General features: G+C 39.6%; 1 protein-coding gene and 2 long non-coding RNA genes across 3 annotated transcripts in view; 1 reads left to right on the top strand and 2 right to left on the bottom strand.

The window, feature by feature from the left end:
• Positions 1-5,577: 5,577 nt before the first annotated feature.
• Positions 5,578-37,053, bottom strand: LOC122562728. The gene is made up of 3 exons (XR_006315395.1): positions 36,641-37,053; positions 34,925-35,033; positions 5,578-12,326 (listed from the first exon to the last, which is right to left on the bottom strand). It is a non-coding gene; the product is annotated as an uncharacterized LOC122562728 (long non-coding RNA).
• Positions 37,054-38,333: 1,280 nt separating this feature from the next.
• tbx3a (T-box transcription factor 3a) lies at positions 38,334-46,954 on the top strand. Its single transcript, XM_043715856.1, has 7 exons — positions 38,334-39,067; positions 40,230-40,497; positions 41,515-41,661; positions 43,123-43,199; positions 43,590-43,753; positions 44,409-45,052; positions 45,701-46,954. Exons 1-7 carry the CDS (start codon positions 38,673-38,675, stop codon positions 46,145-46,147), a joined length of 2,142 nt encoding a protein of 713 aa, XP_043571791.1. The 5' UTR covers positions 38,334-38,672; the 3' UTR covers positions 46,148-46,954.
• A 16,712-nt stretch (positions 46,955-63,666) lies between these two features.
• Positions 63,667-66,092, bottom strand: part of LOC122562726 — a 65,110-nt gene continuing 62,684 nt past the window's right edge. The window contains exon 3 of the long non-coding RNA XR_006315394.1: positions 63,667-63,814. This is a non-coding gene — a long non-coding RNA (uncharacterized LOC122562726). The remainder of the gene's footprint in view (positions 63,815-66,092) is intronic.

Below are 66,092 nucleotides of genomic sequence, written 5' to 3'. Positions count from 1 at the left end.
GCGGGTCGGTGTGGACTTGTTGGGCCGAAGGGCCTGTTTCCACACTGTAATGTAATATAATATAATACAGATGCCTTGGGTGGTTTAATGAGTTAAGTTTGGTAAGGTATGGACAGAGAACTCAGTAGGCCTTGTTACCACTGTCCAATGATATTGATACCTCCAATGAATCCTTTCACTAGATTGGAAAAAAAATTGAGACTTGTAACAAGCTATAGCAATAAACCAGATTACTTATTAAGTTCATTTTTTTCCTTCCATTAAGTTATATTCGACTGAATTTTAAGTTTTGGGGCAAAGTACGGGTCACATTGAGTTTGGTGGAGTGACGACATAAGGCTAAGTGTGTCATCTCGTTATTTCTTACCAAACTTGTTGCATTAATTGGTATCTGAGACCTCATGGCAAGAATCCCATCTGTTTGTGTGCCATCTCATTATGTACCCTTCCTGAAACACCTTGCCACTCATTGGAGATCCCAGAATTATTTGCCACATCACTGGTGCTGGTGCCATATTTAAATCATCATTGTTTGCTTTTTAGTTTTTTTTATTAATTTTTCTCCAAAAATTAACAGCAATGCCAAGATGCAATCACAAACAATAAACAACAGTAAACAAAACCCGACCACCCTCCGGAAGGCACATGCTTCCCCAAAAAATATGAAGAACAAAATGACAAGCAATTATTATAAATATAAACATGTACAAAGCACACAACATAATAAATGAAACCAGCAGTAAGATAACTGCATTAACAAAAGAAAAAGGAAAAAAAAATGAGAAAAAGCATCGCCACAACAAATCTAGAACAGTTAAAAAGACAAAACCCTTAGCAAACAGCATTGTGCATCTGAACAAGCACTGTTGGTCTGGAGTTGCCTTGCATGGTTCCCATCAATTACCCCATATATGCGAGACAGGGAGCAATTAGAATTGGTCAAATGGAGAGCCTCCTTTATCTTTTTAGATGCATATTACATTATTTTTAAGTTATGCGTATTATGTTGCTTAAACTAACTTATTGCCTGAGAAGTAGTTCTTGGGGGACTTGCGGAGGTTAGTTTGGTGAAATTCTAAAAATAGACACTAAATGGCTGTTGAAATGTGTCTTTAGAGAAGTTTTGTTCTCATAATCTACAACATGAACTGGCTTCTAGGTGCTAAACCAAAATACCTAGATGTTTAACAATCAAGTGCTGATTCAATGTTATTTTCATGGAGCAGTTCGCATGGCTCCACATTGTCATTTCAGCTGAGGATGTGGAAGATGCTGAACTGACACACACAGCAGCAGATTTCAAAATTTCCACTAAAATTGCACATTTCTCAACAGAATTATGAAAGGACTCAGATTTATTTTAGTCTTGTTTCACATAATATTAATGAAAAATGATAAGACCATTAAGAAACATTCTTCACAAAACCCTGACAGTTGCAATGGACTCCAGGATGTGCAACATACTTGAAGACTGTGAGATTTGATTTACTGTATATAAAATGGAGTACTTTCTACTTTGCCCGCAATTGGCAATGTTGGCTCAATTTGCACCAGAATTGTACTCATTTTGAAAAGAGGTTCTCTTCCCTCAAGTTTCATCTCAAACTGATTTACATATTTCCTAGCACAAATCCTAACCTGAACAAACACTACTGAGTGTAAACTTCAGTTCATAATCTTTCCATCCACATTAATATTGATTTCAATGTTTCAGAAAAGAATTAAAATGTATTTTCAAATTACCAGTGAAATGGCACACTGAAACGTATATTTCTGAATTTTTTTACAAGGATTTATTGGGTCTTGCGTATTTGAGACTTATATAATTTGAATGTTGGTTGTACATGTTTCATCTCCTCTTTCACTGTTATGAGTTTCCTGAAACATGTCAAATTGATGTCAACCAGGACTAGGAAATGAACAAGTGATCCTTGAAGAATTTGACTAGAGAAAAGCCCATCTGCTCCATTTATATGTATTCTTATTCCCACAGAGACTCTTGTAATATTATTGTGATCTGTTTTCAGTCCTAATGCCAAACATTATTTTGAATTCATAAAACTGAACACTTCAACTCAGGGCTGTAGAGAATGTCAGGATGTCAAGTCAGCAGAGAGACTGGGCAATCTAATTATTATTGACATTTGTGTTTTAAGTATTTTGTTGCATTTAACTGCTGGAGCACATATTTCCATTTTACTTACTCCCACAAGACCTCACAAAATAAGTTCTTGTTCAGGAATTGTCAGCATAATTTTGTCTAATTAAATGTTATTTTTATTAGAAAATGAAAACCTGCTATTTGTGACTTTTGGTGTGTGTAAACCAAGTTGTACAGCAGAAGTCAAATATCTGTCATGGTTTCTGACTTGAGACAAAGCATTCCAATAAATTTGTACAAAATTTGGAATCAATTATATATTAACAGCAATATTTCATTCTCTTTAATTTGGTGGTGTAAAGACTTGTGGTGCACAGATGAAAACAGAAAATTTATTGAAAGTCTTACACTTGTGGTTATGATAGGCATCAGAATTAAGACAAATCCCTTATTTTGTTTCCTGATGACTCCTCACTCATAGTTGCTTCATTATATTTGGAATTAATCCAACATGCCTCATGCTGAGCTGTGTATCATTTGTTCTTATTAAAAACATTAGATCGAACTCAGCAATACATCTAGAAAGGATTAGACGTTGAGATCTAATGCTGTAGTGTTGATACTCTTTTACTTCATGCCAATTGTTATACATAATGCTCACACTGTTTTGAGTGTTGGGCTAATCCATACACAATTTCTATGTTTGTACAATGAGACAATATTGCTTGCTCAAACCACTACAAAAGAATCGAAGAATTATGAATGTAAATGCTCCAGCACACATTAGTTTATCAGTGATAAAGCATATGCTATAAACCTAAAGTAAGTAAATGAAAACACTAGATAGATCTCCACAGATCAAGCAGCATTTGTGGAGAGACAGTTTACATTTTAGATGTGAACACTGGAATTGGAGATACAATTCTGAACAATTCCCAAAATCATAACTGGTCCTTACCCTCATCACAAATGTTGCCTGACTTGTTGACAGATTCTGGTTTTGGTTCAAGATTTTTAGCAATAGAGTTTTGACTAAGTTCCAAGTTAGGGTTTTCCAAGTGTTAAGGACCAAGCCAGACCCCTCAAAACATTTCAAGAATGTAGCCCAAACCCAAACTTTGCTCGTTGTTTTAAGCAGGTGTAAAGGGATATTCCAGGGGAGAATCATCTGGTCAAACCACTTAGTTTTAAACAAAACTGAATTTATTTAGAAGATTACTAAATGAAACACAAACAACAGAAAACAGAATACCAAATAAGTTAACCTCTTTAAAAACCCAACAGATATCCCAACTTAATCATGCTGTTCCAAATACGAGCAACAATCCCCATAAACACCCCTGGGCACAAAAGGTAAAATCCAACACAAGTTCTTACAGGATGGAAGTCAGAGAGATAAAGTACCAACCTGGACCTGTTTCTGTGTCCAGTAGCCTTTCTTTTCATGTGACTGCTAAAGAAAATACCAAACCAGAGACAAGCTGAGGTGGGAGAACTGGCCACACCCTTTTCATTGTACAAGTTTTTTTTATTTGAAAGTCTTCTGCATGAGGCAGTATCTGTTAGCTATTATTAAATTGGCCTTAAAATCCTTCAACCTCCAGACTTTTTGGAGTCTATATTGTTTAGGACTTCTCTGAAAAGAAAGCTAAGGACTACATACCTTGTTAAAGGAGCAACTTTGTCACACAAGGTGGAGTTCCAACTAACAAAACAAGTAATCCTTTCCAATCAGAATCAAAACCGTGAAATATAACATTCAGAAACACCAATGCTTTGTTAACAAAGCAGGCTTTATATTTGAGAGTGTGGTATTGGAAAAGCACAGCCGGTCAGGCAGCATCCAAGGAGCGACATTTCTGGCTAAGGCCCTTCATCAGGAATGCCTCATTCTGAAACATTGATTCTCCTGCTCCTCCAATGCTACCTGACTAGCTGTACTCTTCTAGCACCACACTCTCGACTTTGATCTCCAGCATCTGCAGTCCTCACTTTCTCCTAGTTTTTACATTTGCTGCAGTTATCTAGAATGATCAGAGGTCTTTGTAGAATAAATCTCCCAATTTGAAATTACCAAAATTCAGAAAGCAATCTCAATATCTTTGTGATGACACCATTATAATAATTGGTTTGGAAGCAAATTGTTTCTGTTAGCTGAAATGGGTGCTTACTGAAGACATGTCCAAATGGCATCTATGGCTTTAATGCTGGGAGGGTTTACACAATAAATTAACTTTCAAAATAACTGCGAATGCTGTAAATCAGAAACAAAAATAGAGAGTGTTAGAAAAGCTCAGCAGATATGGCAACACATTTGGAGAGAAATCAGAATTAATGTTGCGGGTCAAGTGACCCTTTCTCAGAAATTAACTTCCATGTTAAATCAAGCTAGATTTATCCTGGAACAAATTATATGGAAATTAGTGCTCCAAATCTGTAAGATATATTTTTCTCTTAAATCAAACAACTTTTTTTTTATATTCTTACTTTTTTTAATATTCTTAATCTGATGTAAAGGCTCTAAATAGGGATAGCATCCCAAGACCAAAAATGAAAAGATGTCCACATGGATGTATGGAAGGGAAGTCATATTTGATAAACATTTGGAGCATTTTTGAGAATGTAACTAACACACCAGATAAAAGGGAAACAGTGGATATGGTATAGTGATTTTCAGAAGATTTTCAATAGGTTCCACACAGGATCTTTGTAAGGAAAATTAGACCAGATTGGATTATATGAACTATATAGTGATACAGATTGAGAATTAGTCAATGGACAGAAAATACAGATTAGAAGTATACAGGTTATTCTCAGGTTGTCAGGCTTTGACTGGTGGAGTACAGCTCAAAACACAGGTTTTACAATCTAAATAAATGAAGTGGATATGGGGACCAAATGAAATATCTCCAAGTTTGTAGATGATACAAAACTAAGTGGGAAATGTGCTTTATGAGAAGGATGCCAATAGGCTTATAAGGGATTTAGACAGGCTAAGCAATAACATGGAAAATGGAAAATGGAATATAATGTGGAAACAGGTGAAGTTATAGAGACATAGAGTCATAGATCATGGAAACAGATCCTTCAGTCCAAGCAGTCCATGCCAAACATAATCCCAAACTAAACTAGTCCTACCTGCCTGATCCTGTCCCTTCAAGTCTTTTTTAAATCTCTCTTCTCTTACCTTAAAAATGTGCCCCCAGTCTTGAAATCTGCCATTCTAGGGAAAAGACAACTACCATTAACACTATCTATATCCCTCATTATTTTATAAACTTCAATCAGATTGCCTCTCAACCTCCTACACTCCAGTGAAAATATCCCAGGCCATTTTTTACAACTCAAATCTTCCATACTCTGCAACTTCCTGGTAAAACTCTTCTGAACCCTCTCCTTCCTATAATTGGACAACCAGAACTGAATACAGTATTCCAGAAAAGGCCTCAGCAATGACCTAAAACCTCAACATGATTTCTTAACTCATTTACTCAATCGACTGTGTAATGAAGGTAAATGTGCCAATTGACTTTTTAACCACCCTGTCTGTATGTGATGCAAGCATCAAAGCATTATGTACTTGCACCCCTAAATCTCTCTGTCAATAACATTACCTAAGGCCCTACCGTTTAATTGTATAAGCCCTATTGTTGTTGGCTATACCAAAATGCAATATCTTGCATTTATCCAGACTGAACTCCATCTGCAATTTTTCAGCCAATTGACCCATTTGATCAAGATCCCTTTGTAATCTTAGAAGTTGTCCACTGTAGGAAGAATAGAAATGCAAAGCATTGCTTAAAAGGTAAGAGAATGGGAAGCATTGATGTCCAAAGGGATTAGTGTGTGCTTGTACTTAAATCATTGAAAGCCTAACATGCAGGTGCAATAGGCAAATAGAAAGGCAAATGGTACCTGACCTTCATTGCAAAAAGATTTGAGTACTGGTGTAAAAACATCTTCCTGCATCTGTTTTAGTCTTGTTACTTAAGGAAAGATATGCTTGTCACAGAAGAACTACAACAAAACGTTAACCAGACTGAACTCTAGGATGGTAGAATTGCACTATGAAACGAGATTGAGAAGACTGGTCTATATTATCTAGCATTTAGAAAAATGAGAGGTGGTCTTATTGAAGAACACAGAATTCATAGAGGGTACATGTCTGACTTGGGTATCTAGAACATGAGACAGAGTCTCAAATTAGAACTCAGACAAAGAGGACTTCCTATATTGAGAGGGTGAGATATCTTTGCAATTCTTTACCGCTTTTGGCATGGAAACTCAATCATCAAGTACATCCTCAACAGAAATGCCAGGCATTAAAGGTAGCAAAATATTTGTGGATAATGCAGGAAAATGCTGATGAAATAGAAGATCAGCCAAGATCAAGCTGAATGACAGTGCAGGTTTGAAGAACCAAATGGCCCACTTCTGTTCCTATTTCCAATGTTCCTATGTTCCTGTGTAATAAATAATGTCCTATATGCCGATTGCTACAAAGAACCCTCAGGAAAAGTTCACAATGTTCTTGTCATAAAATGAATCAACCACATTAGTTAGGTTCTCTTTGAAATATAATTTAGCACTTGCATTTATTTTTGAAACACGTCCATGGTATAATTGATTTTCAGTGCACTTAGATACTGAGTAATAACATATTATAACAATTATGATGTTCTCATTGGTACTGACATATTTCCCTAAACATTCCTCATGGCAGTATTTAGGGTACAGCCCTTTATGCAAAAAGTTGCTGTGGCTAAGCACATAGGATTATAAAGTCTCATAAATAGCATCATCACTCTCAAAGATTTGCCCATCCAGAGAGATTATATTTCAGATGTTATGACGCAATTCTAATTTTGATCATTTTTATTTCAAAGAAAGTATTTCCAAATGAATTCAATTTGATTTTAGCAATAAAGTGAATTCCCACACCTCAAAACCATTGAGAATGAATGGGAGGAGTAAGGGTAGTTTGGAAAAAATAATGATGGAAATTTCTGCAGTGATAGTGGACATTAAACATTTAATTATCTTATCTCACAGAGTTAATGCTCCAACTCATCGTATTGGAAATGACTCTTTTCATCAGTGTCTGGTAATCTGAAAGCACACTGGTTGCAGAAGGCTCAAAGTTTGGTTAACAATCCTGCTGGTGAAACCAGAAAGGGATCTGAGGCACCAGCCTCTTGCTGTGAAGAAGAGAGAGAGAGAGAGAGAGCTGATGCAAGAATTGTCAGTCACAAAGCTGGGAATATTATATTGTCTAAAGAAAATAATGTTATCTTTATCCAGGGCCATTCAAAGTATAAAGCTGACTCAGATAATTATGCTGTACTTTTATTTGGTTTCTTGATCTTGAGCAGGTTATGCTATATTTCTTGGGTTAAAGTGAAAAACATAAATTCACTTGCTGCATATGAAGTAAAGCAGGTCAGTGATTTTGATCTGGCCTCTCACCACTAAAAGATCAGTGAAGGGTACATGCAGAGAGGTGTGAAAGACACAGGGCAGGATTTTTTTCACAGGGGAAGGGTTTCCTGGGTTGAGGAATGCATGGTTGTTGATCATGCCAGACCCACATCCAGTTAACAGCTCATTCAATGTTAAGTGGCTGGAGATTGGGCTTCCGGCCCTCTCTCTGACCAAAATCCTGCTTTATGGGACTTTCACTAATCTGATTGGCAGGCAGCTCTGCAATCCAAGCTGTGCCAGTAGCAACAAGGACCAGAACTGAGGCTACAAACACTCCCCAGCGTGTAAATCCCAGAGTCCATGACCTGGTAAATGTGGGTGGTTTCTCAGCAGGGAGGGTAGGTGGGACCCATGGGAGATAGGGAAACATGGGACAAGGATCTTCACACAGAGACTATGGTATAGGTTGCACCCTTAGAAGGCAGACCTTGTTGAAAGTATGGGAGCTTGTCGTGGAATTGGGCTCTTGAGAAACTCATCCTTCCCAAGGCCCAAGTGGGGATGCAGTGAGGTTTGTCCAAGAATTCTTCCTGCCAGCCTTACAACTGAGGCTGGGCAGGAACAAATTTTAGGCTACACTTAAGTGCATCAGCTGAAGCAAGGGCAGGAAGACCTCACCCACCTTCAGTAAAATTGCAGCCAGATTGGGTGCATGTATGAAGGTGATGTCAAGGCCAAATGAGAAATTTTCCGGGATACTGACTACAAACACGCTGAATGTAAAGTATAAAATTCTGCCCATAATGTTTAGTTGCTAAGGTAATAATCATGCATATTAACATCAACTCCCAGTATCTTGTCTGTTGTGTCCTTAATGCAAACAATTAGAATGTTAAAGGCAGGCTTGAAGTCTGAAACAGTGAAACTATTTAATATTGTATTTGTGTTTCATACATTCATAATAATGTCTCTTTGCCCAATATTTTAGCTAATTGTATTTTAAGCAAGTTTATCTTACATAAAACAATGACCAGAATAATACAAATATATAGCTGCTAATATCACAGTAATAACTTATTTGATGCTTGATTCTATCTAATAATGTCCCTACTGTTGTGCCCATACATGTGACAATGCTGAAATAATGTATTGAGTTTAATCTTTATCAATTAAGAGGGGGAGAATCTGACTCTAATCTAATGATGTCTGTACAGTAAATAAGGTTTTTGGGTACTTTTACTTGCAATTGTATTCTCAATTTACTAAATGATTGGAGAGTTTTCATTGTAAACCAGAAATCAATCAAACATTTTGTTCCTGGAAGAGCTCTTGAAATTCTATAAAGGGATGGCAAAATATCTTGGAAAACACAAAATAAAGGGCATTCAGTTTTATTTACATTCAGATGCTGAGGGCTAAACCACAATCTATACAAAGTATTTTCAACCTGCAAAATGCATGAGTTTAAGTTTCTGCTGCACAACTGCTTGCTCTCAGTAGAAGGGTTCATTGCATATTGCACTTAAGTTTAAGAGTGCATATAATTGATACATAATTTACTCAAATAATGTTGATCTAAAAGACTTAATGATCCATCCTATTTTGGATCACATTTTTTTTTATTTAAGACTGTAGCTATACAAACATTGACAAATTATGGTTATCACTGCTTCTGATAAAAAAAATTGTTGTCTTTGTCAGTAGATAATGCAGAATCTGGGTGTGACACTGGGTACTGATGTGTATTTTTTTCTTGATTTGGGAATAATCTATTTTCTTTGATAGACCAGACAGCTCTTGCTCTTCATATATTGCATTATATTTAAGATTGGAATTGTAAGAAGAAAATATGTTGCATTTCTAAAGAGAGAAACATTAAATTCAGTTTTGTGCATAATAGCTGATTACTGTATTAGAATAAATGTCCTATGATTGAAGCAAGTGCAAATGTGCAGGGCATTTCTGCCAATCAATATAATATATATTTTATCTCTTGTTCTTTTTAAATTTGAGAATGACAGTTCTTTCGAAAGATGCCACCTGAATGAGGGAATAGCAATATTCAATGCCCCAGAATTTGGATTCACGTGATGGTGAAACTATCATACTCATCTTAATTAAAGCATACAACTGACAGCAACTTCTAGCATTCACACAAGTGTAACTAAAGACAAAAACACTGAAGTTGTCAGTAGTACTGTGCTTGACTACAGATACCCTGTTGCAATCTTTGTGAACAGAGCTAATAATTTGAAATGAACCACAAATTTTTACAGACTAATCTCGCCATGAAAAAAAATGATTAACAATGTTCAGCCTTACTGGCTAAGGTGTCATTTAATTTTTAATTACTCATGAACCATCGCTCTGATCTTGAAAGGTTAATTTTACAAGCATAGAGGGGCACTTCCTCAGAATATTTAAAATCTGCATTTTTTTTAAACAATGACTTTAAAACTTTTTCTTATTTTAAAGACATAGATTTTATATTTCAGTTTCTACCATAATCTAATGTCAAGTTCCAACTCTTTGTTTCACTTTCTGTGAAATGATTTTCACAATCCATCATCTTTACCTCCTACATTGCTAACTGGGAAAACTCTTCAAGCTAACTGGCCAACCAGTCCATCTCATGGCCATTGACTATTGTCATGTAGCACAGTCTCCTGTAGATGACACAAGGTTCAAATTCACATCAGATTGGAAATCAGTGCCCAGGAGGCTGCTAAACCTTTATGGGTTGCTTTTACCAAGTTCAGTTGTGGTATTGCCCATTGGCTGTTGGCTGCACATCCAGGCTATGAATTTTTCAACAGTTCCTTAGTTTTGCTCACACAGTTCCACTGCATATATATAGCAACATACACCTGAAAAGATTTTGCTGTTTTGGTTTGAGAAAGTAGTTTAAAACTAACAATTATGGTTAAGACTGTTTTAATTTTTTTTAGTTTCTGCACGTTTCTTTTCAGTTAAATGTAATTTTGTATGCTATAGTCTGTGTTTGGAACATGAAGTTTTCTATTGATCTAGAGAGACACAGGAGAACCTGACAGTTCACATTTTATGATACTTTGGCTAATCGGAAGGGTTCATTGACTGCTCTGTATCGATGATAACTAAGATATTTAGCAAATGTTTGTTTAAAATTAAGTATGTTGGGGGAGCGGAGTTAGGCGGCGACAATAAAATGAAAGTACAGGAAAGAAACTGATTTAAAACAAAGTGCAAGCTATCATAACCATACCAATCGTTTATGATTTTGTACAATGTAGAGTTGTCTTAAATTAACTTTGGAATAATTCATAAGCTACTTAAAGAAATTTGATAGCCAAGTTGAAGACTACAGCTTGAATTCCCTCCTCCAGCATCTTAGTTGCTCATCCGCCCTAACCTACCATTGTCTTGTTTCATGACCTCATTAAAGGACTTCCTGGAAAGGCTATTAATTCATAATACGCATTTCTGCTGCAGACGACGAATGTATGTCGCTAGCCATCCAGCCGTGATGGTTCCGCAATAGTCTAGGATATTGAATGTAACGACAGAATGCTCAAAACTTAAATTAATAGCAACAACAACAACTTACATTTAGGCAGCGCCTTTAACATAGTAAAACATCCAAGGCATTTCGGACAAGATTTATAGATCAGCATTGATTGGAGGCTCCAGCATTTTGGACATGCTCGCCCAAGCTTACGATTTCATAAGTCTTATCAAGAAAGTCACAATCAAGCCTAAGCGTCACATATGTTCTGGGATATAACTCTTGTTGAACTGTCACTGCATAGTTCATAAAGGTCATTTGTTAAATGTTTCTATTTCTGCAGCAGTTTTTCTACTTGTTTCCCACTGTCGATGTTTCTGTTTGTGATGATACTTAGTGCCAATTCGCAATGGGCGTCTCTCGTTCATTCTTCATTCTTTCTTTGCCTGTTACGGACTTTCAAATCGATGTTTACTTCTGTTTATTTATGATTATTCCCCCTCCCCTTTTGTTTGCCTCCACCATAAACATGAGCATCCTCCCCCATTGGAATGGTAAAAGTTGAAGGCACTGCTATTTATTTCAATTAAAGATTTTCTTTGCAATCGCCAAATACACCCAGATATCCACAAGTGTTGGAAAATCCTGGTCGTTTCCTGAGAGTTCTCTGTGAGATTTGACGTTCAGAGTTCACTATCAATCGACCAGAGCTCTCACGTTAATCAATGTCAACCTCCTTTGTCTATGCGAGCTTGTCTCCCTCCACAGAGAAAAAAACTCAATCACCGACATTTCTCCAACTTTCGTGTCTTACTAATAGCAATATGTTCTCTAAATTATTGAAAAATGAGACTGACTAATTGTTAGTGATTTAAAAATATCTAACTTGTTTCTGTTGATCGCCGAACATAGCCTCTTTCAACAGCGTTTCTCTCAGAACATCACTGTAACTGGCATACCCCATGCCTCATGTTTAGTCTGCGACTTTGTTTGGAGGGTCACATTACCCAGGCCTTATAACTTAGCTGTTTACGCGTAACGTTCACAAAGTTCTGAGCTGGTCAAAAAAAAACAGTTTGACATGTAATAATCCTGGTGCTGAAGAAAAGCAATTGAAACTGCCTTTATAAATAATGTCATCGTTTTGGTGTCTTGACTGTCGTTTCGGAGTCATTGCAATTTGCCGTTTTGCTGAACAAAATAACTTTTTCTTTGCATTTGTTTGAAAGAAGTTGATACTTAGTGCCAATTCGCAATGGGCGTGTCTCGTCACTGGTACAAGCTGTGAGGATTCACATGGCACGTAACCCACTCATTCTGCTGGAAGATAAAATTGCAATATTCTTGGTTAGATTGCATTTCAGTTGCGAAATCAACTGAAGCAGATTTAACCAGTTCGTACATTGGCCTGTGCTCTGGCACAACATTAATTCTAATTATAAGATCATTTCCACGACTCATTTGCAAGGTTCGTGAACCGTCAACTCGTGGCAATCTAAAAGATTATCAGGCATTAAATTTGTGCAAGTAAACCAAAATTCGGAATTCAGTCAAAAAGTAAAAGCGTCATATATATGTATAAAAACAAGCATTAATTTTAAATAATATATACATATGACCTATGAGTGCCCAATTTGTTTAATCATTTCTATTTCACGATACCAAGTTTACTGTGCGGCCTAGGGAAGTGCAATTACATGAGCATTCTTGGTAAATTTCCAGATTCTACCCGCTCGCCATGGAAACTTCAGCTAAGATGTCCAATCATCGGAGACTTTCATCGTTAGCTTCACCAGTGTAGCTAAATGACGTAGCAAATACGTCGAACTGGTTATGATTTAATAGATAAGTATTGAAATAAACGTTCCTGCAGATATGGTAATATAGCTTCCGCCAAGGTTGCATTGTGCTGACGAGAATGTTACATGGGGAAGCGTGAGAGTGGTCCTAGGAAGAGAAGATCTCTGATCCATACACGTCAGGTAGATTGAGGAGAGGGGAGTATCCTGGAAGTGAATTGGAACTGTGCTGGGTGTCAGTGTTACATTTATAGATTCACAAATAGTCCGAGATAGAAAGTGAGCCGTGTGTCAGTCCTACTTGCAGTGTTTATCCACTAACAACACTGACACCTGAGACTGCATTACTCAACAAGACTGTTGGCTAGCATCTTACATCACACAGGCGAGGCTGGAGATGGAATGCATTTTTAAAAATTGTTTTAGCGAACTTACATCACAGATTACCTCTCAAACGCTGTTTTAAAAAATCAATGCAATTAAAATAATCACACAGTGAAACATTCATAGATTTATCAGAGTGCTGTCAGTAGAATAAATGCAGATTTCTTATCCAAATGCATTGAAGGCAGTAACATTTTACAAAGAATTATTTGGTGTTATAATGTGTATCTGGACGACAGTTTAATGCATGACATGAGAAGTGCAGGTTATGAAGTTATGTGTGTGCACATATATTTATATAGTCTATATATTTGTTGATCATATTTATGTATATTGTATACATTCTATACATCCATGTTAGCGATGCCCTCCGTTCATTTGCTCAAAGGCATGAACAACTTACATGAAATATTGAACCTGCAAATCCGGAGACGCCCAACAACAGACCCAATCAAAAGAAATGAACCCAGAGCCAAACAAACAGCATGGAGAAGTCATGGTCGGAGGCACAGGCAAAACAAGAGAAGTTAAAGGAAGCTCTTAAAGGAAGAGAGAGAGGAGGAAGGGAACAGAGACGCCTAGAGACTGGAGCCCAAATCATGAGGCCCGGGTACCTGAAAATAAGGCCAAGGTTTCCAAAGATGATGATCTAAGAGCATGGCTCCAGGCTCGGGTGAATTTCTCGAGATGGGAAGCAGCCAACCCATACATAATCCATATTAATAAAATAGCCAGTGATCCTTAAAGCCATTGCTGTCCCTTGATTGAACAGAACTCCAGCGACTATTTTCTAGCCCTGCCTCTTTTCTCGAAGGATGAATCTTAAATTTGAAAATACCTCCACAACTGTTTGGGAGATTCATCGTTTAAACAGAATGCAATACGCCCAGATTCTATTTTTAACCTGTTATTTTAAAACAGAATTTAAACCGTCGGTGAACCGGCCAGAGATTAGAGACAGCAATTTTTAATGACCACATTGTGTAATGAATATCTGAGTTCGTATAGGTTACCTTCGAAGCGTGTGTCCACCTCTAACCCAGAATAAGAGAGGATTTTCACTTTGAATGACCTTATTGAGAGTTTATTGATGGCGGTGAAATGAGGTCTGCATTTTTTCACTGTCAGACCCGGGTAAGATATGCTTGCGATCAAAGACTACAATTTGGCGTGTAAATTTATCGCACTCGAGAGAAACAATACCTGACATTATCCCCGAGGAAATACAATGCCCAGGAAGAAACCGAAACGCCAGGAAACTATTTCTGTATTGAAAAATACAGATTGACCGATTTGCAAAAAAAAGTATCGGAGTATAGAAATGCCAGTGCTTGTGGAGAGTAGTATCGATATGATCAAACTAGCCGCCAGACCAAAACGAATCGAGTTGCCTTGCTTTTCAGTAATCAGTAACTGAAGGGGCAGAAACACTCAGATAGGTACATTTATAGAAGCAAGAAAATGTGTTTCTAAGTAAAAGCGGAGACGACCACAGTCTGTTATATAACTACCGCAATAGTTGATTAAGTAATGCCAATAACTGAAAAGGTATACTGTAAATTACGATTTGCCCAACAACGGATTGCAAGGTCAATTTGTGGAATGCTTGTTACAACAGAAGACATAAGCTCCAAGGCAGGTAATGTCCTTTCTGCAGCATCAGCCCCAATATCAACATCGACTGAAACTCCCCAGAAATTGCTCTGGTAATCAATCATCGGTTTCAATCGCAAATGCAAAGCGAAAAATGAGCTTTATTCGGCGCCTAAATTGAACTAATTAGTGGTTTCCAGGAATAAACCAGTTGCTTTGATGTTTAAAGTTGGTGCAGTCTATAACTGGGTGAAATAATTCGGCACCACGGTCGAACCTATCAAAGTGCAAACGACTTTCAACATCGGGAAACAAATGAAAACCTTACGAGATCAAATCGCATAAGTGACTCTCGTCAGTCAATATCTGGACTTAACGGGTTATAAAGGCACCATTAGGTAATAGGGTTAGAGGAATAATGCCTTTACAATTTAATAATGAAGCGTTCACTTTCAAGAGAATCCCACAAGCAACTCGGGAGTACTATGATGGTCTACATTCAGGTTTTTTCTGGCTTGTCTGGATCCTGACTGAACTGCTGTAAAATATGACTCTTGGGATTGTATGTATTCCTATGTGTTTGCACCTCACTTGCTTCTATTTACTGATTTGTACAAAAATGAAATAGTGCAGATACTGGAGATCTGAAATAAAGGCAAAAAACCTGCAGATGCTGGGATCCAAGGTACACAGGCAAGAGGCTGGAAGGACACAGCAAGGCAGGCAGCATCAAGAGGTGCAGAAGTCAACATTTCGGGTGTAACCCTTCTTCAGGACTGGGGGTGGGTGTAGGGAGAGCTGTAGGTAAAGAGCGTAGCAGGGGCAGGGTTGTGAAGTGAGGATAAGTGAAGACAGAGGGTACAACCTGGTTGGTTGATGGGAGGAAGGAGTGGAAGGTGGGGGAGGGACTGGGAATGGAGTAGGGGATGGGAAGGGAGGTTATTTGAAATGGGAGAACTCAAAGTTGAGTCCTCCAGCCTGTAGTTTGCCCAGGCGGAAGATGAGGTGTTGTTTCTCCAATTTGCAGTTTGGTTCATTGTGGCAATGGACGATGCCAAGGATGGTCATGTTGGAAAGGGAGTGGGAAGGGGAATTAAAATAGGCAGTGACTGGGTGATCCGATCGGCCTCTGCGGCCTGCTAAGATGCTTGGCGAACTGTTCCCTAAGTTTACATTTAGTCTCCCAGTGTAGAGAAGACCACATCAGGAGCACCTGATGCATAAACTAGGTTGGAAGAGAGGCAGGTGAACTGCTGTCTCACCTGGAAGGACTGTTTGGGGCCTTGGATGGAAGTGAGAGAGGTGGTGTACTACCAGGTTTTGCAACTGTTCCCGAAGGTTTCTAGGGGTTCGGAGGTGGGTGGGTTGGTGGGTATGGTGGCACTAACCAAGAATTGCTGAAGGGAATGGCCCTTACAGAAGGCAGAGAGGGATGGGGAGGGAAAGATGTTCTTCATGGTTGGATCTAGTTGGAATTGGCAGAAGTGTTTACGTTTGATGCATTGGTTGCAGAGACTGGTGGGGTGGTATGTGAGGACAAGGGATCACTGTCTTTATTGTGTTTGAAGGGGGGTTTTAGAGCAGTTGAACTTGGAATGGAGGTAGTGTGATGGAGGGCTGTCTAGATGACAGAGGGAGGAAAAGCATGTTGTTTGAAATAGGTGGACATCTGAGATGCTGGCCAGAGGAATGTCTCCTCATCCTGCAGCAGAGGCGGAGGAATTGGGAGAATGGGATGGAGTTCTTGTAAGACATTGAGTGGGAGGAGGTATTGTCCAGGTAGGTATGGAGTCTGTGGGTTTATAGTAAACGTCAGCCTAGAGACTGTCGCCAGGAGTGGAAATGGAGAGATTAAGGAAGGGTAGGAATGTGTCGGAGATGAGCCAAGTGAATTTGAGGGCCGGATGGAAGTTGTGGGCGATGTCGATGAACTGCTCCAGTAGACATTGCTGGAGAATTGCAACAGATGTGGCAGCATCTGTGGAGAGAGAAGCAGAAGTTATGCTTTCCAGCCCGGGATATTCAGCATGAAGAAGGATCATAGCGGACTGGAAACGTTAACTCATTTTACCCTGCTCCACAGATACTGTCTGACGGTTATGAGCGTTTTTTCAGCTCTTACCTGTGTGACATTTTGTATCAGTTTTGTGAGGAATGTGATATATGTTGCGAACGGTGTTGTTTTAAATGAGTCTTATAATATCTTCCGCATTGTGTCTAAATCCGCCACACCTTCCTTTCACGACCCTGCGATAAGTGCAGACTCTGTGAACGCAGTGTTCTTCCAGTGACAAATTTAATGCAAACCCCTTGGCACGCTTGCAAGTTTTATGTTCGAGCATGACTTCGAAATATTTTTGTTAACAATTTGTGTTTTGGATATAATTTTCCAGCTGTTTATGCTATTCACTCGTCAGATTGTTTTTGTAATTTTGATTGGGGAAAACTTTAATTGTCAATTACAGCCCAGTAGCTTGGGAACAAGTTACAGAACTTCAGGGCCGCTTGTCTAATTTTTGATAACGTTTCCCCATTTCACGAGATGCTGCCTTATTCGACTCGCCTCAAACATTTCTGCCGCACTGTTGCTACAGTGGACACACCAGGATCAGCTTGGCAGGAGAGAAAGCACCTACACAGTGAGCTCGATCCCCTTATCCAAGACCAAATTGGATTCGTACAAGAGCGACTAGGACATTTGCAGCATTTGGCAACAGAATCAACAATGGATATAGAATGGGTGACAAAATCCAGCGTACACGGGAAACCGCTAGAAACCCAACCCACAATGCTAGTGTGTTGAAAATGGCGGAAGGATTCTAAAATAGAAAAACATTTGAACCCAAGTTTGGTTGTTTTGTTCTCCAGCATTGGAGGCTCGTGCTTTCTTTCCTACCGTGTATTTGAGGACACTTCTATCCCCACTTCCATATTCAATGGGTTTTGACATTTTCTTGTTATTTCAAAGAGGGTTGGGGCCTTCATCTCTCAAGACGGCCCAAAATACTTTAAAGTCTATTGAGTGTTTTGGAAGCACAGTGATATTGAAAATGTCAGAGAACGATTGCAGTCCTTGATTGTGACCGCTAGATGCTGCTACTCGAAGTTAGCTGTCAATGGTTAATACAAAGGTGTCCTAAAATGACCACCTTGAAAACGCCCAGTCATCTGAGCAGAATTACAGAATCCCAACAGGCGCAAAATTAGTCCAAAAATATACAGGGAATAGCAAGTAGAATTTTAAACATTGAGAAAAGATCACAAAAATCAACGGGAATACAGGACATGTGAGAGTGATTGCAAATATAACGATAATGCAAACAAAAACAAAGCTAGCGGCAGGACACTTTGTTTAAAAATCGATGTTCTCTTTCGATTACCTGACTAATAAGTCTTGAATGTAAAAGCAAGTGAGTGGAGCAACTTGGTAACCAATAATCCAGGAATAGAAAATGCAAGACAGCATCTTTGAGTGACGACTGTTAGAATGGTTCCAGATTTTACAACCAGCTATTATCAAACTACCTAATAGTGCAAAAACATAGACAATAGATTCAATTGCTTGAATTGACCTTGCAATCTTCATGGTTTTGGAAGCTTCAAGCGTTTTTTTTAATATATATAATTGATTAAACAAAACTTCAAACGATGATTTGGATTTATGGATTTACTAACGAGTCATAATACGAAACGGGATGCATAACAAAAATATAAACTCACACAGCCTAATCAATCAATCATTTATGATGAGGAACATTAAGAGACATTTGCTAGCACATGGAATATAGAGACACAGCGACCCTTGAGGTGATGTGGGAGTATCGGAAGTTAAATGATGAATAAATTTATTCGGCCTAATTTGCAACCCAACGATTCAGGTGCGCAATTTTAATTTCGTCGGTTGCTAACCTGACTCTTTTAAGTGCATTAGTTTTGAAAGATCTTAATATAGACATGTGGCCAACAGAAGAATTCTTGCTTGAGTTCACACATTATTGACAGACACTAACATATCAGCCATAATTGAATGGCGGAGCAGAGTCGATGGGCTGAATGGCCTAATTTCTGCTGCTGTGTCTTATGATCTTAAATTTCAGGGAAATACCTTAATTCGCTCTTTTTATTATTTATATCTTCTGCATTCTTCTGCCATATTTTACATGTAAGTTCAAGCATAATCATTCCTCATAACTACTATAATCCATTGTAAACTGTGGATTAATGACGTGGCGCTTCTCTGAATAATATCACTACAGCCACATTTGATCATGTGTTGTGTTGGTTCATTACTGTGAACACAACATGCGATCAGTTCAGCACATACCTGTCACCTGTCGTACATCATCAAAGGGCCCGTGTTGTAAGCTTTGCATTTAGAGTTGCAGTCAAATAAATTGCGAACTGCTGCATAAATATTGCAATTTGGTCAAGTTTATGGGAAAAGATTTGCAATGCAAGCAAAGGACAAACTGAGATTTAGCTACGTGTCTTCCCTTGATAGATTAAAGAAACCGCACGTACGGACACTGGCCGTATAATTCGTGTCTGCATTTTTGAGCGAAGGTTAGTTAATTTTGTAAGGTGCATTAATTAAATGGATCCAATCGCGTAGCAGTCCAACTATATCAGAAATATTTCTGGGTTGAGAGTTTACCCCGGGGTATATAGTGCTTGGTGAGTATTTCCAGAAGCACAGGATAATTATCGTGCTAATTCTGACCCTCGGGGTCAGAATACAATTTCCAAACCTTAATTTTATCAACTTTTTTTGTAGTTCTGGAGTTTTATGTGCACACTTCGTTTTCGCGCATGGTAGTTTTGATTTTAATTACATCGGAACCGAAAACGGATAAAGTCTACCCGCTTTGACAACTTTCAGCTCAAGTGATATGAACAGGAATATGTGTTGTAAGCCCTTGTTCAATTGAGCGCGATTTGTGCGTCTCTCCTAGACAGAAAGCAGTATCACATGAAAACATTCGTAATGCGCTTCACAAAGCATTAACTTTCTGACACCAAGCCCTGATTGAAAAAGTGAAGGTTTCACACTTCTTTTCTCCAGGCTCTTCCATTCTTGTACAAATGAGTAAACTTCTAACCCCCCTCAACGTCAAAGCAGCCCACCCTTGGGAAAATCATCATCTTCGGGCTACAGTATTACTCCGGGGAGAAAGTGAACTTTTGACCCCATACCTGAAATATTTCACTTTTCACGTTGAGTAATCTGTTGGTGCTTGTTTGTACGGCTCACTGTTGTTACGGATTCACTCCAGATCATGGATACACGTCCTCAATATGTATATTTAAATCACCCGCCAGTAAGTCAATGAACTTTACGATGGAGGGGTCATTTGTTGAGATGACTCCCGAGGTTTTGCTGTGTTTAGCCTCGGGGGGAAACACATTCGGGAAGGATTCCTTGGTTTTGTATTTGTTGCAGTAGCAACATTAGCAATTGCGCGACAAATTACGATCAAAGAAGTACTCGATCGACATATTTAGCATGTGGCCACATCCAACTGCAGAAAAATCCACTCCTTTTCCAACGGCTGATCTTACATTGAAACTTACAAGAGCTGCCTGGTGCTACACTGTTTCGGACCTAGATTTCCGCCTTAATTTTTAAGCACAACGGCAATGGATCTTAACTCGGAGAGAGGCGGCAAGGTCACTGTTGTGTTTAGATACCCTTATGCTGCTAATAGGTGCTCACCATAAGATAAGGATTCCATCACCACCCCGGTACAGTAATTAAGTGCTTGGCTCAATTGTACAGCAACCTGTGAATCTCAAAACCCACATTCCCACTGATGGCTTGGAGGTGTCACCGTTTTAAATATATGTGTAATTATTGAAATCTGAAATCTCTGGTTTCAAGTTTAGTTGCTTGGAAAAGTGCAAGGATCCAGATAGTGGCGGCCATCCAAGTACAGGTTTCCAGCTGACCCTGTGCCTGCTGAAGTCACCAGAGGTGCTATTCGGTTTACTGTCAAAACACTGGAGCCGTGATTTGACACAGCTTCGCATTTTGCCACGGTTTGCTCATTCCAGCCCCTCTCTTCCACCCCCACCTCTGCCCTCCCACCCCCAACCCCCGCAAATTCACAGCGATCAGGTCTGTCTGGCAGCAACTCGAATTTTTGCGAAGTTTGCGGGGACCGACCAGCATCATGTTTCACACAAGTACCCATCAGTCATATCGCTAAAGCATGACGGACACAGAGGGGGCACAGTGTGGCAGTTGGGGGGGGGGGGGGGGAGGGGGGGGCGAATGCAAGGTATTACATGACTAAGAAACTCCCAGCAGTTGGTGCTGTCGGCTGCAACTCATTCGATGTGCGAATGTGTGACCTCTGTTTTACATCCCTGTCGAGGATGATCAAAAGTGACTGATGTGACCCCGAGTCTACGTTTCCCCTCTTGCTCTAACACTGCCCTCGGTGAGGCTGCTCACGGCAGGGGCAGGTTTAACATGAAACAACCAGTGCACTTGGGCGCACTGCAGTCAACTTTGGAGATCCTGCCTGTGCATTTCTTTTTGTGCGTGTGTTTTGGTCAACGAATGTCTTATTTAATGATTAAAGAGTGTCGATGTATCAGCAGTTATAAGCAAGCATGTCATTGTACATTGGAGGAAAGGCACGCGTATCTTTGATGGTTAACAGAAACAACATTCACAGCAAATGACAACTCAAATACACAATCAGAAGCAAGTAGCATGTCTTCGATTGTTGAAAGCATGTTGTGCAGAATTGGCTTTGAAAGGAATGCGCACTAATGTACATATCTGTTAAAATATGCGGTCTTATTGATCAATAAAGTGATATGCAACTTTGCAACAGTTGGCTCCCTGAAAAACTAGATGGAAGCCAATTAATCAATGTAATCGTGGCATCTGATTGCATGGTTGGTCACCTCTCTGATATTCTATTCCCATCCCCGATGACTGGAACATGATTAATATTCACCCAGAGGTTTCTGCTTCTACGGAGCACCGCCAGTTGTTATAGAAACAAATCATACATTTGCGATCCGGGGATCAATTTGCAGGAGGGGTTACAAACGGATCATAATCAGGTTCTGCAGTCTGACAATGTGAACGACAACTGGCCAAAAATAAAACCCTGATATAACGTGACCACTGCCTTCGCAGTGATCAGCCACGGAATGTGCCTGCGTGAGATGATAGCGAATGCCAAAGTCAAATCCCCAAGCGCAAAATCCATGGCAAGCACGTTTCCATCTTTCAGCTCGTGCTTAATGTGACAACAATCCCAGGACCATCCGTTCTTAAATTACAGCATTGACTGGAATTTCTGTTTCCCGCAGAAATAGTAGGAAGTGTGTGTAATACATGGGATCAGTGGCAGTTGTACGCTCCTGCGTCACATTCACTGTGCACCTTCCTGGAATACAGGGAGGTGAGCGGATCCCAACGTGGGACTTGTATAAGCAGATCCAATATTTTTCAATACTACTGAAACAGGAGGCTGTAGAGACATCACACAAATAGGATATCCGAACCAATTTGCTGGTTAATAATTGATTGGGGAACAGGGATATTTTGGAGCCAGGAGTTTCTGGCTTGAAACGCTGCACGCAGACAATTTCGCGACATCCAAAGCAGTGAAATTCCTTTCGCTCCTTATGTTGACCCACCACTCCCTCCCACCTTCTGTGACTCTGTCTTTAGTCCGCCCCGCTTTGTCTTATAGCAGACAGAAGGGGAAAGCGACGGGAGAGGTGACGAAGGTCAACTAACTCAATGCTGTCGCCTCTATACCCGTTAAATCTGTGCATGGCTTAACAGTGATCTGAATGCTGAGCAGATATCTAGATGACAGAGGGAACATATGATTACTCAAAGCAAGTGCATGCCTACAGTACAGGTCTAGAATTTGTTTAAACCTGTGAAACTTGACATATGCACATGATTCCGAGGAAGGATCACGGGACTTGAAACATTAACTCTGCCTTTCTCTCTACAGATGCTCCCGGACTTGCTGCGTTTTTCCAGCACTTTATAGTCGCCTGCCCAGAGTTCAGTTGCTATCTTCATGGTACACATAAATGCTTGCTAATACATGTCACTTTCTAACTTAGTGTTCGTTAAGGACGAGATATTATTCATGATTTGGAGGTGCCGGTGTTGGACTGGGTGTACAAAATTAAAAACACACACCAGGTTATAGTCCAACAGGTTTATTCCTTTTCGAGTCGAGTAGAGGGGTCGGATCTGAAACGTTTTTTTTAACGTGTTCTTTTTTAATTCAACAACGTGCCACTGAAAGATGTCTGGCTGTGGCCATCCGTGCAATACAAGAAATTTGGCTTGGAAGTGCAAAACGTTGAACTACACAAAACGAGAAATGGGATACTTTCAGGTTCCAAAAGTCAACTGTTTGCTCTGCAGTGCGGACCTTTGCCAATGTTGCTTCGAGTGGACGCAGTGCGCCAGGAGCTGAAGCCAACGGCTGCTTTGGCAAAATATGCTCTCGAATAATTCTAAGCATGAAGTTGCGTGGTGAATGACCCTAATGATTATGGTTGGTTACAATTGGAAAGACCGTTAGTTGGAATATCGCCTAGAATAAACAGACGTGTAGTTTCATTTTTCTCGACCTTCTGCATTCCCCAAGTTCTAAGCACCCATATACCGTGTGTCTGTGGGCGGAGGGGTGGGCAATTATGTGCGTGGTTTTGGGGTGGGGCTTTGGTTTTTGAAGATATGCTTCACTCCCAGGTCAAGCTTATTACAAATCAAAAGGAAATGATCTTCCTATTTGGTGCTCAGAAGAAATTAGCCTCGCCAGGCAGTCATTACCGGGCGCATTTCCAATCAGCGGCATTCACGTTCAGTTCTGTGCTTTCTTTGTTCCCGCTCAGTTCCATGGTGGAGGTGTATTTCCAGCTGAGAAGGGTTTATTTCCTTCTGTAATTTTCCTAGTTGAGTTTACATCCTGCTTGTATACTTTGCGGGAGATAGGCTGTGCATGTGCTTGGGATGGGTCTGCTTTTTGGATTGTGGAGCTCAGTATGGTGACCTGCATAATTCACACATGAATATTGCAGTGACCTGTTTACCGTAGACTCTTCCGGGACGCTGCGCAGCATTCGGGATTAGCATATGGCATGTGCAGAACAAGTGCAATTGTGTGTTCACTGATTTCAAAGAGGAAACCGCAAATGATAAAAGAGACACAAATTATTGTTCAAAATATGGAACTCGAATTTTTACTCCTGGCTTTTCTCCAGTCAAGTTTTCTAAGCGATTTTAGTGAGGACTGGTCCGTCCTTTTACAAGCAAAGCATTGAAACAAACGTAAAAAGATATAATACTACCAAAACAAAAATGCAATGCTCACGCCTACTAAATAATAAACTTCAAAGCTTCGCTATAACAATGTCCCCTCACAACTACATGTAGGATTTATTCGTCAGTTGTGCTCTTTACACATCTGAGTTATTTATGTACAAGGAACAAAACAATATGCTCTCCTGAGCTTTGATTTTCCTATAAGGCACTGAAATCATTATGCTAGTTAATAAGTTTTTGATTAAATGGTTCTAATTTGTTCTGTCTTTTGGAATTGCCTTATCATGTTCCAAACTGCGGAGACTTGTGTCCCTCCCACACATTACCCCAAATAAAAGTCACTTTATCTAGCGAAACAGTGTGAAGCGTGAGTCCACTAGCACACTGGCATTCTCTTATCTTTACAGCAAGTGTCTCTCCCAAGTATCCTTACCGGGCGTGCGGAAAGAGGGGGAAGCATTTAAAGAGATAAATCCTCTTTTATAAAAATATCCAGATTTTTTTGGTTTCGCCATCTTCCCAATTTTTGAAATAACATTAACCCAACTAATGACTATGTGGAATCAGCTGTCTTTTTAAAGACATAACAGCCTTTATCTTCCTCGAAATAATTTGTCGGAAGTGTACTGAACATTTGGTAAGACTGAAAAAAAACCCATTTCGGAAGTGAAACAATGGCCAGAAATACAACATTTGATCTCAGACAAAATACAACAATAGTTTTTGCCCCAATTCTTCCCATGGACCTGCTCTAGGATCTAGATGCCTGAACATTAAATGAGACTAGGACGCCTTATGGCTTGGGACAAAAAGTACAACACATGCATATTCCATTGAAAACTAGCAGTACATTGCATTGCATTGCAGTACGTTAAAATATGGATTTTTTGCCGCTAGCAATGAAATAAACCCAATCATTTAACTCCTAAGCAATGAATCATTTTCTGATTGTTATGAAAATTCAGAAACTTCAAAACTGTCTCAATGAAATTGACAGCGCTGTCAGCTTTGACACATTCGGTCTGACTGCAACGTTTCGAGCAATTTTCACATAGTCTTGTTGTCAGTGCATGTACATGCATAATAAATGTCGCAAGAGGCTTCTCGATTGCTGGATCACCACTGAATAGATTGTGGCTGAGGAGTTATGTTTTAGATACTGGTACAATCTCTACTTGCAGGGTAACTATGCATTAAGATTTGCAATTATTTTGGGAAACAATAGTGGAATTTTCAAAATCCAACAATATAAACAGACTGAAACAGCTGGACACTTACATCATTCCTGCTATTAAGGAACAAAGTAGACGATTAGCAACGGGCTACATTTTTTTTGGAGATTGCCACGAATGTGATCATTTTCATGAGCTTTGACATTATCGTTTTCTGTGTTATAGATCTTGTTTGCGAGAGTGGTGTAATTAAATCCATTGTATTACTAGAGGACGAGAACTCCATCCGAACCGCAGCAACAGCGGTTCCTCTTAAAGCTGCCTCCGCACTTTTTAAGCATTGTTGTCTTTCTTTTTTTTAAAGAAAGGCTACGAATTTAATGTTTAGTGAGTCAAAATGGAGCCGGAATGTAAAAAGCAACAAATGGTTGTTGCAGCGAAATAGTAAGTTTGAACGTTTACATTTCTTTGCCAAATAAAAGGTGCATCTCTGTAAATCTGTCTGGGTTTTTCTGGATTTTTGGAACGTCGGGGATTTAATGAAATGCTATTACTTTAAATTTTTGTAATAATTAACACTTTGAAGGATCGCTTATCATTGCGGAAGCATATACTCAATTCACTTCTAAATTTTGTTGCAAGGATTTAGAAATGCTTAATTTTAACGTGCTTTGAATTGTCTATTGACTAATTAATTAAAATGGAGATAAGATGTCAAATAAGATAGATCCAGACGTACTGCGTTCCTAGATTAAAATAAAAGCATAGTTTACGGCCATGGTACGATCGTTAATTATTTCATCAACATGCCTGTAATATGCTGAAAATATTACTCACATTTCATTTAGAAATGAACGTATGCATGAAAATAACAATAACAATGTCGATTCAAGTTTAATTCTATTTAGGAGTCAGAACGTGGAATTAAAAGTAGATTTTTTTTGAAAGAATGGTAGAGAATTGTAAATAACAACAAATCTTGCCACTTGTAATCGATCAATAAATTCTAAACCACTTTTTTTGTGCAAATATCAGACAATGTAAATAGAAATCGCAAAATGATATCTGTCCAGCTGTTTGGTTTGCATGAATATTCTCTCTTACATGCAGACGCAGAGTTACCACGCACATTAAATAAACCTGTAATGTAGTTTGTTTTCACAATCAGTGATGAGTCGTCCTTTTCTCATTGTACATTTTTTCAAGAAGAATTAGTTATTGTTAAATTGTGACTTGCCTATGTTTTACCATTGACATTCAACACAGGATGACTCAATTTGCTTCTGTATTTTTCATCTATTCGTGGAGACTGAGCGTTTAGTGGCCTACAATCACACACGTGCTATTGGTCCTGCATTAAATACCCTTACCTTAGCAGTGGTCAATCAACTGACATATTTATTTTCTTAGTTAGAATGAAATAACACCCGACCCAATATTTCTTTTAAAAAGGCATTAATACAACAAAGTTCCAAAGAATGTTTCATTTTGCTCCTGGGAATACTAACATTTAGTTTGACATGGGTGTGGAAGTTTTGTAAAATGAACTTTGAGAATGCTGAACAAAACTTGAAGCATTGCTTAAATGATTGGTTCAAAGTCGAAGACGTAAAATACATGTCACAATAGGAGTTGCTGATGACTTAAAAACTAACAATAATATTATAATTCCAGAGGAGTAAGTTAAAGGACAAGTTAAATCCGTTGGTGCAATATTGAAGGCAATGTTTATGAAGTATAGTCAGATAAATATAAAGTCCTTTTATGGGATTAGACCAGTCTGGCTGGGCCTGACACAAATTTCTGATGGAGGACAGCGTTGGGATGTCAGATAGTGTTTCCCTAAAATCTTTAATTGACGATGACAGTGGGGTATTAGTTTATCGAGCCTCTTCTGTGCTTACTGATCCAGAACGGTTTGGTCTGGCTTAATGGAATCATTAGGCTACCTGTGTGTGAATACGGTGGCTGAGTGGCCTGGCTCCACTTTGACCAATATGATGAATGTTTTCAACAGCCTTATAAGATGGCAACAGGCCTTGCGAGATGGGAGTGTTCGCCGTTCACAGCAGATGCGACGAGTTGGAAAAGAAGGGCTTGCAGTTGAACAGGATTCCTTTGGCGTCTGGTTAATATCTGTCACTGAAATGTCTATTGGGTGGGACATTTGGGTGATTGTGTAAGGGTTATTTGTTTGGGGTAACTTTAACATTGATCATTAATGGTGCTGTCAAGCCAAACTCCTTTTTATGACAATAATAGTTTAGTTACACCCCTTCAGCAATCAAGATCTATAACAAGGGAGCAACAATTATGATACTTATTTAAAAATAAATATTTATCTTCACTGCTGTGGTTTCTGGTGATAAAACGTTACGTATGTTATTAGATTGTTTACATCGTCTCGTTCATTTAAGGTTACAAAGTAAGCCTGATGAGTCCCAGACAGACTGGCACCAGTGGTCATCTCTGTAGGCAATAGGCCTGTCAGTTTAAGCCATAGGACAGGTGTAAATCTCATTGACATTCCACATTTCTACCCTGTGTCCTTACCTGAAGCTAAACTCATTTATTACTTGGAACAAAATCAACGATATTTCTTTTAACACGCTGGTCACATGTAACACCCAGCTTCCCGCGCGATGATGAAGTCCAGATTCGTGTTAATGAAGTTGCTGCCAGTATGTTAAAGGCAACATTGCCGAGTGCTCCATTTATACAGGCTGTAACGCGGGTTCAGCAACAGGTTTGTCTAGAGTTGTCAGGCAATAAAATAAACCGGTATTATTCCTGCTTCAGTGTTTAACATGAAATTCCGTTCTGTTTTTGCTGTTTCTTTTTTTAAATAGCCTTGAGCAAGTCATACGTGGAAGAAAAACTGAGTACAACAAAACTAACATTTGTGTGCTTTCAAACATTGGCAGTCCACACTGAAAGAGTTAATTCCATAAAGTACTAGGAATTAGTGGACCCTTTAAGAGATTTCATCCAACATACCGACCTGTTTCCTCTTTTTTTACAGCGCAGCATCATCGCGCTGAAATAAACTAAATACCCAATTAAAGAGCTCCGTACTTTATTTTATTTGGTAATGATACTGCTGGAGGTTTCATATTATTGCTGGATTGGAACCCAAGCAGTGGCCCCGAAAGTACTAAACCCTCAAGAAAAAAAGGAACTCGTTTGAACTTTATATTCTGCCAATTTCATTTTAATTTCTAGCATTTAAACATTTGTCTGTATGGTTACAATTACCTACACAACATAACTATCGAATGAGACAGTGTTGCATGGCTATTCATTACTCCAAATTCTTGAGTAAAGTTTATTTAAAAGGTAATGTGCCATTAATATAATAGTGATCTATTTTCTCCTCTATAAATTCTCCATTAGTTAACTCGTTTTTAAATTCCTTTCACTGGATTTTAAAAAGAACACAGTTTTCACACTAAAAATCCTCGCATTTTTGTCTTCTTTATATGCACTCTTCCCATCAACTCTTAACACAAACAGGCTGTTCAAAAACTGATCCCATTTGGTAATCAACAAGTGGAAGAATAATTTGTTAGTATATGAACTAGAGTCCTTCGTGTTAGCTAAACCGGTGCCTTTTTTGTGTCGCCCGAATTCTTCCCCGCCTCAGTCCTCTATGCCCACTGACCGCACCCTTTCCCCCCGCCCCCAAAACATACACATAAACACACGGCGTTAGATATAGAACTGGAACTGGCCCGTCTCACGTGTACTGTTTAACTAAGACTTCTCAGAACACATCCGCATTTTCTGCAGCCATTGTGTGGTGTAACAGTGAAAGAATCGCTGTTTCGGTGCATCGCAGGCATTGCATTACTAACAAGGGTCTAATTAGAGCTAGGAGATAAACACTTCACTTTTATAAGGGCAGTAAGTCCTTAAATATGTAAAAAGACTACAACAGCAATATAATTGAAAACATTGCTGGAAGTTCAATATCAGAAATATCAGGCGCCCTTATTTTAAAAAAGGTTATATGCAATAAAACTTTAAAAGAGTTACGTGCACTCTGAGCTGCAAGAATAACTATTACCATGGGTCCAAGCACCGAGTGCCCATGTTGATTATGAATTGTTCCCAAAGATGTGCTCAGACATGAGATAATGAGGGCTGTGATCGCCCAGATCCCTTTACCTTTTCCCAGGATTGAAGCTGTCGCCAGGGCACAAAACGACAGTGTAACAGTGCACCACGCTACTCACATCCAATTTGTTCTGTACAAAAGCTGATCTCTAAATCCGCACTAACAAAGCGGTACTGAGAGACAAATCATATAATGTTCAATTTTATTCATTTTCGACTAATTAACTGGAATCCCACCTTTTCTCATACAGTGTCCAATTAATTTGCAATGTATGTCAGAGGTCGTTAGACTTTCAGTGAACCTTGGTTAAGATTTTGTCTTTCTCTCTACATTGATCTTATTAAGGCATTTCGTCTTCGTGCAAAAGGTCGGGGGATTTTTTTTACTGCTCTGGTCTTTAACTTGAAGCGTTGATAATAGGATTCGTGTCTGGGCTCAAAGTTTAAAGCGATGTCGTTGTTATTTGGAGGGTAGGTCAAAATACAGCGCTGTGGAGTAATGCATCGGCCAGATAATATTCGGGCCGACCAAACAACTCTTATTTGTAGAAAATCCAATTAACGCCTGGATAATTTAGATTGAGCCTTGCAAATATGAAATCTAACATGCGCGAAATGCCTTATAAACACAAATTGCTAATGGAGTTAATTAGCATAAATGTACAGTCGTACACACTTTGAAGGCGGATTTGCTTTGAATAATGTGTTACTCCAATTCAGCGAGGGACTGAGAGCTCGCCCCCATTGTACGTACCAGCGATGACAGCTACATGAGAGTACCAAACAAACTATTCGAGGCTGCAGAATGACGCAGAAAGTAACCTACAAACTTTAACAGAAATACAAACTATCATTTAGATGTTCTGTCAGTAAGAGAAAAATTGCACCAGTTGAAATAAGAATGAACGTCAGTCGTTTTAAAAATAAATCTGATCAAGTTGGATGTAACAAAATAAAATCGATTTTTACTGACAATATCGATTTCAGCTCGCTGCCGTATGACCTTTGGATTGATTTGGTCTAACCCGGTGCGAACGTAAAAGAGGTCAGTCTGTGAACTTTGTTTGTTATCCAAAAAGGGAAGCACCCAAAAGAAAGGCATGCCAGGACTAAAGAAATGGCCAATGCTTTAATCAGTGGAAACGACCTGAGTCGAATCATAGCCAAATTTGAGGATTTTCTTTGATGGTCTACTCTGACAGAATTCCAAATTGTAAAATTCAAGCAGGTATTCATTAGCATGTTATAATTTAAGATATTGAGATTACCAGCCTCCATTTTAACAGTTCAATTGGAACAGTTGAAAACTATATTAATCAGTTTGATTGACGTCCATATATCATCAGCGCAACTAAATAGCTGCATGGAAATTATAGTCACACTGGCAAAGGGCGAACCTACAACAGAGAAACTGAACTTCGGATGAACTTTTTGCATTAAATGGCCTTTTGCATGAAGCTGAAACTCGGAGAAGGTACAGCATGCTTGATACAAGGAGAATTCACAAGACAGTGGCTGGAGGAGCAAGTTGATTTATGCTTCCTAATGCGCTTGACAATTTGATTTTGAAAAATAAACTAACATAATCATAACATTCCACAGCTGAATTGTGCACAACTTTTCGCTGATTAGAATGACGGTTCTTCCAGAGAAATTAAGGCAACAGAAGAGATCAAACTTGCCCATACATTGTTAAATCTTGTGCTGAAAAAGCAGACGCAATCCAAAGACAGCGCCATCAAGCGAGAGATGGCTGCTATTTCTCGTGGGAACAATTTAGCCTACGGTGGCTAGAGAGGCACTGCAGGGCGTTTTAGCACCGTTACAACCAGAGATATGTACATTTTCGACAGCTACTTTATAGTCAACGTGTCCGAACCAGTTTAGCCATATTTCTATATGATGATCGTTTAATGCTGTGTTTTGTATTTTTGCATAATGGGATATACTATTATAAAATTGACCGGCTTTTCTTTAAACCATTTCTTTAAACATTAAGGTCCAATTGCCTAAGCATTTCAAATATGACAATTACATGATTTGCTCCCTCTACAACGAGCACAACTAAATTCATGGTTTTAATTGATTTTACCTGTACTTGTTCCACGTAAGAAGAATGCTGCTGTACATGTCACAGATCTAAACGATCGATATTTACACCTGCGGAGTGATGATGGACCTAAGTACATTGCAATTAACTGAATTGTAAATCTTTTCCTTATGTTTTAAAAAACACGAGGTTCATCTGTCTTTAATAAATTCTAACAACACGCCCTGCTGCACACGATGTGGCAGGCACCGACCTGTTTTTTTTAAAACACAATTTGCGCACAGCCGTTTTTGAAAGTACGAGAGGGCGGTGGATTAAAAGCAAACAAAGTAAAAGTTTTCGTATATTCCAAACTTGATTCTGGTGGAAACGGGCGTGCCAATATTTGAAGTGACATTTCCCAAAAGAACTCTTTAAAAATGACCATTACATAACATTATCTTTGATAACAGCTGAAGCACTCGTAGCTGCATCTTTCTAAACACATTTAACACTACCATGAAAGAGTAATGTTACTAATGCAAATAGTTCCGTAGGTCACCGTTAGAGTTTATAACCTTTTAAAAAAAATCGCACTTCTATGTTCGGCACGCGAGCTAATTTGTTCTGGGTTTCAGCAGTTAATGGTCACTGAAGGTACATAAACTTTACCTTCGGCTGTTTATGTGAAGTGCCTGAACCCTGACTTGCTCTGTCAACGGTCGGTTTTGTTTCTCGAGATTAATTTATACAATATTTGCTCATTTACTTTAATATTTTCAACAAGCACGTGAAATGATGCCTTATTTTTGATCTCCGTTTCATATCATTCTGATCTGCATTATTTGGTGGACTCAAAATTATGTTAAAAGTATATTTCACTTCAATTTGCGGTAACTGACAAATAGCATATCAGTCAGGAGAAAGTGAGGACTGCAGATGCTGGAGATCAGAGCTGAAAAATGTGTTGCTGGAAAAGCGCAGCAGGTCAGGCAGCATCAAAGGAGCAGGAGAATCGACGGGCATAATTATGCCCAAAACGTCGATTCTCCTGCTCCTTTGATGCTGCCTGACCTGCTGCGCTTTTCCAGCAACACATTTTTCAGCATATCAGTCAGCAATGGACAACAATATGATGTCCGAGATCTGCAACAGGTTTTGAACAGCACAATCTATCACACCGACAAAAGCAGAAATGTTCTAACTTAAGCAATCAGATAACACTTTACTATTGGTCTTTGATGTTTACTGGTTTTAAAATGTCCTTTTATTCTGAATATCAATCTTTGGTTGCATTAGTAAAGAGTGTGCATCAAGGCTTTCAATTAACAGGCAAAATGGTCTGAAATAAAGTAGTGACTAAGATTGATATATAAATCAGTTATCTAAACAGTTAACCTTGGTGTACACCACAACATTACAGCCACCATTAAAAAAAAAATCCAATTTTAATAATGAATTTCTTCCTGCAAATTTTGTTTTATAAATTTTATTGATATGCCAATTTAAGTTTTCAACATTTTGTCTCAGAGTAAACATATTTATTAAACTCAGTATTATGAACACTAAAAACTGCACAGTCTAAAGCATCCATTTCTTATTTTAGTGGTATTCTGAAAATGGATGCAATTTTCATGTTAAAAATGTGATTTGCATGCATACAAAATAAATCATACAATTTATATTGTTTAAAAATCCAAAACTGGATAATTCAACCTTTAATACTTTTTAAAAAAAAATGTTCTGGCTCAATTTTATCTTTACGGATCATGTGAGTGCATTATTTTTCTATGGCAGTGCAATTGTTCTGCCTCAGTTTCATAACTAAAAATATGTTCTCCTTTGTTATTTGGTTGGTTGATTTTGCTGTTGCTGATCAACTAATAGGAAATGTCATCCTTAACCACCCCAATAGGTATTTCAGTAATCCAATGCTGTGATAGAATTTTATCCCCAGGACATGAGCAAGTATAAAAAGAACTTACCCATGAGTCAACAACTTTAAAAAGATAGACATATAGATAAATAAATAGATAGATAGATAGACACTTTAATTTGGTTATATTATCCAAAAAGTAAGGTACCAAAGCTGCTTTAAATATATCCATTTGAAATTAGACTTCCAAGTCTACAAAGTTCATGTATTTCTTAAATAAATTTTATTTCATTACAGTTTATATGCAGCAAATATTAACTTTGATCAGCACAATTCATAACATTTTATTAACTGCTTTTGCCTCAATATTGAAGAATGTGTACAGTGGAATACATGCATGTCAAAATCACTTGGTCCTGACCAGCAAGATTTTAAGTTGTTCACTATGCAAACATTCAGTTGAAATTGATTAAAAATTTCATAATGGTGAGGCTTTTACTGGGGCTTAATTCTTTAAAAATTAAAAAAAGGAGGTGCTGGTTGATTCAAATATAAAATAGGTGTTCTTTTTGTGCAATAGAATAATATTGCAAATGTGAGCTACATGAAGGACCATCCATTGATGCTCATGGTTAGAGCATGGTTACTAAGTTCCTTCTGAAAGAAGATGGGTCAGATGTGAATATGTGGTCAACTTGTTTAAAATCAGTGCTAACAATGTCATATATCAAAATCATGATTACCTGGTATCTGGAGAGGAAAAACAAATATCTGAGCTCAAAGGTGGCCACTGTTTTAAGAAATGGCAATGCCGCTATGTAGAGCAATCTAATACAGTATATATTGTGTGAGTGTATGTGTGTGTGGGGGAGTGGTTGGAGATTGTGGAGTGCATCAATTATTTGTATTTACAGACATGCATCAGTCACGACGAGATTAATCTTTCAGTATTCATGATGCATAATTGCTGAAGGTTTCAAGAAAAGCTACAAGAACTACTGCAGGTGACTGCAAAATTCTGGAAAATATCCTTAAACAACTTAGCAGAGCAATGTTGTCTGCAAACTATATACTGTACAATGGGACTGGAAGACTAGAATACTTAACTACAATTGCACTTCACAAAGTGTTGTGCTTACTCATTACTTAAATGAAATTAACAATTTCAAATCAGTCAGTTTAAGAAGCACATATTTATTTGAAGTAATCTCCAGCAGTAAGTGCTGTTATTCTCACTTCCGCTAAAAATAAATCTAAACGTCTCCAATGAAGACACCATGCATTGATTGCCTGAAACCTATACCACATCTGCTTAAAATTTTCTTAGGGCAAAAAGAAATCACCAATAATTGCTGTCAATTCTCAACGACCAAATGCCTGCAAAGCCACGTGTACTTTGGGCTTGTAATAATGCACATAAGCACTAAAGCCCTAGTAAATTTATGAAGGTTTATTTAATTATTTCATATCTGAGTTTCTCTTCTCGGAAACAGTATAATAGCAAATTACAATATTTCTGGCACTTACCTTGAACAACTATCTGAAAATTTCAGCTCAGGCTGACTGGCACAACTATAAAACACAATATGATGGTAAAATGCGATGCATGTACACATATATATATAAAAGTCACCTTGCAGTTTCATGTGGTGTGGGCTGTCAGACTCGATCTGCAAGAAGTGCAACACCAGTAATGTTGCCGGCAGTTCTTAATATACACGTTCATTCTTTGTACGGTGTTCCTGAAGCAAAAAAAACAAAGAAAGCATTGATACAGTAGTTAGCTACCTCGAATAAGTTACCCACGGAAACTCCAATTAGTTTAATTTCCACAAGAAAAAATATTTTCGACTGACATCTCATTGCAAAGTCCAAATCATTATTTGGTTAAAAATGTAATTAGAACTGTTAGTCTTAGATAAATGGAAGTTGGTCATTATCCGAAGACTACTTAGCTATTTGCTAGAAACATGTTCCTAAATGAAAATTGACAAACGGATGACCACATATAACGCGTGGAGTTTTGTGAATAGTATAAACCGGCTGGCGCCAATGTCAGGTCTACAGCCTAAAAATAATGCCGTCTGGAAGGACATAACTTTTGACGATCAACACAAAATTCGTCCTACGGCACTAAAAGAGTTGATCGATAAGTGTAGTACCTGTCAAGAGAACAGCCTCGAGACCACAAGCTTTATTTACTTGCTTCGTTTTATTATGAATCTGAATAGACACCAATTATAAAAGTTAAAGTTAAAGTTAAATTAATGAACTTTATCATGGAGTGCTATCTTTATATGTGAGGAACACAGATGAAGGAAGCCATGAGAGTGTAATTTCAGAGCCATTTTAAAAATCTTAATGTTTGAAAAGAATGATGTCCTCACAAGCACAATTAAAGGAGCTATTTTGATAAGGCGAACGAATGGGGAAAAGGGTAGCGAGTTTGTGAAAAAGACAAATAGATGAAAGGAGTGAAGGCAAAAAGTGGAGTGGGATACAAAAAAAAATTCAAATTTCAAGGCCAAATCTGAGATGTATGCAAACTACAATCTACGATCACTGCACCATTTGAAAGTGCTGCTAGCAGTTACAGTCATTGTCTACACTTGACAGAAGAACATAAACTATGTGTATTTAAAAGTATTGTTCTTTCCGATGGTAAACTGAGGGAATATCCACAATAAATTACTACTGACAGTTGCCACAACGTAGTATAAACATGTATTTTGATTATATCGTTTAGTTGCCTTGCACCACGATTTCCGATACTAGAAGATTACATGGTGCGCACACACATTGATTAGATCTACCCATCTGGTTGATAGATCATCCGTTTCACACAACTTTACAATACATGCCGAAATACCTAAACTGTTACGTGTGGACCCATTCATATTTTAATATTTGGATCATTTTATTGCAATTCTTTCAGCCATGGATTGATTATAGATCAGATCTGGACATTGCTTTCTTGCGGCTGGTCGTTTTTAGAATGAAATAGACACGATACCACAAAATTAGACGAGGATTTAATCACACTTTTGGTTAAATTGGAAATGGCTCGCGAATGTGGCTGAACGTTCAGGAAGGACTAAGCATGTAATCGGCACTAGCTGGACCTCACACATGCGAAGAGAATACAGTATTTACACGAAACTTGCCAATGTAAACGTGCCCGCCTCCTTCAGATAAACAGTAATCAACAAACCTCTATCATTTCGAGCTACAACTCTCTCTGCTTATAGCTAATGATATGAGGTATCTGGTTGCAGAGCCACTACAGAACCGCTCGGTGCTGGCGCAAATGCTTTCAAAGCCATTTTAATTTTCACATCAGTGCACTTACTAGGTTTTAAAGCTCTGACGGCTAACAAGTAGCTTGCGGTATTGGCGAATGTTTAACTAAGATGGCTAGCCATCAATTCCCTTTTGTTTGCTTGCAAATTAATCATCCCATACGTAGTTGGCGCCAGTGTAGATTTATCACACACAGGAGGGTGAATGACTCGGGCGAGGAGAGACAAAGAGAGTTCGCACCTTCCTGCTTTTGATCCTAGATTAGTGCACCCTCCCTTCATAATACGAGTCTCTAGGGTGCTTAGCTTGGGAGGCCAGTCATAATTGGCGGAAGTTAATGCAACATTTCGAAACGTTACATCAAAACACATAATTCGTAAATATTTATTGCTAAGCCGAAATATTACCGCGTGTGGTGATTATTTTATAAAGACAATATCACAACACGGTCCGATCATTTGCTTCTCTTCAGGCGAGAGAGAAAGCAAACTGCTTTATACAAGGGATGCGTAAAACGATAGTTAATATTTAAAGCCAACATCTGACCGGGATCTGCCTTCGGCTAGATTCCAAACAAAAATGTACACATATAGGTTCAAGGGAACTCGCCTTCGAGTGAATCTGACCGTTTCCAAATCTCCACACAGGTCAGAAAAGCGCCGTGCTTTTTTTTTTAACATTCCTGGATTTAAAGAGAGGGATCAAGAAATCCCAACACGACAGTGAGAGAGAGAGAGAGAGGGAGAGACTCGGGAATCAAATGGAACGTCGTCAGATCGCAAGCTCCAGCGGCGGAGATTGGTGGTGCTCAGAGCGATTTTTTCTCGTCAGGATATACTCACAGATCAGAGAGGCGATATTACGGTTTAAAAAAAAACGAAAAGTGATACGAGACGCTAGTTACAGCTCGACGTCAGCAGCCTGGCGCCAAGCGCCCTTAAACATGTGCGTCAAAAATGCAATGTTACAAGAGCTAATCACTTTAGATGTTCCGCTCCTATCTCCGTGCATTTAGCCGATGTGATTGCTTCTCAGTTGCAACTTTGTTTTATCCCCCCAGCGCTCTCAGAAAGAGAGAGAAAGCAATGTCCTTTCCACTTGAAACTGCAGCAGTCCTTGAGGCGCCATGTCCTCATAATTAAATCACATCGTTAAAATGAGGCTTTTTTTTAAAAAAAAATGTTGTTGAAAGCATCGCCAAGAAACAAATAAAATTAAGACACGGGACATCGCAATGCTTTGCCCCTTTCCCTCTACCACCCACCTCCCTCTCCTCCCCCACCCCCAACACAACCCAAATTAAAATGCAGAGATAGTTATCCTCTGCAAGCCGGGGCAAGGGGGGTTAGTGTGCAGGGTGGAGGACTAGATGGGGAAAGACTGAAGACGCTGCCCCATTCCCTCTCCCAAATCAACAATGAATATACACGAATGCTCATCGCTGGCTTTGGAAGGCGGTGGATGGAGTGTGAAGGGAGGAGTGATGTGGCGGAGATTGCATATAACGGCGAGAATGGGACAGATTGCGATGAGACTCCGCTTGCCTATGGACACACGCATGATATTTCCCTCCGTCTGGTTTCCTGGGAGTCGGTGGTGGCTAAAGCCACCTGAGGCGGGCCCTGCGCCTCTCCATTGGCTGGTGCTCCCACTCCACCTCCCCCCCCCCCCACCCCCCCCGCCAAACCACCACTTTAGTAACTCCCACCCTCCCTCCCTCTCTAATGATGTTGACATATTCACACGGCTGAAGCAGTGATCCTCGCTGTACGTTACCGTTTCCGACACCTTCTTTTTATAACTCATCTATCCCCGGCTTTAGTTGTCAAAACCACGCCTATGGAGCCACACAATTGGTCCGAAAGCGTCAAATAGCCAATCAACAGTGCTCAGCTATTCGCAATACGCACACATACACACACACATTCAGAAAGATCGGAGTTGACTGTTTGGGGAGATGCGTCTGTGCTGTGACACCGCCAGCCAGTCTTACTTTCAGTTTATCTGAAAAGCGAAGAACACAATAATATTAATAATGATGCGCTTGTAAGCTTCAGTGCGACCGAGATCCAGGGGAGTGGATGAATTTTTTACCGATGAGAGAGCCAGTTATTCCGGGGACAAGCATGGCTTATCATCCGTTCTTACCTCACCGGGCACCGGACTTTGCGATGAGTGCTGTGCTGGGACATCAGCCTCCTTTCTTCCCGGCCCTGGCCCTGCCTCCGACCGGCTCGGCCGCTCTCAGTCTCTCGGGCGGACTAGGCAAGCCCGTTATGGATCAGCTTGTAGGCGCAGGTGAGGCCGGGATCGCTCTATCGGCAATGGGCCACCCGCCCTCGCATCTGAGGCCTCTGAAGTCTGTGGAGCCCGAGGAAGAAGTGGAAGACGACCCGAAAGTTATACTCGAAGCGAAAGATTTGTGGGATCAGTTTCACAAGTGTGGCACTGAAATGGTTATCACCAAATCTGGAAGGTACAGTGATTATTTTCCCTGCAAAACACAAATGCCTGCCTCACTGATTAGAAAGCATTCCAGCCTTTTTGATATCCAGCCTTGATTAGCTTTGACAACACGATAAATATATATTTTAAACACGTTGTAGGATCATTCAGGCAAAATAGATTTAATTGAAAATAGCGGCCAGATGTTTTCGCGGGTGACCTGTCAAAGATTTTTGTTTTAATAACACGTCCATTTTGCTGATACGGTTTTCTCTATAAATGCAGTCACTTATTTATTGAAATAACGCGCAGTTTTCAAACCATTTCAGCTTGCACCTTGTTTTCTAAGATGAGACTTCGCCAGACTAACAAGGGCAGACCCTCGATCAAGTATTTGACTTTAATAATTGCTAATGAAATTAGTCGAAATAGCTTGTTCCTTATGAGAGGGGAGGTCACATGGGATCGGTAGAGGGCCGATTGATGAAACTGACTGAGATGGAAGTTTTATTCATCCATTCATTTGATCCGAGTCACGATAGGCGAACACTCAGTCAGTCGCCTTGCATATAAGGTGAATCGACTGCAGAGTTTAAGGTTCCAAGCCACTACATAACATTCAAGGGCTGGTTGTGCGTGTGTACTGGCGGTGGGGGTCCTGCGAATGATCACGGGTTGAGGGGTAACTCACAGTAAATTATTTTCATGACACCTGCGATTGTAGCGTTTCAAATCACGCAAATCTTTAAAAATAAGATTGCACCCTATCGTTGATTATAAGATTGAGTTAGTCGCGGCCTTATACAGGTAACCGATACATGTATACCTTCGGCAAGGGTTGAATCATGCTTGTAAGAATCTTAATTTGCAACATTGAAATATAAGCTAAAATATCTCCAGTTAGATGCTGCTTTCTCGCTAGTTTCGGCCCGCATCATTTTAAAATAACAGTTTTTTTTATATAAAAGCATGCAAACATTCCCACTTCTAGCAAGGAACATTGCCAATACTTCAATAGCCTGCCACGAAACGAATGTATTGGCTGGGATATTTCATGCACCACCAAATCCCTGGGAATCGAAGCTCCAGTCTCAATAATAGTTTAGGAACCTAACTCCAATTTGGCTTTCATGAGGATTACGTTACTGACAGATTGTGCGAAAAAAAAAAGTCAATTTAATGCTTTCTTCCAGGAGAATGTTTCCACCATTTAAAGTTAGATGCACCGGTCTGGACAAGAAGGCCAAATATATTTTGTTAATGGATATTGTGGCAGCAGATGACTGTAGGTACAAATTCCACAACTCACGCTGGATGGTAGCCGGAAAAGCTGACCCTGAAATGCCAAAGCGAATGTATATTCATCCTGATAGCCCTGCTACTGGGGAGCAATGGATGTCTAAAGTCGTCACTTTTCACAAGCTGAAACTGACAAACAATATTTCCGACAAACATGGATTTGTAAGTTTCATATATTTATCTCTGAACTAATGTGTAATTCTTAGAACGATTTAAAAACAATATAAACACTGCGATATGTATTTACTTTAGCAGTGCTCGGCTAAAATAAAGTATTTTCTCCATTTGGAGTTAAAAAAATATAGAACCAACTCCTGGTGACATGAGGACTTTGCCTTTTTTTTTGTATTTTCTGTGGATCATGACTTCTGTTAGCCTGGGGTATTGTGTAGATCGGCCATTTTAAGTATCTGGGTTTGCAAGTATTTGATCGTTTGGATCATATTTTTACAATTTTCTGCCATACTGAAAGTGATAAAGGCTTGATCACGTCAACTTTCTCTCTCAATTTTCAGTTTGTAAATTTCGAAGTAATGTACAATGACTTGTAGTGGAAAATATTTGCAAACTAACACACTTTGGAAAATCTGCAATGTATTAAGTATCATGCTCGCTGAAGAGAGACAAAAATGCAGCCACTGTAATAACAATGACCATAGCAGTTGCTCCGTTAGTGAACGTATTTTAATGTGGCATTAAAAAGCAGTATACTCATTACATTGAAATTACTTATCACTTGCTATTTGTGGACAGCATTTTCAATTAATACCAGGCATGCCAGTATTGTTCGAATTATCTTGCCGGTTTATTTAATACATATGTGCAGGAGAAAGAATTACAGACATAAAACTATATATAGATGGGTATTATATATTTCCAAATCAGATATGATTAATTTTCTAAGTCTTCAAACAGTAGGCTAGGCCACAGTTGCAAATCTTATCACACTGTCAGCTGTTCACACTCGTGCTGAACTCTGTCCTTTCCTGGAAAATCTCGGTTGGATATTAGTTTATGTTATTGCTGGTCAACTATTAGTATGCAGCATGTGATTAAATAGTAAAACGACATAATACTGACATGAGCAGAACCTGGCGGAATCAGGAATAGTTATATCATGTTGTAGCTATATCTGCACTCACATTGTAGAGTAGTAATTCCTTGATTTATTCTTTTTAGACTATTTTAAACTCCATGCACAAGTATCAGCCCAGATTTCACATTGTTCGTGCGAACGACATTTTGAAACTTCCTTACAGTACTTTCAGAACATATGTATTCCCTGAGACAGAATTCATTGCGGTCACCGCATACCAAAATGATAAGGTGAGTAAGAAAAAAAGTAATTTCTTATTTTGCAAAAAAGCTGTGTCTCTTACATTAATGTTGATCTCTCTTCTGGTGTACTGAAGTTAAGTCACAAAGGTCAAAACTTGTAGCTTCCTTTTATTGTTTGCAGGCCACTTGTTTAGTTCATTCTGATCAAACCGATTTTAATTGGCAGTTTCATTTAACCTGCAAGAAAGCTTGTTGAATATTCGGCACATCCTGGAGCTCATATAGATTTTATGGTTTGTGTTGGATTGTTGGTTTTGGCATGAGCTCACTTATGCGGCACCTCTCCTGTATTCATATTTATATGAGTTGTGGGTTTATGCCAAACGTGTTCTGCCAGGTAATAGGATTTAATCCATTCTGAAACAGTCCTTAAATTAGTCATTTTTTAAAAAAAATTAAACAAGGCTTTTCGTACCGTTACAGAAAATACCAGCTCTGGACGAATCCCATAGGTCTTTAAATCACAGAGTATTACATGAGAGTATTGGGCACAGTGCGAGTATCAAAAGCCTCTGATGATGATCAATTGAGTTAATTATTGGTGATGGTTTCATCCAAATAGTTTTTAAGGAACTTTGGAACTCTTTTGCTGTTATTTAACGCCTCATCAGACTTCTAGCTAGTCAACTGACGTTATTGATAACAGCTAAAGTTCATTGTCTGCAGTAGCTGATAATTTTTGATCGGCGCACATTTGATTGTGAGGAGTCTCGGACTGAATGAAACTGATTACTAAAAGGGTGTTAATATGATAAGTCAGATGGCGTTAACATACAGGGTGTCTTGATATTTCTTCTGCCAGTTTCTGTACTTTCGGTTACTCTAGCACTGTTACCTTCAGATCATAATTTAAATAACAATGGTTTCAATCTCATTAAATTCTGTATTGAAAGGAAGACGAGAGCGGGCAATAAAGTTACTGTTGACTTACTGTCAACAGAGGGCAAGTTACTATGTTGACGCCAGTCCAGTTTCATCCCCCACCGATGAAGTACATGGCTCTCTAGCTTACGCACGGGTTAGTTTAATAGAGTTGCTTTATGCGGGGGCAGATCACTGCTTTTCAACTTGACTTTTTCACATTTAATAAATAAATACATTTTGAGTCAAACCAAACCCGTACATTTTTGCAATGTGGTTCTGTTCAGTGGTGGCTTGAATTTTAATGCGATGGAATTATGGCGTAGGAAATATTAGACCCATGGATCACAGAGAAGAGATAATAGACCGTGTTGAAATATACAGGCAGTGACTGCTTTAACATAATTTGATATTTTATGTTGTAAATAACAATCGGAGTATAATAGAAATCTAAATCCACTGGTCACTGATTTCCCTCGGTCACTTGCGCCAGCGCTGTCTATACCCTGTGAATTTCCTGTAAAGATTGTACTTGATGTTGTATCGCAGGGTGGTGAATATGATCAAACTTGCTATTTTCCTATCTAGATAACCCAGTTAAAGATCGACAACAATCCATTCGCCAAAGGCTTTCGCGACACGGGAAATGGGCGAAGAGAGAAGAGGTAAGTTCCAGCTCACTTCGAGTCCGTCTGTCAATCGGGGCCTGGTTATGCTCACGATCCTAATCACCATTTTGTTATGGGCGCTGTCAAACTTGTTGGGAGCACGCAAAAAGGAGAAAATGAGCACTGCTTGTTGCCACCGTGCAGTATCTTTCGTTTTACGTTTGACGTTCTGGCGCTTTATTTTTAGAAAATGGGAAAAGGCTATCAGATTGTAAACCATGCCCGCACAGTAGCGCGGCTCAAGTCGCCAACTCCTCATCCAACCTGAGCTGCCTGGCTTCGCTTTCCAGGGTGAAAGCAAACGGCAAATGACAAGGACAATTATTTGATCATCTTTAAAATAAAACGCAAGTCATTGTCCTTCACTTTTCTCCTTGTTAAAAACAGAAAACAGTTAGCGATTCAGTCGCTGCGAGTCTACGAGGAGCAGCAGAAGGGGTCGAGAGAGAATGGGGCATCGGATGATTCATCCAGCGAACAGCCGGCTTTCAAATGTTTCGGTCAATCTACGTCCCCTGCTGTCTCCACGCCAGGAACTGCGAACCTAAAAGGTTATTATTTTGTTACCTACACAAGAGGGTTATTTGTTCTTTTGTACATAAAAGGCATGACTAAGTTTGTGCCCATTAATTGGGTGTCTGTTTGTCTTGAAGATCCTTATCACCTCCCTCTGAACCGAATAATTCAGGACAAGATACCGTCTTAGTTTCTATAATCTCCCCAATAGAACGGGATGGCCTGAAACCATGAACACTTGTTTGTTGCATACTGAATATTGTGTCCGATTTAATAGGTTTTAAATATCTTTAGGATTGGAAATTTCCCTGTACTGTACCGTGAAACCATTTCTAACAGAACGACGTTTCACTTTGTGTTTTAGGGCACATCTATTAAAAAGTATCCTCCCCCTCCCTCCGAGAAAAAATTAAGGGTTTTGATTTCTTGCAGTTGAATGGTCATTGTCACTGTTACAAAAACAGAAATTGCTCAGCAGGTCTGGTTGCAACTGTGGAGAGATGTCAGAGTTCCGGGTCGAGTGACCCTTCCTCAGAGTTGTCCCTGTCGTGTTGCTATAATCAGATTTACTAAACAAAACTCTCCATTTTCATGGTTGTTTGGTCACAAGAAATGCCACCATATTTATGTTGCTCCTTCTACTTTTTTAACAAATGCAATAAAACAAAAAAAAAATGTACTGTTTTCTAGGTGCTTTGCACAGTGATGATGAAGATAGCGACCTGGATTGTAAAGACGAGCCCACCCAGGAGGGCGCCGACTCTGGGAAATTGTCAACCAGCAGCGAGGAGCGAAAGGAGGAAGCCAGTTCAGCCAAATCTCACCCGCGCTCATTGGAGGCGGTGAGCAGGATGAGAGATCACGAAAGCTCTAGGACTGAGAAGAGCCCGACAAACCCAGCGGCCAGCTCCCGAGCCATTAACGGAGAGAGCCCTGAGGTTAAAAGCCCGGCCAGAGACCATCAGCAGAAAGCGGAGGAGGCCAGTGGGTTGAACAAGGAGTCCTACTCGCCGCTTACTGTGCAGACCGATGGGGTGTCGCACCTGAACCACGGACACTTACAAAACCTCGCCTTTTCTCACAACTTATCGGGCCAGCATTTCTTCACCCCCCTGGGCGCAGGGCACCCTCTTCTCTTGCACCCCAGCCAGTTTGCTATGGGTGGGGCCTTCCCCAATATGGCAGCGGGGATGGGCCACTTACTGGCCTCAATGTCCGGCTCGGCAAGCGGCATCAGTGGTCTGGACACGCTTGTTTCCTCACAGCAAGGACTACCCGCTGGGTCCGCGGCAACCCTCCCCTTTCACCTCCAACAACATGTCCTGGCCTCTCAGGTACAGCTCCAATCTTCCTACTCTCATTTACTGAGTTCTGTCGAGTTACTAATTCCGTGTGACTAATACACAGTGGAAACTGGGGGATTACCTTTGTTTTAATGCAGTGATGTTCGTTTCGTAGACTTCACTAACATGCGAAACCAGACATCACCTCTTCCATTAAATGTAAAGGTTCAAACTTTTCTAAAAAAAAACCTGACAATGATCGTGAATCCGGTGAATTGATACTTTCAAAATTGCTTTAAATAAAATCACTTCCAATGCAAAAGAGTATTTTTTCGATCGGTTAAGGGGTCTAGGCTGGGAATAACTCTCACCTTTCATTCTGTCTCACGTGTTACATTTGTCTGAGGGAGATATTCTAGATTTTCACTTGTAATTACACTTCCTGATTTTGGCTGTCAGGAAGCCAGGCTGTTATAGAGTCCCCCAAAGTGTTTCTGTGACAGAAGTTGAAAAGTGTTCTATAAGGTGTGCCTTGTTATGATTTTGATTTTTGATGTTGTTAATTTTTACACATTAGTCCCATCTTCCCTGCTTTACAATTTGATTGGACTCAGGATCAATCCCATCACATTAATTTTTTTAAAATGGGTTGCTAGAGTTGTTGAAAACATAATCTGTCTTTTCTTGTTACTTTGACAGAGTCTTGCGATGTCACCTTTTGGTAGCCTCTTCCCCTATCCTTATACATACATGGCCGCTGCAGCCGCCGCCTCTATGCCAGGTGCAGTCCCATCAGTCGCGTCCTCTGCACATCGCCACCCGTTCCTCAGTGCAGTCAGGCCTCGCTTGAGGTACAGCCCTTACACGTTCCCCGTGCCCGGGATGGACAGTAGCAGCTTGCTGACCACCGCCGTGCCTAGTCTGACCAACCCCAGCGACGCGAAGGTGAACGGCGTGGCAACCAGCCCGGTGTCAGCGGGCCTGGACTCCGGGTCTGAGGTGAACAGCAGGTCGTCGGGATCGGTCTCCGTGTCGCCCAAACAGTGCTCCGACAAAGAAGCGCCCAACCAGCTCCAGAACATTCAGCGCCTGGTCAGTGGACTAGAGAGCAAACAGGATCGGTCAGCCCGGGGCAGCTCCCCTTGATGGCAAGGTGATATCCCAAGGCCCCAGACGGCTTTGCATGTCACCCACCTACAGTCTTGTTTCTTTTTTTTAATGCTAGTGTAGAGCCTTGGTATTATCGAATTTCCCAAACTTTACAAACAAGGAAAAGAAGAGTTCCCGAGAAGTGGAAGGTTATTGAAGTTTCCGGGCACCATCAGTAGTTCTGGGGTTGTAGATGTCAAATCTGCTTTTTACATATATGCAATAACAGAAAGAAACGGAGACTATTATAAAGTATTTATGTAATTATTTGATAACATGTGTAAATATACTGAAATTAGAATACTCGAAATTATACTTTAATTTATTGTTGTTGTACATACATCTGTATATAAGGCTCCAAAGCCTTTCTTTGTTCGTTCAAACGCTTTTCAACACAACTCCTATTAACCGTAGTGCCGACACCGTTACCACCACTTTTCCCAACAATGTGTTACCATGTTACTACATTAAAAAAAACCCTTATAGACCTGAGTACAAGAAGTGCCATTTTTTTAAGCTTTTCTCATTGTTTCAGTGTTAAAGTGCTACTGTCTTTACAGTTTAGAGTGAGAGGGAAAAAAGAGCTCACCAGTTGCTTGAGAAGTAATGAAGACACTTTCGGGGATTCGTGTGTCAAAATGAATGGAAATTTTATGCCTACAGCTTGAAAGTGCCGAGAGTTAAAAAAAAATAAATGAAGGTATATTTTGTGTTATAAAATGTTGAAAGTTCTTGGTTTTCTTGTACTATTTTTGTTTCGCTTTGAAGTTCTCAAAAAAATTTCAATAAATTTGTATCGAAGTCTTTGGTGCCAGTTATTCCAGTCACGTTTCCAGTCTGTTGCACAGAGTCATCGAAAGATAAGGTTGGCGTGGTCACTGTTTTTTTGACAATTAATCAGACCCTTTTATTGTTCACAAATATTGTTTCCACATGAAAATTCTCACTAGTGCTTTAATTAACCTGCCTGGCATCCTGTCCAAAGGTAATGCTGTTGCCACCTATCCTACTCTGACATAGTCCCCCCATTATAGCACATTTTCTCCCTCCCCACTACGTTAAGCTATTCACCATTGTGTTACATAGCCTAATTCACCAGTGTGTTATATATCCGCCCCAGTTCCCCACTCTGTTACATAGCGTAATTAACCAGTGTGTTATATAACGCCTTCACTACGTTAACCTGTCTTCCACTGTTACATAGCTTAATTCACCAGTTGTTATATATCCTCCCTATTGTTAACCTTTTTCCCCACTGTTATGTCAATCCCCAATACCGCAGTGCGTCTTACACAGCCTCAAGTCTCTCCAGTGTTAACATGCCTCAAGTACTACAGTGTTAATTTCACTCAAGGTTAAAATCAGGTTATAGTCTCAACAGGTTTATTTGGAAGCAATTTCACTCGAATGTTACACAGGGTTTATTTCACCGTGTCAAAAATTATTCGCCCCTCCAACAGATGGCCGCCATGAAAAACTTGTCAGCAGCACTAACCGATATATAATTTCTGCTCAGAAACTCGAACCCTTAATCCTCAACTCAATTTCTTCAGATAGTGAAAAATGCCCCATTTGTGTTTTGAGAAAATTCTCTGTAAATGATCATAATATTCTTGTCTGTATTTGGGAGGATTCATTTTCCCCCTGTCTGGCGCAATGCAACGATAGAAAATCAAGTAGCAAAAACACATCTCTATTTCCTCCTTAACAAAAGATTGAGACGTACGATATTTTCAATGCAACGCTTCGGCTATTGCAAAGTAGTATGTAACCTAAAAGGAAGACGGGTCATTTCAAAATGCTGTGGTCATATAGGAAATGCAAACATATGTAATGTCAGTTTCATGGAGAGAAGGGAAATCAGTGAAGCCAAAGGGCAGCCGGCCTGTGCTCTGCGTTGATTGTTTTCTTATTTATGATATGTAATTCACGCCGCAATTGGTTTCATTTGAAAACCAATTAAGGATCGTAACCTGTGAGTGTTCAAGGAAACAGACGAACTAAACCTACTGAGAAGCCATTCCTCCTCCCCTTTCAAAAGGACAGGCCCAGAAAGGGGGGAAATAAACTTCAGAAATTAGCAGAATGTGAAGTTTACAGCGACGTTAATAAATAACCAGTACGGCGCTTGTGGATCAGAGTAAACAATGCAATACTACTTGGATTATCCTAGTATATCACTCACCTGGCGCCTCTGCTGATCTGATCTTTGATTTCAGGAGCCGCAGTCAAGCCACCGCACGATCCCTTCTCTGGTGACTGAGCGCCATCTAGGGGATAGCAAATTGAATAATCCCAGTGACCCGGGCAGAGTGTAAAGGTCACTTCTTGGCCAGTCTGAGCAAAATTCATTACAGACTTGCCTGTCTGGTTGTGTAATTGAGAAATCGTTTCATTAAGTTGCAGCCTTTCTCTTTGAGGGGAGCCTGGATGCTTGGTTCAGGCGTGGGGCATAATCATTGTATTTCTACACTAATATCCCCCTTGATTTGATCAGGTGCTTGCATGAGGTACCATTCATAAATTCAAATATAAAACATGAAACATTTGCTTTCTGCAGTAACAATACATATCTATGTTAATGATTTATAAACTAACACATGATTGAAAATTTATTGTAATGTTGGAAACTGGCTTTCCGATTTAAAAAAAAGCCAAATAAGTCATATTCGCAAATCATAAAATTTGAAAATGTGAAAATCTTCATGGTCTGGACAAACTGAAATAAATACGGTGTTGTCCCCCTTGACGTCTCGATCTGTCCTTCCTTAATGTTCAAGAGGAGCTAAACTGTGAATTGAAACCATTTAATTTCCCGAAAGTCTAATGAGAGTTATTGATTTAAAATACCTCCAACCGGCACTGTCAGGATATTGGACCATTACCGCCTCCCTTCCTGCTTTCCAGATTCCTTGTTGCTTTTCAATTACAGGTTCATACAGAACAGTACAACGCACGCAAAACTGAACTTGAATTATCGCTGTCTATATTGCCCGCGGGTAAGCCTGCAATTCGGACACGCGTCCTAAAACAATGGTGTCGGGCAAAGTGCAAAATAAACAAAAAAAGTGACAATTCTCAGAAATAATATATTCGCTAGGAAGTATTTGCCAAAGAAGTTTAATGTTATGGTAGAGCACAATTAAGTTTTAGAAATTAAACCTGCAATCGAGTACATACGATCATTTCGAAGATCACGAGCGATTAATACATGTTGGTTGTGCATCTTCCCTAAACCCTGATCTGTCAATCAAGAACCGGGTCGGCAGATATTCTGTGGCCGGTGAAGCGTAAGGCGCCATCTATGGAAGGTATTAATTTGATTGTGATCAAGACTTGCTTTCTGGTATCCGCTCACTTAAAACGTGACGCCGAGGTGTCCAGTCGCCACTGACCTGTTCCACATCTCGGAACAAAGGTAGGGTTGGGGGCGGTGCTTGGGGAGTGGGAGAGCCAACAGTGTGATGGGCGAATATGCAATTTAAGAGGTGGTGAGCCAGTCGCAAATACTCGCTGTCTCTGGGCTAAAAAGTGTTCGCACCTTCACCTTTTAAACGTTGGGAGGCTTGTACGAAAGAGGTGTGTGTGTGTGCTTGGTGGGGGTGGTGTGAAGTAAAAAAAAACTGACCGAATGAGACTTTACTGTTTTTTATAACCTGCATCGATGTCAATGCAAAAGCTGCTGGAGGCGAGGACAGCCATCGACTCTTGCTTTCCGTTGAGCTGTGTCACTGCTCTCACATGCATTCCACTAGGTGGGGCTCCAGCACTGGAAATCTGGTCGATGTACAAAAGAGAATGGAATCTCGGGTGGCGGGGTTTTGGGGGAGGCAAACCACTGTCAGCATTGGAACAGCCCAGAGAATGAATACATTTTCACCTGTGGCATGAAATAGGAGCTGAGTGCATGGCATTCAAAAACAACTTTCCGCCAATTTTAGTTTTCTTTTGCTTCATCCTTTGTAAACAGCGGTATGCACGGAGTATGCAAGATGTTTAAATTTGATGCTCACACCCTTTGTTTAGTAGATATTGGTGTAAAATAGTCGTACAAAACATGCAACCAGATATTAAAGGACTGTATGCGGGAAGTGTGGATATGTTTACAGACTGCACAAATAAGGAGTGCCTTGGGTTTGTCTGTTGAATAGAGTCGAACTTCAAACCTGCAGAACCGAACTGCATATGTGACTATGAATAAAGAATACTTTTGAATTAAAAGAAAATCTAATCTCAGATTTGGGGCCGAATCAGTTATGGTTAAGGGGGTTGTCATTGGGGATTGTCAATTATGATAATTGGAATTATATCAATTAGGATTTATTTTTGTTCGGGACTAGTATTTTCACCTGGTCTCAAATACATTTGCACCACAAGTCCTGTTTGATGGAACGGTAATGTGATCTACCAAAGTGCTAGGAATCTCTAGTGCATGTTGTGGCACAAGTGAATGCAGTCAGGAGCTTAGGCGGGTTGGGGGGGGGGGATCATGGAGATGGAATAAAAGTAGAAAGGCCTGAAGAAGTCTTTGCTAAAAAAAGTTATGTTGGACTCTTTTATACCAAAGGTTTTTATGCCAAAGTACAACAAGGATTCATTCAGTTATCATGCCCTCTCTTTGCCTCAAAATATATGTAGTGTCCTGCATGCCGAGTCATGATTTTGCAACTGCAAATGACAAATTCTACAGTTCGTTTTTTCTTTGCAATGACTGTACAAAATTGCTTTAGTACCACTCTGTGTATGTAAAGTTTTTTGTGAATAAAGTATTTTTTGAACAAAAAAAAACAGAACTTGAATGTTAACTCTGTTTTTCCCCTCCATGGATACTTTCGGACCTACTGAGTTTCTCTAACACGTTCTGTTTTTTATTTCACATTTCCAGCTCTGCAGTACTTGTATTATGGAGAGGAATTGTCTCCAAATCACTCTCAACTCATCTGCTATCTGCTTCGTAGAGGCATCAGCAGATGACCAAGAAGTTGCATTCATGATAACAGCCTCAATTAAGGACAACAGCAACAACCCCCATGGATATCTATGATCTGTATAAATTTTCCAAACACTTCCCAGAGGGATATTAAGAAAGCTTTACATTGAGAGAGGTGTTTGTTCAAAGAGGAGTGCCTTAACTGGGAAGTGGAAAGATTTAGGATGGGGTGGGATTCTAGAGCTTGGGCACAGTCATCAGTAATGGGGTGGTGGAAGTCAGGGACACACACGTACTATAGGAGCATGGAAACTAGAAGATCTGTTCAGGGATATGTTAAGTATTTCATATACCACAAAATAATAAAATTTCATTGATATGTCACTTAGGACAACAACAGCTATCTAATGAGTAGCAGTTCCTTTCATTTATCTTTGACTCAAAAGAATAGAATAGTTGAGCCACAGAAGGAAGCTCTTTGAGTCTGCGTGGGCTGTCTCTAAGAGCAATTCAGCTAATTCCTCAGGCCATGGATTAATGATGGGTGTAAGATAGCAAGGGGCTCTATTCAGTACTAGCTGATTCTCTCTGTGGGCAATACCTGGCCTTTACTTGATAATTCCCAGAGAGCAAATCAAGATTAGCAATTCAGGAAAAGGGATTCACTCTCTGCTGTTTTGTCTCCATTGCAGTGAATCACCATAGTGTCTACACAACTAAAGGAGATTGAAGTACTGCGGACTTTGGTACAGTGGAGTAGGCTTTATAATTCCAAACAGCATGACTTCCCACTTTTAACCAGTCTATTAAAGTAAGGTTGCATTTGGAGGCTTTGTGTCATCAATTGAAGAGATCGGGAATTGTAGTGAACTAGAAGTCACCCCTCTTCCAATCTTTCAGTAGCCTAATCCAGAGTCACTGGATCTAATTTAAGCACTGTCCAGAATAACCAATTTTTGATGAGTAAAAATTCATCAACTTGAGTCAATCTGGCTTGCTGAAATTGTAATTAATGGGCCATAATGGCCACAAAATAGGACTGTTCACCCTACTGTCCCAGAAACACTGACTGTCACTGCCACCTTTATAGATGGTTTTGGTGTACTGTGGATGTGTAAAATAAATTACCCGCTGCATGCAAAGATTTCTTTTCAGGTTCCTATGAGATATGTAAGGCCTTGAATACCAACTTGGGACAGAACTGAATGGAATGGACACCATCCACTATCAAGCCAGTCAATAAAGCAGACCAAACCTTCCAGAATGTTGCTAATTAAGAAGAACATGTTCTCCTGTGCTTCACAGGAGTTATTGGGCACATTGCCATCTGGACATACCAAACATGTGAAGTTCCATTGGAAATCAACTAACCAAAGTTCCTAAAACATTTGAACTGACACAGACTTAATTTGCTAATTTCACAATTATTTGATACATGTGTTGTTTAGTTAACACATACATATTTAGATATCGAAAGTACAGATTTACAATATACATTCAAAACAAAAAATGGAATCTTACACATTGTGAACTCAAATTTTAGTTCGTTTGTATTACTGTATTCGAAAATGGTGATGTAAAAGTGCGTCCAGATCTCTAACTCTCAAACAAGCTTGAAATTTGAATTCTTTGAGTTGCAGAGGGTGGTACGTGTATGGAATGAGCTGCCAGAGGAAGTGGTGGAGGCTAGAATGATTGCAACATTTAAAAGGGTGCTGGCAGGTGGGACTAGATTGGTTTGGGATATCTGGTCGGCATGGACGAGTTGGACCGAAGGGTCTGTTTCCGTGCTAAAGCTCTATGACTCTATGACTGTATGACTCAATGACTTTCACCCTGCAGCCTGAAGGTGATACTTATGTTCAAGTTGGGACTGCCTCTTATAGAAACCATCCCATTTTCATTTCCATTGATGAACATTATAATATTCTTGGTCACATTCTGCTGCTAAAATGTTTTCAGTCTGCTGAGGTAAAGAAAATAATAATTTTATTTAAGAAACATTTTACTGTGGCTTTGTTTTGCCATGAGGGTGTGAAAGACAGCAAGGTCATGTAAAATGACTTCAGTTTGTGACAATGTACAGGGACAACCTCTATGTTGTCATGATTGCATTTAATAATGGATCCTAGGTCTATCAGCCGGACTTGTGGATTTAAACACCCCTTTATCTCAAAAGGAAGGAACAAAGGACATCCCCAGACAGGAACTACATCTTAAAAGTCAATGATGTCCACACATGTAAACGAACTCCATTGACTTTAATAGTTCGGCTTCAAATACAAAGATTTTGACTGATAAGTGCACTATGGCATGAAAAGCGTAAACATTGCAAGTGGTAAAAAGACTTTGGATGCTAAATGAGATCACAACTTACTTTATATGGAGCACAATTCAGCATTTTGTCACAGATTGTGTTAGACAGCAACTATCATTGCTTGCCAGCTAAGAATAAAACAAAAGAGAGTGACAGCTGCCTGGAATTGAACGCATCACAAGAGGGACCTTCTTAAAGGAGAACGAGGCAGGGAGAGAGGCAGTTAGAGTGATCCTGACTCAGTGGTCTTCTGTTTCACTTTGCAGCTAAAAGTGCAACAATTGGAGAATCAAGGAAGCAACGGTCTCCCTATCTCTCTCATCATTCAACTTGCAAAGCTTACATGTGAAATAAACTTTTGGAAATTCAACTGTGAAAGCCATCACAATTGCTGAGACAATCCTATAATGTCAAGCCTTCATTTTAGACAATGCAACATCTGGACTTCAAAATTCTAGGCCTGCATAGAACAATAGAGACCAAATTTGAGAAAGCAGCCTCTTTAGCCAACTCTAGAACAAGAGAGTGAGATAAACTTACCTTTTACTTTAAGTATAAAAGGCTTTACTATTGGTTTACTTAAAATCTAAAATGTAAAAGAGGGTAATGAAGTTCAGTTGGCTGGATGGCTGGTTTGGGATGCAGGGTGATACTAACAGCCAACGTTTAATTCTTATAATGGGTGAGGTTACCGTAAATGTCCCACCTTCTCAACCTTGCCCCTTGCCTGAGGCATGATGACCCTCAGGTTAGACCATCACCAGTCATCTCTCTCTAATGAGACAATAGAACCATGGCGACGTTACCTCATGTTTAAAATCAACAGACTTACTGCGAGGATAATAAACGCACATATCCCAAACACAAATACATTGTTCAAGAGTAACTTTGAGGAAACAACTGACAGTTTGCTTGCAATATTAGTCTGCCAAATGTATTCTAAGTCCTTTAGAGGAGATTGGGAATTTTAGTTTTCTGTGTGGACTCTCAAACTGCTGGGCAAATGAAGGAATGACAGATAATGCTCTGATTCAGTAATCAAGCTGAAATCTGGACTTCTGACATAATTCAGCATGTCTGATATATTTGACAATAAGTGACTGATTTGACTGCTTAAAGATAGCTGATGTGTTAAAAAAAAGAATGCTTATCTGTTCTGTCACGTAACATTTTCACTTGGAAGAATATGATTTGAATGTGATGCCATTTGTCATAGTTCCACACCTGACAGGAACAATAGTCATCCTCTTTCACCCTCAAGTTTTTTCAAGTCATCTTGTATGCATAGCATGAGAATACATGTCGAAGTGTAGGGACCTGACTTCTTAGTCTTGTCGACATGAGAAGCTGAAACAGCTGCAGTGGAAATGAAGATGACCTTAACATTTATCTTACGTCCTGATGGTGAACAGTGCAATTAGTACAGATTGATATCATCTCTTCCAATCACTTGGAAAAATTTGGCCACCAACTTGAATATCTTGGATATTTCGTTTTGCCCAAGAGTCCTTGGTGCAAATGTAATGCAGTATATCAAATCTCACTTATACCAAACTGACCACTGTCTTGTCAAAAATGAGTAAATCACCCATATATTCTCTCTGTTCATAATGTTACGTGAGAGTGAGATTACGTGGCATATACACTGGTAATCTTTTGATGCAGTATTCTTTAAACAGAACACATTCTTCATTGGATATCTTAGCATTTCTAATTTAATTCAATCACTGTGTTGTTGCTGGTAGTGTTGCAGTTATTATCACTGTAAAGGTTTCCACTGTTTTAATGAAACTTTGATATCCTTGTTCTAACCTTGGCTCAGGGATATAAAACAAACTGTTTGCTATAGTCTCCTGTTTTCCTGGAATATACAGTACCATCTTTGAGGAAATTTCATCATCCTCAGTCTGAATAGTTGTACTTGTGCAGATATTTTTGCAAAAATAGAATTTGAGAATGTCAATAAAGATTCTATTCTTGTCTTGACACAAAGACTGAGAACATAATCTGAAAATTTGTCACAACTCCTTGTACTAGCTAATGCTTCCTTCTCAAACATTACATATCTCTATATCTCTGTTCAACCTCTGTCAACGAATGGGATGCACAATAAACTGGGCCAAGTTTTATATCTGTACTAATCGAGAAAGATTGCAGCTCCCAGTCCGGCAGAAGTTACATATGCAGAAACGACAATGGGTAGCTGTGGGTCAAAAGTAAACTAACATATCAGGTACTACCAACGGTTCGATTCTAGGGACCCGGGTTTGATTCCAGTTTGGGTGACTGTGTGCAGTTCTCCCGTGTCTGCGTGGGTTTCCTCAGGTTGCTCTGGTTTCTTCCCACAATCCAAAGATGTGTAGGTCAGGTGGATTGACCATGCTAAATTGCCCATAGTATGATGTGCATTAGTCAGAGGGAAATGGATCTGGGTGTGTTACTCTTCGGAGGGTTGGTATGGAATTGTTGGGTCAAATGGCTTGTTTCCACACTGTAGGGAATCTAAACATACCTTTTCTCACAAGACATCTGTGCTTCCTCCTGGAATCATGTCTTGCCATAACAGCTGACATTGTGACTCACACTGATAACAACAAGGTGGGGCAGAAAATTTCCAATGTCATTTATCATACAGATGTGTCTCTGGAGCTCAGTCACATTCTGAGATACAGGAAACTTCTTAATTGCTCTTACCTTCTGTAAATCAACTCTGGAACCATATGACCAAGGAACTTGACAGTTGGTTGTGAGATTTCATATTTGTTGCTGAGTGTAAGTCCTATTTCCTCTAAACATCAAAATGCAACTTACATTCTAGTGTCATGTTCTGCCTGAGTGGATCAGGACATAGTCCCTCTAACATATGACTCCACCCAATCCTTCTAGAATACTCGACAGCATCCTCTGGAAGGTTTCTGTCACTTATGTGATGTCGAAGGGTAATCTCCTGAAACCAAGTCTTGCAGGCAATGAAACAAATCTTGTGAGTAACCTTTATGGAGAGGAAGTTGCCAAAATAAAACACTATTTGTATCTAATATTGTGAAGATTGGACTCTTCCCAATTTTGCTAAGGGCTGATCCACAAAGAAAATAAGATGAACTCTGCATTCAACTGCTTCTTTCTGCTGTGTAAGATCTATGCAGAGTATATGCATCCAATGGGATTTGTCACTGGGATTATTTTTGAGCACCAGCTCACTGATCATGTCACGGGTGAAATAACTCTGTGATTCAACGTAGAGTTCCTTCTTTATCTTTGACATGCATTCTGTACCTACTGCCCCATATAGCTTAATGTACAATGGCTGAACACAGTTTTTCTCCAACCAAGGTTCACTATCAGAAATAACTGAAATTACTCACCTGTGCTGAACATAAATCACTGTTTTCCTCTACCAGTACTCCAGTAGTATCTGCTTGGTTCCATAATATCGCCATGGATAGCTATATTCCACATCATTAATATCTTCCATCTCATGGTTCATACCATCATTTGAGATGTTCTGTTCTAGCTTGTTGTATATAAGCTTTTGGCTGTATAGCACAGCTTGGAAGTGACATTTCTTCAAAACAAAAATGGTAGTCAGCTTCTGTGGTGAGGCAGTTTTTGTGCTAGTGCCTTACCAACCCAACACAATCTACTTTACCTCTTCCTCACCAATTTACCTGTTGTAGATCTGTCTGTGCATCATAATATCAGTAACAGTCACCATTGCACAGTTCTCATGGGGACAAAGTCCTAAGTTCACATTGATAGTATTATGTGGCATTATCACTATGCTAAACAGGATAGACTTTGAACTGATCTAGCAACTCAAAACTGAGCATCCATGGAGGCATTGTGGGCTATCATAGGACTAAGATTGTATTTAACAATAATCTGTAACCAAGTGGCCCTGCGTATTCTCCACTCTACCATTACCATCAAGCTGGAAGATTAACACTGGTTCAATGAAGAGTATAAGAAGGCATGCCCGAAGCCACAGTGGACATACTGAAAACTGAGATGGCAGCCTGGTACAGCCACAACATGTGAGTATTTGCAAGCCAAGCTGTGGAAGCTGCAAGAGTAACATCTAAGAAATGCCACAACCAAAGCATTAGGCCTGAACTCTGTAGTCCTGCCACATCTAGTTATGGATGGTGGTGCATAATTATACAACAAACTGAATCCATAAATATCCACTGCCTCAATGGTGGGCGAGCTCAGCATATCGGTGCAAACATCAATGCTGAATTATTTGCCTCTGTCTTAGTCAGAAGTGATACAGCTTGGCCTCCTCAAAAGATCGCTAACACCACAAATTCCGATCTTCAGCCAATTTGATTCACTCCATATGAAATCAAGAAACAGCTGAAGGCACTGGATACTGCAAGAGCAATGAGCCTTGACAACATTCTGGCAATAGTCCTGAAGACTTATGCTTCTGAATTAGCTGGGCCCCTAGCCAAGCTGTTCCAATACAGCTACAATGCCGGCAATGTGGAAAATAGCCCAGGTATTTATTGCACACAAAAAAGCAGGACAAATCCAATCCAGCCAATTACCAGTCTCCTATTCCACTCTCCATCATCAGCAAAACACTGGAAGGGGTCGACACAGCTATCAAATGGCACTGACATAGGAATAACTTGCTCATGGATGCCCAGAGTGGATGCTGCCAGGACAGCTCAGCTCCTGACCTCATTACAGTCTTGGTCCAAACATAGGCAAAAGAGCTGGACCTTCAAGATGAGGTGAGAGTGACTGCCCTTGAGATTGCCAGTATTTGAATGAGAACGACATCAAAAATTCCTAGCAAAACCAGAGTCAATGGGAATCATGAGGAAAGCACTCTGCTGAATGGGCTCATATTCAGCACAAGTGAATGTGATTGCCCTTATTGGAGGTCAATCGTCTCAACCCAAGACATCTCTGCAGGAGTCCCTCAAGGTAGGGCCCAAATATCTTCAGCAGCTTTGTCAATGACCTTCTCTCTATCATAATATCAGAAACAGGGATATTCACTGATGATTGCACAATGTTCAGCACCATTTGTGACTTCTTCAATATGCATGCAAGACCTGGACAACATCCAGGCTTGGATTGCGAGAAATTGAATATTTCCCCTTGAGTTTCAATGCTATTACCATCGCAATATCAACATCCTGGGGTTACTGTAGACCAGAAACTGAACAGGACAAGCCAGACAGTGGCTGCAGTGAATAACTCACTTCCTGTCTCTCTGATGCCAGTTTGCCATCTGTAAGGCACAAGTCCATTTGCCTGGATGAGTGCAGCTCCACAGCACTCAAGAAGTTTGACACCATCTAGGACAGCAGCCCACTTGATTGACACCTCATCCACAACCTTCAACATTCAATTCTTTCACCGCTGATGCACAGTAGCAGCAGAGTGTACTGTCTATTTGATGCACTGCAGTAACTCACCAAGGCTCTTCTGACAGCACCTTCCTAACTTATAATTTTTACTACCTAGCAAGACAGGGCAGCAGATGCATGAGAACACCAGCATTTACAAAGTTCCACCCAAGGCACAAACTATCCTGAATTAGAACTACATTACTATCCCTTCACTGTCACTGGGTCAAAATTCTGGAATTGCTTTCTGAAGAGCTTGGTGGGTATCCCTCAACCCCAAACACTGCAATGATTTAAAAAGGCAGCTCACCATAACCTTTTACAGAACAATTAAGGATGGCAAATAAATGCTGCTGTAGCTAGTGACATCCACAATCCATGATTTTTTTTTAAAGTACCAGTAACAGTCAGCTGGGGTGGTTAATGTACTATGCTGCAGCTTTTGGGGAATCTAAAAATACTGGTTAGTTATGGAATAAGGGGACACACAATTAAAACTATAATGTAAGGGAATTTCTTCACCTGGAAGGTAAAGAACATCTGGAATTCTCCATCCTACACTTGTGGATGCTACACTGAAATTATTTAAAGAGGTGGTTAGACTTTTTTTAAAATATTGAGGAATTGAAGTTTATGAAGAGCTGACACAAAAGAGGGGCTGAGAACTTGGACAGATTTGAGGCAAGGCTGAGGGGCTAAATGGCTTACTCTTACTTCAATTTCTTGTATTCTTATGTTCACTCTGGAGTTCTGTTGTTTACAATGTCTGAAATAAGTCCACAGAGGCTGATATCCCATCACCAAGTCACCCTTTATTTTCAGATGGAGAGTCCTGGACGCTGATCCAGCACCCTCCCAGCAAGCTGTCAGAATATCTGACATTCCTGTTTATACCTGTCAACCAGGACTCCCTGGTTGTACCAGATTAACAGCCCAAATCAGGGAATGCATATTATATGAGGTCCATCTGGCTGACCTCATTACAATCACTACAGTGTCCATCTCCAATGATGTTGGAGGCTGCTGCCAGAGGTCTAACAAAATGCTGGAGTAAGGAACTGATTGTGGAGTGGTGAATATGGAAACTGCAACATTGGCTGTATGTCTGCAATGTTTATTAACTGAATGCAGCAAGCTTCCTGATGTTGATTTGATTTGCTGAATAATTTGATTTACAAAACTCCCAAAAAGTATTTTGCTATTAATTGAGCCCAGAGTAAAGCTAACTAAACTTTTTTTATTTGAAAAAAATGTGCAGAGGGAGAAAATTAGAATTGTAAACTTCTAAAAAAATGGTTCATTTAATGAATATTTGAAGATCCACGAAGTAATATTGGCCAACTGATGATAATTGTACCATATATAGAGCCTTCACGAGATCCTTTATTTTTCTCAAGCTATTTCTGTGAGCATTGTACACTCTTCAACTGGAAGAATTAACTTTTTTTATTAGTTCTCTAATTTAAATATCTCACTGGTTCTTTGAGAGGTGTGCATGGAGTACTAGTACTCGTGCATAATGATGAGCTAGTTTCTGTTGCGCCTGCAAATGGATTGCATTTAAGAAATTCAGGTGCTGGAAATTCCAGTTAACCTCCTTATTTGGTGGCAGCTATAAAAATTCATAAAATATAGGATGATCAACCTTTCTCTATTCCTTACAAACTTCAAAAAATCATGTGCACTTATTTTATGCATGCTTGAGAAGAAATAAAAACAACCTCTGATTTCAAGCATTTATGTTTTAATATCTAGAGCCATGGTATGTATATTCAATTTATGCCATACTCCTGCTCACACACAAAGTAATTATATGCTTGATCATATAGTGTTTGTGGGAAGAGTCCATGGAGATTTTTTGGCTTCATTATTTGCTGCAGGGGACTATTTAGCCTCTACAGGCCCAAATATACTGCATTATGCAGCTGCAGTATTCAAAAATGTCTATCACTATTTCATTCCATAACTCCCATTTTCACTTTTAACACCTACGCTTTACATATTGAAAACATCTGTTAGTCACAGGCATACCTACTAAGAAAATTAACATAAGCTGGCCAGCAACTCCACAAATTGAAGTCAGACCCATTAGTTTTGTACACTCTGAAGTTAATGTCAAGTCTGCAGATCAATAATTGTTGCAGCATTTTATTCAGGTTTACTCTGTGGCTATTTTAGGCGTTTTTGAGGGATGCAAGCATTGGAAAAGAGATTTATTTTCTATTAAAAGTGAAGATGGGTGGCACAGTGATTAGCACTACTGCCTCACAGCACCAGGGACCTGGTTTTAATTTCACCCTTGGGGGACTGTCTATGTGGAGTTTGTAGTGCTCTTCCCGCATCTGCTTGGGTTTCCTCGAGTGCTCCAGTTTTCTCCCACAGTCCAAAGATGTGCAGGTTAGGTGGATGGGCCATGCTAAATTGCCTATTGTGTCCAGGGATGTGCAGGCTAGGTGGATTAGCCATGGGAAATGCAGGGTTACAGGGATTGGGTAGGGGGGGTGGATCTGGGTGGGATGCTGTTTGGCGGGTCAGTGTGGACTTGATGGACAGAATAGCCTGCTTCCACGCTGTGAGATTCTAGGATATCGCTCAAACAAAGAAAAAGTAATTGTGCTGCTTTCATTAGTGCCTGTTCCAGTATTTTGAAGTTCAATTAAATATAAGCACATAAATATAATGCATCTGTACTTTAAAGCCTCTGTCTTTTCCTTAGTGCTCACAATCTCTGTCTGCCTCTCTTTCATTTGATGGCATGATATGTAGAGTACTTCAGTTTTATAGAATGTATATGGACATTTCTGACAAAGACCTACAAATGAAATGATGTAATAAAATCTCAGTGAGGCAACACATTGGAATGAAACTATAAAGGTGAAGTCTTGAGTGGTCTAATCAGCAGTGTTTCCTATCACTCTACCTCAGAAAGAATTGAATGGTTGCTCACACTGCAAAGAAAATAAGAACGTGTTATTAATTTTCAAATTTCAACAAGAGAGGCAATTACAAGTTAAATTATTTGCTGTCATTTTATTCAAGAAGCTGTTGACATTCAGAATAAAACAAATAGTTCCTGCATGCTTCATGCAGCATTTTTTTTATTTCTCTAAGGATTTGCCATTAATCATTAAAATCACGTTTAGTAACATTGACAGCCTTATCAGAAGGCTAATAAATAAATTATAATGTTATTGGAATGGTTGTTTCAAAACATACATTTCATCACAAACAGATCCTTCTGCAAAGATGCAAAATAACAGAGCAAATCCCAGTGGAAGGAAGTTATACAGCAAATTATCTTGCATGTGCTTTCAAAGTAGTTTAATAACATAAAATGTATCTGAAATTGTCACAGATCCAACATTACAACAACTTCCATTTACATATTGCCTTTGATGCAGAGAAGTATCCTGATGTCTATCACAAAGGGGAGACATTTAAAAATAACATTTGCCAAATTACTTGACATGACAGATGGGTTTTAAGAAGATTTTAAAGATGAAAAGGAGAGAATCCAAGATTTGGGAGATAATTCCAGAGAATAGGACCAAGGCATTTGGAGATTTTTCCACCAATGGTGGCTCAAAAGGGCAGTTAGGGAGGTGGAAGATGTCAGAGAAGACCAGTGCAAAGAACTAAAAAGTAATCAATCATTAACTATGTAACAAAAATGTTTGCACTTGATATATGGATGAAGGTTATTTAATTCTAGTGCAATTATCTTTTATGCAAATCACAAACTTTCAAAACATACATTGATTGGCAACATATAAAACACATACTTCACTTTGAATTTATCATATTTAAAAAGGTCAAGCTGCAGCCTTTTGTTGTTTCAGCTAAAAACCATAGCTATGTGCTATAGCACCAAAAGTGTCAAACTATAATTTCCCTATATTTCTGCAGTGGACATAGCTTAGCAAAATGCTCAGCAATATAATTACATCATTATGCACACATGACCTGATCTCCACTCCATGTCACTGTATTTGTATAGTGATTCTAACAAGGTCAGCCAGGTGGACCTCATAGAATATGAGTTCTCTGATTGGGCTGTTAATCCAGTCCAATCAGGGTAACCTGGCTGACAGATATAAACAAGAGTGCCAGACATCTTGGTCACTGTGAGAGCTGGCTCTGAGGGAGCTGGATCAGTGCCAAGGGGTCTCTGCATACAAATTAAGGGTGATGGTGACTGGATACCAGCTTCTGTGGAGATATTTCAGTGGTGACAAGAGAAAAGCACGTTCCTGAAGAAATTCACTCGCAACAGTAGTCTTTGAGTTGGGGTAAATATTTTCTCATCATGCTGCTATTTGGGAAGCTTGGCTTGTTCAATCCTGAGTGGAAGACTGGGCCAAGTACGTGGGAAGAATGTGTTATTTATTCTGGGCCAATGACATTGGCGCAGATGCAAAGCAATGAGTAATCCTTCTGACAGCTTGGGGACCCGCAGTTTTTTCAGTTATTAGGACCTTATGTTCTCCAGATATTAAAACCTTTCAAGGGTTAATGGATTTAGTGAATGAACATTAAAACCCTAACCCTCCTTTAATCCTGAGAAGCTATTAGTTTTACTTCGCAATTCGAGAACCAGAAGAATCAGTATAGGGATTTTTGATTAGGGTAAGATGACTGGCAGAAGTATGTGACCCTTAATGAGAGGCTGAGGAACAGCTGGTCTGTAGGATTAATGATGTAACCAAGCACAAGTATCTACTAGCTGAAGCACAATGGATTTCAAAAGGCACTACAACTGGCTTTATCATTGGAAAATGTGGCAAGTGCAGCATATGAATTGTAGGGTATTCCAAGGGAAGTGGACACCCTTGCCAGTTGGACTGTGCTTAGGAACACCACTTGAGTGAAGACAATTGCATAGCCTCACTCAAGCCATATCCTGAACAGAGGCATTCTAGGTCAGCCCACAATGAAACCACAAAACGAAGCCAAGCCTCAGCCAAGCGATTAAAAGTTTCTTTATGATCCAAGCTGCCAAGCCTTTGTTGTTGCTGCCGGTATGCGGACTCGAGACAGCAAGAGTCCCACCAGACCTAAATTGGGTCAGAGAATTCATAGGTTAGTATCCAGAGGGAAAGCATACTCTGGAAAGTCTACCTACATCTGGTTTGGAACTGTTAAATTGCTCAAAAACATCCATATCAGAATCATTCAAAATAAATGTCTGGTTAAATGGTCACCCAGTTCTAAAGGAGGTCGATACCAAAGTGGCCGTTTCAGTGATTGCAGAACCAGTCTTTAACAAAATCCACCCTTACGTTTGCACAAGACCTCAGCTAAACAGAGAATCTACACTGTGGAACCTCTCCAGATTAAGGGTACAACTATGGTTATGGTCTCTTACAAGAAGCAACTGATTCAGTTACCACTGATTGCATTAAAAGGCTCAGGCCCAAGCTTGATGGGGTGAAATTGGTTGAGAAAGGTTCATCTCGATTGGCTCAACGTTTTTTGATTAGAAAATCGTTGCCTGAGTGAAGTCCTAGTTAAATAGCTGGAAACTTTTCAGGATGATTTAGGAAGTATTAAAAGAGCCAAGGCCATCTTGCATGTTGTGCAGGAAGCAATTCCACGATTCTGCAAGGCCTGCAAAGTGCCATTTGCCTTAGGAAAATGTAGAGGCAGAAATCAGAAACCTAGAAAGCAAAGGAATCATCAAACCAGTTCTGTTTGTGGAATAGGTAGCACTGGTTCTACCGATTGTGAACCCAATATGTCGATTTGCCTTTGTGAGTATTTTGAACAAATGGTAAAATGCTTCTCACAGCTGGTAAATACCCGGTCCCTTCCATAGATAACTTATACACAAAGCTGGCTGGGGGTCTGCCCTTCACAAATCTGAACATGAGCAATGATAACTTGCAACTAAGGTTAGATGAGGATTCCCAGAAATATACTACAATTAATACCCATCAGGATTTGTACCAATATATGAGACTGCCATTTGGAGTATTGTCAACTTGTGCAATTTTTCAGTGGACAATGAAGAATATTTTACAAGGCTTAATGACTATGTATGGATATCAATATATCTTATGAATAAAGTATATTTTTGAAATAAAAAAGTTGTGAGGTTCATAATATACTTGAGAACACATAGTTAATGATATGTTTGAAAGCGATCTAAAGGGCCAAAGGGAGTGTGTGAGAATAGGTTAGATATAAAAATGAACCCAAAAAGTGTTTTTCAGAGCACTGGGAAATCAGAAGATTGGGAAGGCTACAAGAACAAACAGAGGAAAACAAAGAGAGAAGTAAGGAAGGAGAGGATCAAATATGAAGTTAGGCTAGCCAGTAATATTAGAAATGATAGTATTAGTTTCTTGCAATGCATAAGAAACAAATGAGAGCAAAAGTAGACATTGGGCTACTCCAAATTGATGCTGGAACGCTAGTGATGGAAGATAAGGAAATAGCTGAAGAACTTAATAAGTACTTTGCGTCAGTCTTCACAGTGGAAGGCATGAGTAATATCCCAACAATTAAGGAGAGTCAGGGGGCAGAGTTGAGTATGGGAGCCATTACAAAAAAGAAAGTGCTAGAAAAGCTATACGGTCTAAAAGTTGATAAATCTTCTGGCCCCAATGGACTACATCCTAGAGTTCTGAGGGAGGTGGCTGAGGGAATAGTGGAGGCATTGGTTGTGATCTTTCAAAAGTCACTGGAGTCAGGGAGAGTCCCAGATGATTGGAAAATTGCTGTTGTAACTCCCTTGTTCAAGAAAGGATCAAGACAAAAGATGGAAAATTATAGGTCGATTAGCCTAACCTCGGTTGTTGGTAAAATTCTAGAATCCATTGTTAAGAATGAGATTTCTAAATTCTTGGAAGTGCAGGGTCGGATTAGAACAAGTCAGCATGTATTTAGTAAGGGGAGTCGTGCCTGACAAACCTGTTAGAATTCTTTGAAGCGGTAACTAGCAGTTTAGACCAGGGAAACCCAGTGGATGCCATCTATCTAGACTTCCAAAAGGCCTTTGATAAGGTGCCTCATGGGAGACTGCGGAGTAAGGTGAGGGCCCATGGTGTTCAAGGTGAGCTACTGGCATGGTTTGAGGATTGGATGTCTGACAGAAGGCAGAGAGTTGGGATAAAAGGTTCTTTTTCGGAATGGTAGCTGGTGACAAGTGTTGTCCCACGCGGTTCAGTGTTGGGGCCACAGTTGTTCACTCTATATATAATGATCTGGATGGAGGGACTGGGGACATTCTGGCAAAGTTTGCCAATGATACAAAGTTAGGTGGACAGGCAGGTAGTACTGAGGAGGTGAGGAGGCTGCAGAAAGATTTAGACAGTTTAGGAAAGTGGTCCA

This window comes from Chiloscyllium plagiosum, chromosome 25, assembly GCF_004010195.1.
Source record: "Chiloscyllium plagiosum isolate BGI_BamShark_2017 chromosome 25, ASM401019v2, whole genome shotgun sequence".
Lineage (NCBI taxonomy): Eukaryota > Metazoa > Chordata > Chondrichthyes > Orectolobiformes > Hemiscylliidae > Chiloscyllium > Chiloscyllium plagiosum.
The sequence above is the reverse complement of the archived record's forward strand: the minus strand, read 5'-3'. Positions and strand labels throughout refer to the sequence as shown.

Excerpts from the sequence above, each read along its gene's own strand:
- tbx3a (XM_043715856.1), top strand. The coding sequence starts at position 38,673 with ATGAATTTTTTACCGATGAGAGAGCCAGTTATTCCGGGGACAAGCATG. Across the intron at positions 39,068-40,229 it reads GTTATCACCAAATCTGGAAG|GAGAATGTTTCCACCATTTA; the intron begins GTACAGTGATTA and ends GCTTTCTTCCAG. Across the intron at positions 45,053-45,700 it reads AACATGTCCTGGCCTCTCAG|AGTCTTGCGATGTCACCTTT; the intron begins GTACAGCTCCAA and ends TTACTTTGACAG.